At 39.1% G+C, this 72,089-nt stretch overlaps 1 protein-coding gene across 4 annotated transcripts; it reads right to left on the bottom strand.

The window, feature by feature from the left end:
- Positions 1-15,632: 15,632 nt before the first annotated feature.
- LOC132096230 (ephrin type-A receptor 4-like) lies at positions 15,633-54,190 on the bottom strand. 4 transcript variants are annotated; one of them, XM_059501470.1, is made up of 18 exons: positions 53,984-54,190; positions 52,646-52,713; positions 49,143-49,806; positions 33,300-33,455; positions 29,256-29,591; positions 27,620-27,744; positions 26,407-26,566; positions 25,829-25,940; positions 23,725-23,783; positions 23,354-23,491; positions 23,014-23,199; positions 19,931-19,992; positions 19,607-19,816; positions 19,182-19,358; positions 18,908-19,101; positions 18,263-18,421; positions 17,040-17,914; positions 15,633-16,679 (listed from the first exon to the last, which is right to left on the bottom strand). In XM_059501470.1, the coding sequence occupies exons 1-17, from the start codon at positions 54,081-54,083 to the stop codon at positions 17,800-17,802; spliced, it is 3,021 nt and encodes a 1,006-aa protein (XP_059357453.1). In that variant the 5' UTR covers positions 54,084-54,190; the 3' UTR covers positions 15,633-16,679; positions 17,040-17,799. The 4 variants fall into 4 exon arrangements, with proteins under 4 accessions (XP_059357453.1, XP_059357454.1, XP_059357455.1 ...); XM_059501471.1 differs by having other exon boundaries at positions 23,354-23,467; positions 53,984-54,187; XM_059501472.1 differs by having other exon boundaries at positions 19,182-19,331; positions 53,984-54,186.
- Between the last annotated feature and the right edge of the window lie 17,899 nt (positions 54,191-72,089).

Genomic DNA, 72,089 nt, shown 5'->3' with positions numbered 1-72,089 from the left:
ACAGAGATTTTACGGCTTGCAACTGATTTGTGTTTGATGATCCTTGCAGTGAGTGAGCGATTATGTGAATCCATATGAAGTGTTGGGGAAGGTTATTTAAAAAAAATAAAATAATGCATTGCATTATTGGGTTAGTCCTAATTAATTATTGCACTTTTCTTTTTATGAACTGCTGTATTATTTAGTCATTACTTGGCTGAAGTTATCTGTCATCTATAGCAGTAGCACTGTGCTTGCAGGTGTCACAAAGATGTAGTTTGCATTCAGCAGTCACCCTAGACATTGCACTGCTTGCAGTCTATAGACAGTTGTGTTGAATATAATGGGAGCAATCTAGTCACATCACACAGCTTGCTTGCAGTGTAGCCACACGTGAACATTGTAAGGAAGGAAGGGGGAGATTTTCAGTTGCATTATGATTAAATACATTTAAAGAATATAAATTATTTTGGAAGAATTTCAAATAATTGACTGAACATCTTTCTATTTGCATTAGCTCTCCATGGCACATTCTTCAGAGTTCATGAGGAAAATAGCACCAATATTTTTTTATTTTGTTAACAAATCTGTGGAAGTCCATTTCCACCACCTGAAAAAACAAACAAAAAAAAACAATATATATATATATATATATATATATATATATATATATATATATATATATATATATATATATATATATATATATATATATAATAGATAGATAGATAGATAGATAGATGGATAGATGGATAGATAGATAGATAGATAATGACATAAATAGAAAAAATATATAACATAAATCTATATTATGAGTTTAAAAAACATACGGATGTTTTTTTTTTGTCTTCTCATAATTTTGACTTATGCCCATTTTGACTCTCACTAATATATATATATATATATATATATTTTGTTATTTACTTATTACAAATAAAAATGACATTTTTAAAAGTTATAATTATAACAATCAATCTTTCAAGTCAATTTAAAATTATGAACTGATTTATTGACTATTGGATCACTGAGTTTGACTAAAGAATCAAATCAGTCTGATTCATGAAAATACCATTCATTCAATTGATTTGGACTCAAGGGAACAGTTCGAAAAAAAAAACCAGTTATTTCTCCTTTTCTCGTGAATACGCCAATGACAGCTAATGTAGATGTCAAGACTTTCAGTGATTAACAACTCTTCCTCACACAAAGCTGAAATGTTCCACTGTGATTATATTTTTTTTTCAGTCCCAATCTTCAGTATAAAATTAATTTATATATATATATATATATATATATATATATATATATATATTACAAAATTCAACTTTTGGATTTCAAAAAAGAAAGAAAGTAATACATTTTGGAACAACATGAAGGTGAATAAATAATGTGAAACATCCCTTAAAAAAGTCACTTGGTCTCATGGTGTAAATCCAACAAGTAACACATTTCTTCTTCCAAAAAGTAATAAGAAAAATATTAAATATCGGTTGGTTGGTTGGTTGATTGATTGACTGTGTATGAGCACAATGACATGTTTGTATGTGTTCATATACATACAGTAGCTGTATGCTTGTGTTGTCAGTGTGGGTAGCTGCAGTGGAAGTAATGTAGCATGTCAGTGGGAGCAGACAGGCCATTCACGAATCTACACTGAAATTCTCCACTTTTCAGCCTCATCTGTAGCCAATCTCCCCACCGGACGGACCCCGCCATGAGCTCATTGAGTTGTCAAAATCTCAAACAACCCCAGCTGGGAAGAAAAGGACGACTGCAGAGATATCTGTCTTTCCTTCACCCAGGGTCAGTATTCTAAAATCGTCTCCAAAAAAGCTCAGAATCAGGGTTGCCGTGGGAACCCCTAAAGCCAGGCCCTGCTCGGACCAGCGGGCATTTAAATGGAAATGGGCAACTCAGGCAGCTCTTTAAAGGCATCTCCCTGCTCTCCTTCAGCTCGTCAGCACACATTTGGGCATGGCTGGCCGCGCAGCAAAGACACCCCACCGGCATACCGTGATGATCGGGCTTAGAAGATTAGGAGATCCTTTTACAGAAACTAATCTGGTGATATAAAGGGGACAATGCAGGCAAAAAGGAGAGGGGAGAAAGGCTGGTTCATTTTAAACTGTCCCTCAGCAGTTGAAGTGATTTGATTCCATTTGCCCACCCCAAAATATGCTCATAATGCAATCTAGACTGCTCTTCCCCGGCTGATTGTGTGTCGTTCTTGCGTGTCACGATCCATCAGGATCAACACACAGACGAGAATCCGGCACAGAGGCAGAGCGTGCTCGGATCGCATACCGAGACGGGAGAGAGTGACATGAGAGAGCGGATGATGGTGCCAGGATGTCATAATAAAATGGGCAGAATGAAAGGCCGCTGTGTCTAACGTGGTTAAAGAGATCAGCTCTTCAAAGCAGCCGCCCACTTCGTATCTCTCTGATGCACCCCGCACCCAAAGGGCTGCCTTTCAGCCTCACAGCGGTCCGGTCCAGACTCATATGGTGCAGCTGTTTTGGAACATCTCCGAGTGTATTTATATGTCTGTTTGTTTGCACACAGCCTGGGGCTGGGATGGTATGCAAAAGCTGTGCTGTATTATGGGAAGTGCATGAGGTTGGGAATGGCAGCGAGTAACGCAGAGGGCGATTTGCTTGTCATCTCCATGCGTTGAGGGATATTTATCCCACTTTATGTAAATCATTTGAAAATGAAGGCAATTTGAATGTTTGTGACAGACATGAGTGAGGCATTTTTTGGTATTTGCTACAACCTTCACAAAAGCATAAATCTTGAGATTCCTCCTTATGCAGGAGCAGCGGATAAAAATAGTCTTATTGAACATTCTGCAGTCGACAGAAAATCTTAAACCATATGGTTGGGATGAGCAAGACGTCCAAAAATCTGCTCCTGATTTCACTACTGTTTTATAAACATCATTTTTTATTTTACGTAAATGCTTACGCCTGCAATTCTTGCATTTAGATTGTGAAATGTGGAGGTTGCTCTCTTTCTTTCCATCCGGTTTTTCTCTGAAACATTCATTCATTCATCGGTTCATTCAGAGAGCTGCAATCAGGCAGAAAATCAAGCTTAAAGAGAGGGGGTGCCAGTGCAGACATAGGGTTTCCTTCCCAAACCTAATCCACTTTTTGTTGCAGGCTACTAAATTGCATTCCTGTAGGCGAGGAGAATGGAGTGGGACTTTGGACTGGGTGATGCAGGGGCTGAAAAGACTGAGATATGGGAGTCGTTAGTTACACTGGAGGCAGGAGATGTCTCCTGACAGCAGCTGTTAGGACATGCCAGCTCTATAATGCTGTTTGAAATACTTAAGAGTCACTGCTTTTCTCCTCAGCTAGGAAATGAATCACCTCGAGACATTCTCAGCTTCAAAATACAGACCAACACATACCAACAACAACAAGTTGGATATTGAAAAAGGATAAAAGACAGTCTTATACACTAAGTCGATGTATGCATACTCATATATGTGATACTACTTATGAATGGTGACAGACAGACAGACAGACAGACAGACAGACAGACAGACAGATAGATAGATAGATAGATAGATAGATAGATAGATAGATAGATAGATAGATAGATAGATAGGAAGCAATCTGTGATGGTTTGTGCTCTTTGAAATACTGGACATTGTCTGCAGTGTTTCAAGACAGTTCCTAATTCTGTATTCAGTCTGTGTGGGAGATACATTAGGGACAGGGTCGGCTCTAATCATAATTGTCACGACTCTCTTTTCCATTAGTCAATGCTTACGTCCACACGCGCACCACATACACAGACACCAGGCCGCACAAGACTGATTGAAGCTGGGCGCAGTACGTTAATGAATGAATGCACAGCGAATACAAATAAGGTTCCTGCTAAAGTTGATCTAAACAACAAATAAACAGCATAGATATACAGCAGCACAACTGAGGACAATCTCAGCAGTGGTAAAATTATTTAGATTTTCTCAAGGAAGCAACACTATGGTTGGAGACATGGCCTGGGGGTTAGCCTACAGTCATTTTTACTTTGAAAAGGTTGTACTTTAGTAGGATAATTTATTATTATTATTATTATTATTTGGACATATAACACAATTACAGAGCTATAACATTAATGTGCATAAAAATTTGAAACAATGTCATACAAAGTGTTTGAGTTCATAGAGAAATCTCTTACTTTTGATTGTAGAGTATCTTGATCAATCAGAGATTTGAAACACTGTTGAGATCTATTTTGAAAATCTAGAAAAGACAATTGTGTGATTGCCAGGGCATTTTGGGGAAACTGGAAACAACTGAATGATAAGTGTTTGAGTTCATATAGAAAAATCTGACATTTGATTGTAGATTCTGGTACCTTGACAAATCTGAGCTTTGCAAATATAGAGAAGACAATTTTGTGATTACCAGGGTGTGATTTTGATTGTAGACTTTCAAAGTAGACTTTTCTTGATAAATCTGAGCTTGAAATATTGCAATATTTTTAAAAAAATCTTTTTGTGTGGTTCCCAGGGTGTTTTGAGAAACTGCAAAGAATTACTTTAAATATTTTATTTCATATAGAAATATCCGACTTTTGATTGTAGACTTCTGTATTTTAATAAATCTGAGCTTTGAAACTTTTATTTTTTATTTTTCGAAAATCTAGAAAAACAATTGTGCGATTACCAGGGTGTTTTTCTCAGGAGAGAAATCACAGAAAATCTCCACTACTTCAAGAATCAAACAGGGACCCCAGCCAACACCCCCCGACCACCACCTCCACCTCTAGAACTGGCATGTGCAAAGGCTGACACCTTAAGCCTTAGGACTCATGCAGGCAATGTGGGTCCTCACTGTAATTCCCTGACCTCTCTATACTGCAGCAAAAAAAAAAACACATCAAAGTCTTCATGGAGAGTTGAGTTTTGGAGTTATAATCTGATGGACAGTGACTCCCTGCTACAGATGACCTGCTGCACAGGGCCAATGAGATGCTGTTTCAGGCCAAGAAAAACAGAGCGAATCTCGACACAGAAAGACTATCCTTGCCGACCTGTGAGCTGAACTCATCAACTCTCAGCTACCAGCCTTGGATTAATGAAATCAGACCCCTGCAGCCCTCAGCAGGAGTTTTATCAGTGGTTGGCCGAAGGTCCAAACATGCACAACACACATTCCGAGATCAGCCTGCTCAAAGCTGCCTGTTATCTTCAACCATTTAGCTACGTCCTCTTTTTCATTGCCATTGTCTTTGACACCACTCTCTGTGTAAAAGAGCCATTCATTTCAACCTCAGCTTTGTTCTTCCATTCCCCCGTCTCTTTCACTTTGTCCAGGTCTTCGTTCATTCCCGTGGCCTTCTCTTTTTACATCCCTCTGTCTGTTCTTTTTCACACCCCTTCCATTTTTTCCAGCATGTTGGTCTGGTTTGCATCGCGGTATGTTATTTTGAGTTCCCATCGAGGGCAAAGTGTGTGTCAAAAGGGATGATTTTACCTCTGATAGCACAGGGGGAATAATTGTGGCAGGCAGAGGCAGAGAAAGAGAACAAGATCTGTAATCTGTTTTCCTTGGATCAGAACTTTATGAATACTCACAGGGCTTAGTGAGCTGGCGAGATGCATAGCGCAGATACTTCCTGCTGTCCCCAAACTGGACCGCCCGCAGGCTAACAAACCTTCTCTGATTCACACACACATAGTATGCTGCAGTCCTGACACACACAAAACACCAGCTCCTCTTAAATTCCCTCGACTTCCGCCTGCACAGATCAGCTCAGTGTTTGTTTAGCATGAGAGAAGAGAACTCTGCCTGCTGACTAGCTTATGCAAATACACCAAGCAAAGAATATTAAACCCAAAGATTTTTATTACACTACCCCAAAACTTTCCATAGAAACAAAATAGATCGTTTTTACTTTTAATATGCATTTGCTATTAGATGCATCTCATTCCGAACAAAAAAAAAAAAGTATTTTTTTTCTGCATTTCTTTAAATAATTGTTTTAAATAATTCACTTTTAGAGTGAGTGAAACCTGTTTCTTGTGAAGCCTAATCATTCTCTTCTATTCTGGTTGAAATATGAATAATAAGAATTTACTTGGGACATACTGCATTTGCTAATAATCAAATCTGTAAGCTTTTTATTTTCATATTACTAATGTTGTCATGTGGACTGTTTGTTTGGTCATGCAAATGTAGAGTTTCTGATATTTTAAAATCTGAATAATGTCTCATAAATCTTGCAAGTTATTATCATTATTAGTATCATTTAGTAACATATAAATAAATGTTAAACATTTTAAGCAAGAAATACAATATTTTTTTAAATCAATAGTTGTGATAAACAACCCAGAAGGCTGGAAACATTTAACCCAACCACTGGGGATACAAAATGTGAAGTGACATTCAGCCAAGTATGGTGACCCATACTCAGAATTTGTGCTCTGCATTTAACCCATCCGAAGTGCACACACACAGAGCAGTGAACACACACACACACACACCCAGAGCAGTGGGCAGCCATTTATGCTGCGGCGCCCGGGGAGCAGTTGGGGGTTCAATGCCTTGCTCAAGGGCACCTAAGTCATGGTATTGAAGGTGGTGAGAGAACTGTACATGCACTCCCCCCACCCACAATTCCTGCCGGCCCGGGACTCGAACCCACAACCTTTCGATTGGGAGTCCGACTCTCTAACCACCAGGCCACAACTTCCCTCAATGTAACTGTGTAACTAGGTCTCTGTTTTCAAATTTTGGTCTTACTCAATTCTGTTTTGTAATACATTTTCATAGTCCAATTACAATACATTTTCTATAGGTAAAATCAAATCATAACCTCAATTTCTTTGAATGTCCTTCTCAAAAATATGACACATTATAGAATGAAAATGGGCTGTGAACACAGTTTCACATCGACCTGAAGCACACCTAGTCCAGCACTACTGGACTCTGAATCAGCGTGTAACAAGCTGTTGTGGTGTGATGAGAATCCAAATTAAATTCCATTTTCAAGCAGTGAAATTATCCAGCCCCTTGTCTCTATTATGATGGTTGACCTTTTTGGCCATGTGCCCACTTTAAGAGATTTGAGGTTATGAATTTTGAATTGCATCGATCAAAGCAACATCACTCATCATGAAATCATTGTTTCTCTCCTTCTCCCTTCACACTCCCACTCTCCGACAGCTGATAACACGGGTGATGATTAGCCATGGCGAGTGGCAGCAGAAGGTCACATGTCCGAGTGCAGCTTCCTGTTTCTCCCGCGCACTCGCAGATGGTGGTGATTAGGGCGAGCAGGACCGTGTGTGACAGCGGAGATGGATCAGGGACAGAAGAGGAGATAAATAAACCGGGCTGTCTGCGTCCTGATGCTGTCAGCAAACCCACAACAACCGATCTATCAGCACACAGAGAGAGAAAGAGAGAGAGAGAGAAGTGAAGATAAATGCAGAAAGGGAGAGAGAGGGAAAGTGTGAGAGACTGGTGGGTGGAGGAGGAACAACCGAAACAGTAACAACCATTGGAAGGAAAGAAAATCACAAATGAGATCTCAATTGTATCTGCTAGACAGTAATACATTTAGAACAAATTAAAACTTGTCTACTGAAATTGAAACCTGCAGATGGGTGGTCACAAAATTTCTATGAACTGTATCATCACATGACAATATGGTGAATGCATTATGTCCATATCACATTTGACTGTTCTATATAAAACATGGTTTTATGTGGTTGCAAAGCAATTCATTTAAAAAAATAATTATCTACACACAGATTATGATTTCTAAGTTTTTTAGGTAGTTATTAGATGCTATCAAAAACGGGGTGTGGTGTCATGATTGTGATGTTTTGATTGGGTCGGTGGGAGTTTGGGCGGGATTTTGATTCCGCGGCTCCACCTCACAACACTATTGTGCAGTCTGGCTCCAAACTAATCTCTACTGTGCAGGCTCGGGCTCCAAATGACGTCATTTACTCAAGATGGCAGCAGCCATACAGAGATGTTTTCTCTTCAATTTTCAATAGAAGAAGGAAGTGGAGACGGGTTGTCCATCTTATTTTCACAGTCTATGCTTATTCGCATGAGAATCGGATTTGGTTGCTTTGTACAGTTTGTTAGTGGTTTCCAAAAAAAATTACAAAATACCAGCATATAGAAGTGATAGTTCGGGAGTCTGCTTCGGAGGAAGAATCCGCGTACAGGAAACGTTAGTCTCGCGTAGCCAGACTAATGAAGGTCTGGAATAAATGGCAGCTTTCATTGGCTAAGGCCCGCCCATGAGGCCGTTTGACGGACATGTTAAACAACCAATCACAGTTTGTTTTGTTCATTGTCACATTTCGAGGTGTGGAAATGTCGGCACAATAACAGTGTGTAAAACTCTTGGACGTATTTTAAAGATTCTATGCCATGAACTTTAAAATATTTTTTTACATACTTTTGAAAATCCAGCGTTTAGTTGATCCTGATAAGCGCTCGTCATCACACGATGGCTTTCTTCTTTCATGAAGGGGTTTGGCGCCATGGTATCTGTGTTTCCAGGCAGAATGTTAAAGTTTGTGACACATAAGTCTCGCGGACATCCTGTAGAATTTAACCAATCCGATGACGACTTTGATACTCCTGAAGTGCTTCCACTTTTGTGTCCCATATGCATCAGACATTTAGCCAACGGTCCATTGGTGTGACGTCTGAGGCTGAGATTAAGGAAACATTAACATGTACATCATTCTGTATTTTCTTCATCTAAGCAATTAAATTTTCTACTTGGAAAATATACTTATGAACAAATCATGCATTAGAAACGTGAGCAGATAAAAATATTTCTTAAAATTCTGCAGGACTTGTACCAAACTTATTCGGCAGTTAGAGGGGAAGAGCATGGGAGAACTAGGAGAGCACAGAGAAACCTCAAGCCATGAAGAAGACTCAAAGAGCATAGAAATTAAAAAAATGAGGATATTTATATCACATATTGGAGTTAGTCTGAGCCCGGGGGACACTGACTGAAGAGCAGAAGTCTGGAGTAAAGTGGGAAAGACGAATGCGGGGGAGGGGTATGAACATACATTGCAAGATAGTAAATTTTAGAGGAAGATAACATTATTAGAGAATGGTCAGGGAAGATAATGGAGCAAGGAAAGCACAAACACAAAGAAGCAGCCTTTAGGTTTCAGTCGTAGCTGGCGATGGTTAATTCTGTCTTCATTTTGTATGCATAATCTGTTCCTGCTCTAAAATGGAGAGCAGTACTCCTCAGCAACTTTTGTTTGATGATGGAAAGTAATAGAACTCTGCAGACTCAATTGGTCCATTCATCATTCAACAACACAACGCGTGCAGATTTCTCCCTCCCGACCAAATTCAGCGTAGCTCAGTCAATGGGAGGTAGATTGGTATTCACTCACGGATGTTATCTTATCAGTAACCTTGAATGTGGAATCAATTTGTTTTGTGCGGGCAGGGCTGGTGAATATTTATGCCAGTTTTGGAGCGAGGCAATTGGCTCCATATTATCTCTGTTACCTGCACCGAATGGGAATGTCAATGATGTACTCCAAATAAAGCGTCCTCCTTGTAAACAATGGCCTTATCTCTGCATTTTCATGGTCGATTGTGCAGTCGGGGCCATGTCGTTTTGATACAGCTGACACGATGACAGAACTGTGATATTGGTGGTTATTTCTTCTGAAACAAATGACAAATGTTCTTAATGTGAAGTGTTTTATCTGTATAAATAAGTAAAAAGCAGTGGGAAGATAATTAGCGGTCAAATGGATAACACAACTGGATTTAAAATTTGATGTGTTGATTGTTATTCTATAAGATTTTTTTTTCACAAAGATTAAATAGAGAGCAAATTGTGACTTCATGACAAATAAGATGTCTATAACACCTCAACTGTTTCTCCAAGAAATCAATGAGATTAAACTTTTTTTTTTTTTCAGACAAATTAGATATTGTCACTATTATTTCTACTAATAGTATTTATACTATTATTTATTTAAAAAATACTGAAAGTAAGTAGAGACTGTTCAAAATATATTTTAAAATCTCAGTCATTTCTTCTGAGCAGCATTTTCAGTGTCTGAAAGTATCAGTTTCTAAGACGGTTGATGCTAGTTAGTGCTCAGTTGATGCTAGTCTAGTTTGCCGACCAGCATAGCCAATCTTCACAAGCAAAAGCTTCTAATTTTACTGGTTGACCAAGAAAGACTTGCTGGTTAAAATTAGTCACACCAAGATAAAACAAAAAATAACATGCTGGTCTTTGAGCAGGGAGGTTTGAGATCAGATCTCAAAAATATGTCAAATTGCATAGAGCTATCAAAAAGTTCTCCCATGAACAAATTATTATTTTTTAAATCTCAATGTATGTCAATGATAGTATGATTTATTTTTACTTTTAATCAATGCATCTAAGAACCATTGATACTACAAAGAAACAACTTGTCTCCTGAGCTTTGAAAGAGCAACCTTACAGCAATGAAATGTTCCTTTGGGATGTGGTCATCTTTTACTCAGTGTGTGTGTGTGTGTGTACTGTTTTGGCTGCCGTTTTGTCACCTGCTCATAAATGTCTGGTAGCAGATTGAAGTCACTGTAGCAGAATACCTTGTGCATTTATTTCAGTCCAACCTGGGTGAGATCATTACCTGAGGCGCTACGCTACCTCCTCCAACTCTCTCTCTCCTGCAGGTTGTTGTAATGCAGCAGATGGCTTCCCTCCACCGCTGAACGTTTCAACAGAACGGCTCTCAGCATCCCTCTCTGTCCCACTCTCCCTCAAGCTCTTCGCCTTTCTCTCTCTCTCCCTCCATTTGCCCCCTGTCCCCACAGTCAGAAATGGACACTAGCCAGACCACTGCAGATGAGCGGAGGGTCCTCTTTTGCTCACTTTGGAAGACAGATTTCAACAAAAACACAGGATGGAAATACCATTTGATTGCAGCGTGTGTGTTTTGATCGAGCGATGTTTCACATGCTAGAGATAATGAGGACGGTCTGTGCTTTACTTACTCTACTATGTTGTGTGTAATTCATATATGTTTTTCCTTTTGTATAGAGTTCAGCTATAAATCCCATTTTATAAGCTCCAGAAGTTGACAAAGAAATGGAGTTTTGTAGATATACTAAAGCCCGACTCAGGCAAACCTGAAAGCCTGGGAAAAGTAATGTGTTTGCACTCGGCGCAGGGGACTTTTGGCATGGCGGTCTGTATGAATTGTCCTGTGGTGCACATGCAAACCGAGGCACTAAGCTCATGGCCTTGTCCAAATATTTCCCTCACTCTCTTTGGCTCTTAGTATTTATCCCTCGCTCCATCACTATCTCTATCTCTCGTTTCTGATGAATCACACAAGTGTTCTCTATATCACACTTTGTGGTTGAAAAGGTTCCAGGGCTTTGTTGCATTATAGAGATGGATCTGTTGAACTTTTCCTAAGTTGAGGATTTCAAGATTGCTGGCATAGGCCAAACCTCTGCTTGCGTCTGATTTATACTGCTGTGTTTTTCTAACACAATCTCATAAATACTTATTACTGGACAGAGAAGAAATTAAGCGGACTGCTTTTTGGCCGCAGTGGTGTCTGCACCATTTTCGCCTGATAGGAAACCAAACACCGTTTGGTGTGTGGTTAAGGATGCTGTGTTGCCAACACTGTAGAAAATGGCTGAACCTCATGTTGGACTAACAGCATTTTTAGGGCAAGTGCATCTCAAATACTTTTAAATCTGTTGCTTGTGTTTAGTGTAGTAACTCAACTCCAGTCCCTAGAGAGAAAGTCAACTGCCCTGTTCCAAAACCAAAAGTGAGCTACCTATATAGACAGTATTTTATTCATAGAAATGGCTTTATAAAGGCTGGTCCAAACAGTAGGCATGATTATTCACCTTTTGAAGACACATTCTTTTCAAAGGGGAACATTTTGTATTCAGTAAATTAGCTAATCTTAAAATGGTTGACAACAAGGGGGAAAATGCTGATTAAACTAATAAGGTATTAATAAACAGAGTTTAATTGATTTAAAAATAGACTACTGACCAATATTTAAGTATTTGTGTGTTTAGAATATTGTGTAGTTAGCTTAGCAACATGCTAATGGTAAACAAAAAGAGACACTTTTTTACAGACTGAGATGAAACTTTCTCCCAAATAATAACATAAACCTAGCAAAGGTTTAATTTTTTAATTAACATACGTTTGTAACACTGTACCGTGGTAAACTGCAAAAACTAGTGAAAACTTCTGCAACTGGGTTTCAACTTTCTCTCTTTTGGCTGCCATAATTCATCTTCTTATTCATTTATTTTGGAAAAGGCATAGGAAAATCATGGAGAAAACAAACAAAAAAAAATTGCTGTTGGAGCAAATGGGAATGCAAATGTGGTCTCCCATGTATAGAAATTTACCCAGTTTACATTTTCATTACAAGCCTAGAAATGTGAAAAATGTCCATTAGTCTCTCTCATGTTTTAACACTATATTTGTGATGTGCAGAGATGCTGTTTATGTAAGTGTTCCAAATCAGAGGATCTCAGGATTTCAGTAAGGATGCTATGTAGAAGACAGACAACTAGGCAACTTACTAAGTTTTGAAAAAGAGCTTGTTTGTGTTAAACCTAGAGAAAGCTTGGTCATGTCAATCAAAAATCCTCAAGAGAGTGGCAAATGAAGAGTAAAAGTGCAGAAGAGTGAGCAATGAAAAGACTCACTACATACAACACGATGACAGTGGAGAGACAGTGGGAAAGGAAAATAAATTGAAGATTTTAATTGCATTGAACCCCCCTGCTCTCTCTTTCTCTCTCTATCTCTCCATTAGATGTGTGGTTCCGGTAAAAGCCTGTGGGTGAGTATGACACTGTTAAGCAAACCTCATTACCTTTGTCATCTCTTTCTCATTAATCATGCAGGGCTGTATGAAGCTCACCACAGCATGTGCACACAGCCAAAGTCAATCACTCACTCTTATACACCTCACATATTAATAGGCATGAAATGTCGATAATGTATTGAACGCAATCCATCATCAAGTGATAAGTTAAAATCAGCTCCATATATTTAGAAGGAGGATGAGCAAAGGTCACATTTGAAATGTCTGCACTGCAAAATTGTTTTTCAACAGGGTACAAATATTAAATAAAATACAATGGCCAAGAGAGCTCAACACAGTGCAACTGATGAAAACACTCACAGCACATCCAATTATTACGTGGCAAATACTCACAATGCGACCAAATACATAAACGTGCTGCAATTACCACAGACCACAAAAGAAATGTGTCAAGGTGACCCCAACAAGTTACACTTTTATAGGTCATATTCTGTATTTTGACATTATTTAGGCTAATAATATCCAAACGAATAAAGGATAATACAAACAAAATAAAAAAATAAAAAAACTGACAACACCAGCGAGTAGACACAGAACAAAGCATGTCATAGTCAGGTTCGTCACTTGTTGTATTCCCTTGAAACATTTCTATTGCTATCTGTGAATTGCATTTCTCTCTCTCTGTTTTTTATTTTATTTTTATTGGTTGCCTTGAATTTACAGCGCGTTCCAGTGCGTTTTCTTCAGTTGCAGCACATCGAGTTATCTTAACAGTATGTTAACTAAAAAACAAGATCAAAATACTTGAATAAGAAAATGAAAATAAGAAGTAAGTATGAAAATAAGTTTTTGTAGTGACGTCATGAAATGCCATCTTTATCTAGAGCCAGGGAGATTCCTTCAGTTCAGAGGGAGGTCAAATCAACGGCCTTCACACACACAAGACTTCTGTTTGTTTAGGGATTAATGGACCAGAGGTCTCATACATTTTAAGCCTGATTATGGAAATGCAAAATGCAAAAGTTCCCACCAACCGTTTGTCAAGAGCTGAAAGGATCTCTTTTGATAACTTATTATTTAACCCCAACAGCCATGGGCAATATGGGTTATATTGTCTGGGTTGTGTTCCCTTAATCTTGAACACAGCAAGAAATAAAAAAATCAATGTATCAATCACTAAATATAATGCTTTTTTTATTATTTTTTATTTTGTTAAGTGATAAAACATCTGCCAGAGCCACAGAGTATTTTTTTATTTTTACCTGAAAAACAAGACAAAGGTACTTAAGTGACCCCCCCCCCCCCCTCCTTCTTTCTTTCTTTACTAGCGGCAACTCAAGACATTTTCAATGCTTGTCTTGGATAGGATGAGATGAAAGCCAGGGAATGAGTTCAATTGCTGCTGCTGCTCCGATTTTTGATTGTTAATATTTTCCTTGTTCAACTATTTTTTCTTCTTTCTTTCTTTTCTAAAAAGCCATGTGCTGTAAGTTGCTGAAAAGAACTGATAAAGAGGCTATTGAAAAATACTGATATCTAGCTGATAAAAAGACGCCAGTACTACAATACACATATCTCACAGAGGACAGATATAGGACACTAGAACAGATTCATATACCTGGCTTATGTCCTGATGGTCCGGATTGTTCTGTACCCAGGCTTAAGGATTAAAACATGGATTCAGGGTTGGTTTTGTTGCATGACTCTCTTAGACTGAAAGTTGTAAGCTGTTTCTGGGTCCTCAGACATACTTTGTCCTTCACCACCCTCTCAGGGTCTAAGTCCTGGTCCACGCCGTTTCTGTTAAACCTCATTTAGAGCTATCAAAACATTCTAGTTCCTGTTTTCTCTCTCTGTTTCTGCTCTCATCCTGCTGGAATGATGTTTCTTTTCCTCATTACATATCAACCAGATTCAGGCTGGTGAGTCTTTCCTGAGCAAAGTTTAAACTTTTTTTTTTCTTTTTGCTCCATCCTTCCTTTTTTTCAGGGTGACGGGTGTCTAAATACATGCATAATGAATGCATCTCTCATTAGAATCATTGTCAGAGGAAAAACATTGCTTGGCTCACGGCAGGGTTTTCTGGGATTCTAAAATTACGTTTTCTCCTCGTTCCTCGTCCCCTCCCTCCTTTATTTATCAAAGGCTTTCCACAATCAGCCCTCATCGCGACTGGGACGGCTGTGGGAAACAGATGTTTACTGATTAAGCAGGCGTACCGTGCCAAAGCGGCTGTATTACAGCCCATTCAAAGTACAGAAAGCACAGGAAAAAAAGTTTAAAGAAAAAAAAGGAAGGAGAGTAGAAAAAAAGAAAGGCTGACGAAACGCAGGCGCTCATGGGCAGCCCCCTCTTCAACCATAATATGGTTTGATTGTTGAAATTGTTCTTCTAAGGAGAATTTTCTCTTTCTCTCTCTCTCTCTCTTATTTTGGATACGCTTTTAATGTGTTGGTTATCCCTGCCAAGCTGCTTTTACTCACAATCATAGTTTACACAAACACTCACTTCAAGCTCAGGCTGAAAGAGACGAGGAGAGGAATGATCGGTGAAAAGGAGAAGAGAAACTCAAAATAATCTGAATGCTACTGGCAAGGCAACAAACCTGTTTATACCACCCCATTAGAACATTTAGTTTCAACTGCAGCCAGAATGTAATAAAAATATGTGACCAGCATTGGAGCCAATTGTCCGATCTCACCCTCAGCTGCCACTTTATGTGGAAATAAACGGCCAACTCAAGTACCTTTCCAGCAATCCGTTTTGGGGAATTAGTGGAATTAGCCACATAAATCACTTTAGACATTAATTACAATGCACTCTGCAATCATTTATTTCTCTCATAGCTCTATTTTACAATTTACAAACTAGATAAAAAAGACCATAAATAAATGACATGTTTCATGTACCTAATTTCATCAAATAAAAAATGGAAGAGAAGGAAAACGATGACACAATTATGCACAACATTAAACTTAAAATGTCTAGATCTGCTGGGAAAAATGCGATTTGTTAGTGTCCCTTCCAGAATAAACTACATTAGGAGACTTGGCACAGTACATTCTATTGAATTTCTCTCCTCTCACATTCATTGCATATTCCAAACAGGTCCTGAACAGGTAAGGAGGGAATATTGAAAGATAAAACGGGAAGAAAGTCTCTTAGATTGGATGGATGGTTGTGGTTGATATGAAACAGAGCACACTTGAAATGTTCAACTTTTTTTTTTTTTTTTACCTTTTTATAAACATTCCTGTAATAAGTTTATTTTAGGTACAAATAACGTGCTTCTTCTTGCAGTCCACATTCAGACTATTCAAATTAGCATTGAAATCTTTTAGGTTGGAGTCAAACGACCCAAATAAATGTGGTGTTTTTTTAGTTACAACCTCCAGCATTGGTAAGAAGTGAACAACAGCAGTGGCTTAGTGAATATAGCAAACAACTCCAGTATGTCGGCCTCCAGAGAGTAGCCACAAAGTTCTGCAGTCTTAGCACACATCATGTGCTTTTGTCCTTTGTGTATGCGCCTCAAAACAAACCGTCATCCTTCAAAGAAAACAGCAACACGCTGCACTGAGAATGGAGAGTTTTTCCTGTCAAGAGTGAGACCAAATGAAAATGTTCATTATATCTCTCATTGAATCTCTTAGGAGACAACCGAAGGGCCTTCAACCGCTCCTCAGGTTGTTTGTCATGTTTTCAGTCTGCTGATGTGGAAGCGTTCAGCATTTGCTGGGAATCATGGGAATTGAAGTCCTTTGTCCCAGTGTCAAGTAAAAGTAGTTATTGAAACTGCAATGGATGCTAGTCTGAGCAGCAAATATTGCTGCGGAGCAGATGTGTGAAGGTGACTCTGTGGAGGGAGAGAGAGAGAGAAAAAAAGAAAATGATTATGATTCTGGGATTCAAAGCGCGTTCTGTAAACAGACCAGGACAAACAAACGCAGCATTAATTGAAGTAATCCACAGAGTATGGAAACTGAAATTGCTCTGTTTGCTCTGTTGCTGGGGAGCATGGGAAAAACACATTTCCCATTTTAGGCTAAGTTTTCATTTTGAGCTCATCCCATCAAACGGCACCAGTATATATCCCTTGTATTCATCTGTACTGGTTCTAATCCCAACTAATGAGCAGATAAATAACTACAGGGGATGGAAAGGAAGTAGAGCAGATCATATAAACATTGGGTTGGACTTGTTACATTGTGCTTACCTTAGCTCAGCCCTGTTGGAACTTCCAGCAAGGGAGACATGTGTTGATTTCACGGCTCACCGAAGGTCTCCGGAGACAGAGAGGCGAGGAGAGAGAGGGCATTGATGGAGCGGGGGGAAACCGTGGAGAGCGAGGTGCAGAGAGAAAGATGTAAACTGAGGGCCGATTTTTCTTTTCCAACACAGGCCAAGTGAAGTGGTGTGGAGAATTGTGGAGTGGAGACAGATATTCCATTCTGAGGATGGGGAGACCTGGAGACCTTCCAGAGCTGGTCTTCCATTGTGGACGTTGGGAAGATGAATGCCTCTCCGTAATCTCCGGAACAAAAGCGTTAAAGAGTGCATAAAATCTTTATCTCCGACGAAAAAATTCCACCTGGTGCCGCTCACTCAAGTAACCGTGAAATGGCAGGAGCGGACAGAAAAAAATAATCCAGTACTATTTATACATTTACTTACAGGCACATACATACAAAAATCAAATAAACGAACAAAGAAACTCCTTCGTTGTTTCATTGAAATGAAAAGCTTCCTACAATCATATCCAGAGCATCAGTACAGCGCAGGACGATTCTCTTGACTGGACGGCGGGGATGGCGTTATTGAAAGAAAAGTGCTGTATCGTTCCTCTGAAATCTGTGTTTTTTTTTTTTTTTTTTTTATTTAAAGTGCATGGATGAGGTAAATGGATTTTCTTAGAACCAAAATAAAAAAGTAAGTCCAAAGTATGTTTCGAGTTTGTGTGTTCTGATCCCATGGGTTCAGACAGGAACCATCCTGTCTTGCATTTGTTGCATCTGGGACAGCATTCCCTGCGCGCTGTTGAGGATCTTATCCTGATGTGCGGCAGAGGAGATCCCTATCCTCGCCATGTCTCTGTTCCAACAAGACACAAAGACAGAAGTGATGAGAACATGTTTGATTTTTTTTTGTTTTATCCCTCTCTCCTCATTTGCTTTTAACATGAAATCTAAGAACTTGATCCTGGCTGAACATTTGAATGCCAAAGTAGAAGTTCTCAATGCTTCGTTGGCATCTACACAGGGGTTTTGCACGGAAATGTGACTACTGAACCCATACGTCAGGATGTGTGTCCCAGAGCGCTGATTTAAGAACTGGGTTTCTTTCTCTTGTGTTAGTCAAAAGCCCTCTCAAAGCCAACATACACACATTACACGTCTCCTAACACCTTAAGAATGCCCAGTTTTTGTTCACGTGACTCACTCTTGTGTCATGTGGACCACAGCCTCTGGAGTGGTGTAGCCAGCAGCTGTGAAGTTGTCTCTGTAACGTTCCATGTTGATGGCTTGCAGCCAGTCAGCAACTGATCCCAGGGTAGATGTGAATTCTGGGCTGCTGGGCTCCAGGAGGGTGGTGTTGGGTCTACAAACAGAGAAAAGACTTGGTTAGGAGCCCCAAGAGCTTGGGCTAGCTCTGTGTTGCCCACTTTGAACAACGTGTAAAAGAACTATAAAAGATTTTATAGCCGTGAGCATCACTTCATTGGAACACGTTTATATAACACTGCAAGTCATGCATGTAACATGCACTTATGTGCCACAGCTAAAAAGTATTTACACCAATTTATCACTGGTAAAAAAAGAGACTGGAACCAAGAGCATGACTTGTATGAGAAGAAACATGCCCATTCAGACTGAGCTAAGATTTTCAGACAGATATATATATATATAAACATATATAGAAATTGCATTAAAATTACATTAAAATATAAAATGTTTATCATATCAATGTGTAAAATAATGAATGGAAAGGTATCAGACAAGGAAAAAATTGCACCAGAACTGTGATTGGTGCCCTTCAAAAAATAGGTGCTAGTTGCACCTTGGCTTATGTGGCAAATTTTATTACCTGGCTATCTCTCCTCCTGTCCTTTTCAGGCTGTTGGGGTTGCGGATGAGTTTGTCCAGCATGTTGACAATTTGGCTGAATTTTGGCCTTTCGGCACGCTCTTTCTGCCAGCAATCCAGCATCAGCTGGTGCAAAGAAACTGGGCAGTCCATGGGAGGAGGCAGTCTATAGCCTTCCTCAATTGCCTTTATAACCTGAAGCAAAGAAACATCCAAATGGTGTTAAACAACATCCGAAAATGGATACACTAAAGCTCACTTCATCCAGCACTTACATCCTGGTTACTCATGTCCCAGTATGGCCGTTCTCCATATGACATCACTTCCCACATGACAATGCCATAACTCCATACATCAGAGGCGGAGGTAAACTTCCTGTATGTAATGGCTTCTGGAGCGGTCCAGCGAATAGGTATCTTGCCTCCCTGTGATTGATAGGTTCCCGTTATTTCCTTTCAAAAGAGATAGCAAACACATGCATGGAGGTTAATCACACACACGCATGCACACACACACACACACACAAACATGCGCTCGGCACTGAATTTTGGGGTTAGTTTGCTAATTTCTATTACACAAGAAAAAAGATACTAGCACTTCGTGTAAGCACATGCGGGTTAAATGCTGAAGATAATGGGTTAAAGCTTGTGTTAGGGCTGCAAACGCAAGGCTGCAAACAAATAATATGCATCAAACTTACCCTAGTAGTGTAAGCAGCATCTGGATCTTCCTCCAAAACTCGAGACATGCCAAAGTCAGACACTTTACACACAAGGTTACTGTTAACCAGGATGTTGCGTGCAGCCAGGTCACGGTGGACGTAGCTCATGTCAGATAGATACTTCATTCCTGAAGCGATTCCACGCAGGATGCCCACCAGCTGAATTACAGTAAACCGCCCATCGTTCTTCTATAAAGGAACAACATGTACAGTTAAATGATGTTTAAGCCAATACAGTACGCAAGAGCACTAAATGAATGGGTGGAAAAGATGTGCTTGAAATACAACATAAACAAAACCCACCCTGAGAAAGGCATCGAGGGATCCGTTCTCCATGTACTCAGTGATGATCATAACTGGCTTACCTGTGCAGAGAGAGAAAGAAAAAAGAACATGTAAGTGAAAAGTGACTGTAGAGACATTGATAATGTTACAAAATATTATATATTTCATATAAATGCTGTTCTTTAGAATTTTCTATATATCTAAAAATGAAAAAAATAATGCATCACTGTTTGCACAAAAATAATAAGCAGCACAACTGTTGCTCAAATATTGAGGACCAAATCAACATATTTCATTTATTTCTGAAGGATCATGTGACACTAAAGACTGGAGTAATGGCTGCTGAAAATTCAGCTTTGCTATCAAAAGAATAAATTACATTCAAATATATATTAAAATAGGAAAAACTATATTTTCGATCAAATAAATGCAGCCTTGGTGAGAATAAGATATATCTTTCAAAACACACACACACACCCACACACACACACACACACACACACACACACACATATATATAATTTCAAATGCTAAACTATATATATTTTGGACCTTTAACTTAAACTTAATTTCCGCTTGAATTTCCAAATTGGAAATCCAACTTCCATTGAACAGAATGAAGCAAGCAGATCCTTTGTAGCTGTATAATAGCCCCTGACTGGGTGCAGTTTGTCCTATTTAGAACCAGAGTTTGTAGATCTAGGTCCTGAACCAGTTATCCGCTTCAATCATCTGTCTCCAAGAGCAAAAACAGTCAAACAAAAACTTTAAGTGCATTGAAAAATGCATAGATTTAATGTTTTTTTTTTTTACCGTGTGCACTCAAGGCACTCTGCACACATCAGCACATTTGAATGACACTTCCCAATCACGCTCTAAATTGTCCGTCTGCTAGCCCCTCCTCTTTTCTCACCCCCCCCCCCCCCCCGTTCTTCGCTCCTATTTGCGAGTGGGATTTCTGTGTGGGTTTGTTTACTGAATGCAGCCGTTGCTGGAGGCTATCAGGGCTGGATTCCCACATTACCTGCCAGTCAGTACAGAGACAAGGCAATGCTATGGCAACGCAGGCCCCTCTCACTGAGCCGAAAGGAAGGAGCGCATGGTCTTCACAAAAGAGGACAATGGTACACACACACACACACGCACACACACCTACACACAGCCACTTACAAACGCATACACACATAAGAGCTTCACCTCAGAGGAATCATTTCAGTGTTCTAGCGGTGCCTTCATTATGCAAATACAATCTTGCATTTAATGCCAGCGCATAAAAGACTGTGCCCACCAAGCCCGTCTGTGAATGCGTTCTGCGGAGACGGCTGGCATCCTGCTTCTCTCCCGCTCTCTGAGGCTTAGGGGCATTTTGTCTTTATTTATTTAGGACAATTTCTAGATCATTAGTAATTTATTTAACAGGTTTAATTGGCCCGGTTGGAGGCGTAGGCTACAAGAGGGCTGCCATTGTCTGTTTGCAATAACAGTTATCCTGAAGACACTACTTCTGCCATGCTGAGGATTATGGGAGAAGGGCTACTTATAACAAACAGCACCCCAACGCTTCAAACCAGTCCTTTTAAAGGAAAAGTTCTGATCACAATTGTTTCATACATTTTCAAACTAAAAAAATAAAATTAAATAAAATAAAATAGTTTAATTCAGTTTGGTCCAGTTAATGTGCATGTATAGCACAAACAAACTCAAAATGGCAGATGGCTCATGTAATGCGTACTTCAATTCCTAGGATCGCCATTTTTTTTTTTTTTTTAATGTATTTTTACACGAGTGGTCTCTCTCTTGCTCCTTTTGTCTCTGTGTTTGGTCTTGGTTTCATTCTTTTTCACTTTCTCTCGCTGTAACCCATCTGCTGGCATCGTCTTCACTAATACATCAGAGATGATGGGGATTTGCCAGGGCTGTCTGGAGAAACGATGTGACTCGGTGGGATTGTGGGATTGTTACATGTCTGCAGAAGGCCATGCCTATGAATGCAGCTCTCTTCCATGCAGTCTACCAAAACAAACTCCAAAAAAAACACACACATCTTCATCTTTGTGTTTCTCCAGAGCTCCCGAGCTGCCAGACAGCACAAAAGCCATCAGCGTCAGAAGACACTAAGGGTGTTCTTCAGTCCAGCTGTCAAATGCAAAGCCATCTAATGCAAATCCCAGCTCCATGATTACACACACACACGCACCAGGTCCTCCTCATATTTGTTATGCACAGTGAGGTCTGGCCACAACTACACCCTGGAGCTTTCTTAAACACACATATGAGAGAGTCAACTTTCAATCAATAACAAGTTATTAAAAGGTTTGTTGTCAGGTCTGCCAGCCGGCCAAGATTCCGTTCTAGTAAAGGGAAGGGTGCATTACAAAAGACGGTTGATTTTCATCAAATTAAGAAATGGAGAGTATGTCATTTCTTCAGTGTGGTTATAAAATGCATTTAAGATGCAAACAGGAGGCAGACATCAACAGTAAAAAAAATTGATGGCTAAAAGTCAAAGCAAAAGTCAAAAACCTAAAGAAATGAAAACCATCAGCTCTACACCAGGGGAGTGGCCAAATGGGTGGCTTCAATGGGTGGCCAAATAAGCTGGCAACACAGCAAGCAATACTCTTCTTAATAAGTATTTTTTTATTGTTTTTCAAGTAAAATATGTAAACATATTAGGTGTTTGGCATACAACAGAATGGTTGTTAAAAGTTATGTAAGAAGCAAAACCACATACATCTTCATTACTCATTATTTTAAGGTAATAAAAGAATTACTATGAATAATAAAGTCTTATTTCTTGTTTTAAAGCATACATCCTTTCAATTTAATAAGGTTCATGCGTTAAAGAAGAAATAATGAACAATTAAAAAAAGAGAATTCAATTTAATTAAATAAAATGTGAAAAAATCATCATGCATCACTTTGTAAAAAGACTTATCATGAAAGATTTCTGTAGACAGTGGATCAACGCAGCTTGGATTGTGTGCTCAACTAGGTCACGATTTTCAAATGACATGCAAAACCAGAACAAATCTGTTTGAAAGGATGTGGTCACAGAAAACGAGTAGCTTGTTCATATGAAAAACACTCAAAAGACTCACATTTAGTGACAACTCCCTCAAGTCGGATGATATTGGGGTGGTCGAACTGGCCCATGATGCTGGCCTCGCTCAAAAAGTCCCGCCTTTGCTTGTCTGTGTATCCTGCTTTGAGGGTTTTTATGGCTACGCAGATCTCGCGCTTTCCAGGCATTTTGAGACGACCGCTGCACACCTCCCCGAATTCTCCTTTAAATGGAAAAAGAATCAGAAATGTCTGTGGTAAATAATGACCCATGAGATATCCCTGGATCGGTGGGCTAACATTTCACTTTAACAGTTGTGGTCTAGCTACACTCAGTCTGAGACAGACGGAAAGGAAAACAGCAGGTCGTTTGCTCACCAATGCCGATGACCTTTTCAATCTTGATGCAGGAGGCGTCGATTTCTTTAGCGAATTCACGGACTGCTTGGTTGGGGTCCTCATAGGTGAAGGGGTCCACATAGATCCGAACCCCTGTGGAGAGACGGAGAGAGGTGCCTACATGTTAGGAGGTTGAAAGAAGAGGAGGCGAGGTTAGTTGGCAGACAGAAAAAAAAATGAATATCCAACATCTGTTTTCCATTCTCCTCCCTTTCTTGTTGGCTTGTCTGTCTTTTACCACATTTAGAGCATACAAAGTTCTCTTCTTATTTACTACTTTAACTTAGAGGATACATGCATATTAGAGAATGTGTCATTGGGTATATGTGTTTACATGGCTGCAGCATTACCTGGATGTAAATGTCTCTCCTCATCAGAATCCTGTTTGGCTTTGCTGTATTTGCTTCTCCTGTTATAAGATAGATGAGAGGGATTTTAAATCACATAAAAAAGAGAAATTACAAATAAGTGAAAAAAAGTGTGATTGTTGCAATTTAAAAGTCAGATGGGTAAAGCATTAATTTTTACATAAATTATGACGTTTAACTATTAAAACTCATCTTTACACAGGCTTTTCACCTTCAAGGCTAGTGATGAGAATATATATATTACAAAACATAAAAAAGACTAACTGGCACGTGTGAGACATGGTGGGCTGGTACATGAAGGAACATGCTGTTCCAAGTCATTGAACCAGGTCAAAGTTTTGAATAACCTTTTAACCTTTTCTTTAAAAGTGGGGCTGTAAAAATCTGTAACGCTAATCAGGCTGCACACAGAGAGAGTACACCATATCAAAGTAGAAAGAAGGTTTGTTCACGAACCAAGTCCACTGGCCTTTCATCTGAAATCATTCAGAGATTTACAGATAGAGAACAAACAGGAAGGAGGTAAAGAGATTGACAGATGAGTAAACACACACTCATCAAGTAGCCAAAATGGCAACAAAATCCCATTTGAAACCACTCCAGCTCTTCCCCTAAAAACATCTCGCCTCATCTGTCCACAATGACATAAAGGAGCTAGTATTCACAAACTTCAAAGTTACCATTTCACCCAATCACCTGCTGACCCCTTAGGGCCAACCACTGAACCCTCGGCATGGGTGCAGGGAACAGAAGAGAAGCAATGGAACGGATAACAACCCCACCCACAATGCTGCCCTAGCCCAAGACTCCCTGCTGGGGATAGGGTCACCTGCCTGTATATAGAGAGTGGGGGCTCAGCCGGGAATGCACAACTGCTGTTACTGTTTTTCTAGTGCATTCTGGTGTTGACAAAGGTCCCCAAAGGTTTCAGGACTAATGAAGGAAGAACAGGCTAGAGGAAGGGAGAGGGGCATATCCACAGGTAGAACAGGAGGAAAGGGCCAGGTTTTAACGCCTGAGCACTTTGCAGAAGCTGAAAATAGCTCTGCCTGCAGGGGGCCATGACTTCGTAGGAGGAGGCCCTGCCATTAGCCTGAACGGTCGGTACACGTTTATTTTAGGAACAAGAAGATTATCAGGTGTGCTATCCAAGTACCGAAGCGAGGAACCCAAGGTTTTGTGCAAGGCTGTAACCCCCCTCCACGCTTCCATGATCGAGCATTTGCTGTCCCCTCAAGGTAGAGAAGAACAGGCAAAAGGTGAGAGCTACTTGGGATCTGTAGTCTTGTCTCCCGTTGAAGGGCTCCACTGAGGAAGTGCTTAATGGCTGCTTGGCCAAAACAAAAGCCCCATTCATTAGCTTGGATTGTTATTTTCACTCTGAATGAGCGTGATGCTTCTCTTCGGGGACTTTGAAAATGCAGAGATGATTATCTCAGCTGATAATGATACAATGTCACTGTCACCCTGGTCTTGGGAAACTACGATCGGACACAAAAGGAGGAGGCCTTATGAAAGGGAAATGTAGCTGATTATAACTGTAGTGGAGTAGGAGCATAGCTGGCTGAGAGTTTTGCAAGAAAAAGTTGTTTGATTAAGGCAAAGCAACCATGTCATTTTGTCTGTGGGAGTATGACAGCCACTCTGATTGAGTACAGTACACAGACGTACACGTATGCGCACATATGCTGTCCTGCCGTGTGTCTCGGCTCTCTTGGGAATGGTATGTGTTCCCTATGGATTTCAACACACACGGCACAGAGACCCGTAGAAGCACAGCGGAGACTAATCAGGCAGAGCTGCCAGTGGCCTGTCACAATACTACTAGCTACACCACAGGGAAAAAGAGAGTGAGAGAGCGGGAAAGAGAAGGAGGAAGGGCCGTGAGAACTAGACTGATGGACAGGTAGAGAAAGGGGAAGACAGCAGGAGAACAACAGATAGAAAGACTGATATAGGATGACAGACAGGGTGAGGGAGAGGTGACAGAGATGCCCACAGGGACAAGGGGAAAGACGGAAGAATGCTTCCAGATTCAGACAGTATCTGTGAGACGACTGACACCCAGTTGGGTCTGTTGGCTTACCTGCGGCTGATGATGAAGACTCCGATGAAGATGAGCAACAGAATCACACTGCCAATCACAGACACCAACAGAACGGTGGAATTAGCGCCATCTCCGATGATCGGAGAGGGAACTGAAAGTAAAAACAACATTAAAGTTAACATTAAAGTTAACTGAAAGTAAAAACAACATTAAAGTTAATCTAGTATGCATAATTTTCATTTAAATTGTCAGATTAAGTTTGTCAGCCATTTTGAATTTGCATAAAAGAGCTTTGTTTCATCAGTGAGGGACAAATCCTGTTTTGTTTTGTTTTGTTTTAAGATGCTGAAATGACCTAGTATCAAAGCTCCAAAACATTCCACTCATTACAGAGTTTACTTTAAAGTGCTTTTAAAAATACCAGCGACTTTGTAGTGAGCAAACAAAGAAACTATCGTAAAGAAAAGGAAATCATACATAAAGGCTATAATTATGTTACTTTACAGAAATAGTTTCCGGATGAATGGCTGATCCACCCTAAAACTCAACACGAGTCTCTAATTTTGGGAACAAAGACTTGCTATTGTCGGTTCAGTAACACGCACGTGGAAACCTACCTGAATTGGTCATGAACTCGAAGGGGGCGCTGAAGTCTCCATAGCCAGCGGCAGTGCGGGCACGCACATGAAACACATAAGAGGTGAGCGGGCTCAGGCCTTTGATCTCGGCACTTCGGGACGAGGTCTTCATTATGCGATAGCTGCGCTCGTTTTGATCCTGATTGGATGAGAAGAACAGGAAATGTTGAACCAACTTGTGGAATTGGTCATTAGGATTGTTTTATTTGGAATCAAACCCTGATAAAACAAAAAAGGAAGAAAAATTTGTTTAATGTCTGACACAGAAACTACAGCCAGGCTTTTGTAGGGAAAACCACAACCTCGTTGTACAAAAACAAGGTTGCCATCTTTGTTTTCACTCGCTCCCTTGGGTGTTACCTGAATTTGCTTGTTCAAAATTCCCTTGTTTCATCTCTAGATCCAAACCACTTAAACAATGTCAAGTTTGAACCAAAACAAGCAAAGGAGCTAAGTTTAATTGTTTTCTTTTTTTAAGATGTCCCCTAATGTTTGGCTTGTAATTGTTGGATCGCAAAACAAGAACATTTGTGTCTTGGTCTTGTGTGTGTGTCAGTGGGTGTTTGCAATGGAAAACCTCAGAGTGTAAGCGAAAAGAATCTGACCACTGCTGCAATCTGTAATCAGTCAGCCAGAAGAAGACGCAGCGGGAGCAGAGAGAAGAGAATGCTGTTATCCTCTCTGTATCCCAACGGCCTGTATGCTTCACCCTAGGTCTCTACATCCACCCCATGCTGTTCTGACCTGCCGGTTCACCACACTCCTGCTGCGAATGTGAGTGAATCTGGTCTAGCCATGAACTAAAATGCAGCTCTCTCGTTTTGATGTACCTGACATCATACGGCTCATCTTAAGGACTTAAATGAAAGCTTCACCTTGATTGCTACACCTTAATCTGCGGTTTCAAAGAAATATCTCTCCCCCATTTGTAGTTCCTGTCAAGTGATGTCACTAGGCCCAATCCTGAACTATATTTTCGTAAATATATCCCTTATCTCATGCTATCAGGATGGGGAACCTCTCAAAAACATGCAAAATTTAATGTTTCCAACCAGCATGGTACTTCTGGCAAAGCAGGTTGACCAAGCTGGTTAAGAAGCCTCATGGGGCTGCATACCCATATTCAAAATACAACATACTGTATACAAAACATACAAAATATTGGAAACTGCTTTCCCATGTATCTTCTCACCTTCTCGTAGTACTTGACCTCATACTCAAGAATGACCCCATTGGGTCTCTCAGGCTGTTGCCATGCCAAAGACACAGCGTGTCTGGTGATGTCCTTGGCCTGGATGGTGGTTACTGGAGAGGGAGCTGGAGGAGGAGAAAAACACAAAGAGAAAAAGCTTACTATTGCTAGGAGAACCCCGACCACCCATCTGTTTCAAAGAAACATAAACATGTTAGTGCTATAAAGCAACAATGAAGTATTAAAATTGAAGATATTTGTGTTGTCATACTGAGAAAACCTAAAAAAGAACTAAACACAGAAGAGAGTAAGCAGCCTGTGTCAGCTCATATTCTCAAAAATGGAACTACGGTGATGTAGGGAGAGATGGAGAAGGTGAATTGTTGAATAAAGTCGTTATTTTTGTTTTCTTTTTGTACAAAAAGTATTCTTGTCTCTTCATAACATCACGGTTGAACCACTAATGGCAGGTGGACTATTCTGATTTTCATACTTTTCTGGACCTTGACATTCTGCTTTTCATACTTTTTTGGACCTTGACATTTTGTACTTGACAGCCACAATCCTCCCGGTGTTTATACCAAAAATATCTTAAATTGTGTACCGAAGATGAAAACAGCTTTTATGTGTTTGGAACGACATGGGAGTGAGTGATTTATGTGAAATTTTTCATTTTGGGGTGGAATATCCCTTTAATTCCACTTCGCTACTACAGAAGGTCCACTGATATAGTCATCTAGGGAGCACATGCTTATCTGTAATCTTTGGGGTTTTAGCAATGACACTCTACAGTTACCAAAGGGGAAGCCAGACCATGAAACAATCTTGGCTCAATTCCTCAGGGCAGACAAATATTATAATTATAAACAGATCAGTGATTCATATTTATTTATTAGCTTGATTTTTACATTCTCTGACAAAAATCAAGACAACTTGCTGCTATGCAACTTCACTTTTCCTTCCTTTTTATTTGTTAGATTAGTTAGGTTGCTTTTGGGAGTTGAAGTTCTCTGCTGAAGTTTTGTTTGCTTCCTTGTGTTCAATAAATTTTCTTCTGTTTTGCATCGATTATGCTGTTGTGTGTGAGTCAGTAGAAGGGGAAAGCTCCCTCCTTTTCTCCACCACTTTCTGTATTACTCCTTTCCATCCCTAGAATGGGGAGGTATGTAATAAATTGAAGTGGCTGCAAAAGCAACATTAGGTGGTTACTATGGTAGTTGGTAGGACATTCTGGTGGTGGCTAGAAATAGCAAAAATATTAATACTGATATGGCCTTTAGCAAACACCAGTAGGTGGTTCAGTTACAGTGTTTCAGTGTTAACGTGAACAGCCAACAAATGCACATATGCGCAATCTGACCTGACATGCGGTTTAAAGTCATAAAAATCCATTCTGACAGACACAGACAAGGAGTAATTAGAAATTTCTCTGTGGTGATATAAGACAGAGCACTCTCACAGATGGGAAGCTGATTACAGACTTGATGACTGTGTTCTGTATCATATTGTGGTGACAAATTCAACACATCAGCCTGTGACCAGATCACATGACGACATCAGCCTGGTATTTACTGTAGTCATAATAGTAGGAATTTCATGTTCAACAATCATTTGTGAACATAAACCACACACTTACCAGCTTGGTTGGTGGTAACCGTCACAGACACCGCCTGTTCTGGTCCGGGACTCTGCTTGGAGACCCCATTGACTGCCCAGATCTCAAAGGTGTAGTTGGTGTGAGCCTGCAGGTCATTTATGGATACCCGGGTGGTGCGCAGGCCCAGCTGCTGAGGTGAAAAATGGATGCCGTTGCCGCAGGGCTGACAGCGCTGACCGTCAGAGCTGCACCGCTTGCATATGACGTTGTAAGCGAGGTCCTGCCTTCCACCGGAGGATGCTGGTGCAGTCCACTCCAGATTCACAGAGGTCTCGTTCACATTAGAAATAAGATGCTGAGGAGCAGATGGGGGCTCTACGAAAAACAATTTTGGGAAAAGAAACACAGTTTAGAAACACTATGACAAAATATGCACATGATTTATGTTTCATTCCCGCAACAGTGATGTCTGGAAGTTTTGGAACAAACAAAACAGGATTATGACTGTGGCAGAGATTGATCTCAAAATACACCCTTGGCAAGGAATCTTCAATGGCAAACAAATACACACCAACATAAACAAAAACACACACTCTTTTATTGCCACTGCAGGCAGATGATGTTACAGCCTATGTCGGATACAAGCCTGTTTGTGTGCTTGTGTGTATTTGTGTACATTTGCACAGTTTTTCTCTGTGGTGTTTTGTTTTCACAAACCAGGCATTGCTGAATTTTAAGATAATTACAGTACAATTATGACAAACCAGCACCACAGGTGACGCAGTGCTAGCTGTGCAAAAAGGAAATACACTCATCCCACGAGAGAGTGAGAGAAAAAGAAAGAGAGAGAAAATGATTACATCTCCATAATTGAGCAACTTGCTGATAGGGATCTGGTGAGTGCTAATTTGGTCGCCCTCATTGCCATTTCTGGTTTAGAAATGACGTTCTCATCGTAAATATGGTTCTCTAAATCAGCAATTCCAGGTTGACTTTCTCACAAAGCTTGCCCGAAGGAACATTTTATTGCTCAGAGGTTGCTCTTTTATTGCTCAGGTGACTTAATTGAGTTCTCAGTTATGTTATATTCAAGTGTGAACTTGAATATAGATTGAATATAGATGTTTGTCCTAAAATCCCTTAGGAGAAATAAACATAGAAAGAATGATATGAATGATAGAATTGTTAACAAATTGTAGTGTTAGATTATAGTATTGTTATATTATAGTTATATTATTAGAAAATTAATCTGGATTTTTTTTTAGAGCAGATCATTTGTGAAACCTGGATGTGAAATGTATAAAATCAGATTGAAATCTCAAATCTTGACAGCCTAAGAAAATGTTGAGATCTCTATTCAAACTCCAGATTATGTGAGGTTGTTAGAGTTTTTTTTTATCATGATGAAATCTGAGAAGGATCTTTTCAATGTGGAAGCAAGTTATTTCCTGTGACTGTACAAGACTTCCGATTTATTAACTGCAATAGGTAAATAACTAAATGAATAACAAAGATCAGTAAACAGTAAAACGAATTATGCCCCAAACTAGTGTGTTTTTGATTATGATAATTAAAATTATAGCATACTAGTTTGCAATAAAAAGAAGCATGACTGACTGTTTTTGCACTGGAAAAGTGAAGTGAAGTGACATTCAGCCAAGTATGGTGACCCATACTCAGAATTTGTGCTCTGCATTTAACCCATCCGAAATGCACACACACAGAGCAGTGAACACACAAACACACACTGTGAGCACACACCCAGAGCAGTGGGCAGCCATTTATGCTGCGGCACCCGGGGAGCAGTTGGGGGTTCGATGCCTTGCTCAAGGGCACCTAAGTCGTGGTATTGAAGGTGGAGAGAGAACTGTACATGCACTCCCCCCACCCACAATTCCTGCCGGCCCGGGACTCGAACCCACAACCTTTCGATTGGGAGTCCGACTCTCTAACCATTAGGCCACGACTTCCCCACAAACCTTACATTTTACAAATGTTCTTGTGTCTCCACATGGGTCTGATTTGAATCAAAGTCTTGTTCAATTCACACAGCTGATAAAGCCATAGTTTGTTGCCATATTTAGCTGCCACTTTGTTAAAAATTACTAATTTCACTTTTTAAAAGATCTCATTTGAGATTTTTCATTCCTATGTATAGCCTCAAGTACCACACGTTTAACATCAAACTCGAAGAAGTGAGTGAAGAGGACAAATCTTCAAACAGGATGTGTCCCATTATCTCTCCTTGAGGTCTCTCATATGGCAAAGCTATCTTCAAATATCTCCATATCCTCCAAATCATTTAAACACTTCAAACACATATCTGACCTAGGTCAGGATCAGATTGAATTCCCCCTGGCTGTGCTTTAAGTGTAAATGGTCTTTAAACTCTGTTTAACCTATATTAAGTATGTGGCTGCTGTACCCACCCTGCAGAGTGGGGTGAACCGAGCTCGCTCCCACGGTGGCTCAGTGCCACACGCTCTGTGATTGACAGGAGCTGATTAAGTCGACTGGCTTCACTGCATTTTAATATGATAAGGTGAGAGAGAGGCTCAGCATGGCAAGTGTAATGGGGTCGTTTCTCTCGTGCCTCTTCACTGTCTGTCTCCCCACTTTCTCGCATTTCACCTTTTTTCCCTCCCTTGCTACCTAGCTCCTTTTTATCTTATTTTTTTTTACATGTGCCTTTAGCGAATTGGCTGTTGTGTATGTGACGGGTGCTTCTGGGTGAACGACAGACGGCGATATGAAAGAGAGCTCCAATTAAAGAGGAGATAGAAGCGAGAAAGACAATTCGATACGTAAAATGCACATCTGGACGTCCGACAGGTGCATAAGAGCCCTTTCCCCCCACCTGCCTTCCCTTACCTATTATATCTGACACTGTGAACACATCTGGTCTGAATGCCTCTCTGCCCTTTTCCTAGAGATCATTAATCCATTGATAATGTAATTCTTTTTTTATCACACTGGCTTGAGGGTGTATATGTGTGTCTGCAAAAACCTGAGTGATTTGTATGTGAGAAAGAGCATTTCATGAATGACGTGTGTGTTCGTTTTTTACGATTAACCCTGTCATCTTTGCTCAGAGCTGTGACACGTCGACTGTTGTCGCTTCAATGCAGATCTCTATTTAACAAGCAGAACACTGTTATCAAGTCTATGACTCACCTCAGGGTCTGACATATATCTATCTTTACTCATCATGACAGGGCTCCTCCCAACTCACTGCTACTCACACATATTTTAAGTCAGTCACCAAAGTTTTTGATTAGGCAACCCATGAATAAAAGACACAAAATAACATCCGCTGCAATTAAATGTCCAATAATTTGTCACTGTCAAGCATGTTTTTTGTCTTAAACTTTGGTAAGTAGCCTTTTGGAAAACAGCTCCAATGGTGTGTGAAGTGAACAGCTGTAGTCTAATACGAATCCAGGCGGTGCTGGTTATCCTGAGTGATATGTGCTTCCTCTGTTCAAAATCCCTGACCTGGTCTAATGATTACTTATGTCCAGGGTGGTTTGTTTACATCTGTGCTTTTAGTCTCACGTAGCTGACTTTTGACTATAAGCATAATATGCTCCATAGTACAGCTTATTCTGGCCAAGAACGGCACACTTAGGAAGAGACCATCCAAAATGTGTTTGAGGTCAGTATACATTTTTTTTTGTCAGTGTCAGCGACATTTATTAGGTAACCAAAAGTTTTAATTTTAAATGAATGCTGTTCTATCATGTTTTATGCAAATACATTATGCAGCACAATTGTTTTTAATGTTGATAATAAGAAATATTTTATGAGCAACAAATCAGCATATTACACTTTGAAGGTCATGTGATACTGAAGACTGGAGTAATTACATGTTGAAAAAAAAAGAAAAAAAAAATGCAGCCTTGATAGGCATAAGAGACTTCTTTCAAAAATATAAAAAAATATCGTAACAACCCCAAACTTCTGAATGGTAGTCTAATTTTGAGTCGTACAAATGCTTCAGAAACCAGAGGTGCACCAAGTTTATATTCATCAATGGAGTCGGTATTAATCCAGATAAAGTGAGTGAAGGTTAAATACACTTACGTGTGCATGGCATAGAAGCAGGATCTGTCTCAGACCTGAAGAAGCCTTTGTCACAGGCACAGGATGTGGATCCCTCCATAATGGAGTAACTGTGCAGGGGACACTTAGAGCAGCTGTCGTCTGTAGCCAGTGCTCTGTAGTAACCGATCTTACAGGCTGCGAAGAGAAAGAAAGTGAGAGAAAATTGAGACGTTAATGATCATGAAGTATTTAACATATACTGCTACAGTAGCTCATCATTTTGAGATCTTGAAACTCTTAAGTCTTTCACCTCCAGCTATCATAACGGCACTCAGTGTGTGAATGTTTATGTCAGGCCTGTGAAACACTCAGGCGTGTTGTGAGTGGTGTAAAATTTCTGAATGATAGACAGCAGTGCACGGCTTTATGACATGCTAAGGAAGAGAGGAAGTGATACTAGAGGAATGCACTGTCATTAATCCCAACACCCAAGCCAAGCCCTTTCTCAGCATTTGTACTCTAGCTATTTTCTTCTTCATTCTCTTTTCAAGTTTGTCCGCTTTCTTTTATTTCTCGTCCATTTTTGTACTCCCTCCAGCTTTATTATTTTCTTCCTTTGTTTGTTTGTCTTTCTGCTTCCTTCTTTTTTTTCTGTTGCTCCTTCTAATATCCCACACACATAAAACATGCAGCATAATTTCCTATTTACGGTGACAGAGACAAAGGAATGCTTTGAGGTCTTTTATTGACTTTTTCTCTACAAAGGCATCAATACCCGCACAAGTACAGATAGCATTTGAACATGAATAAAGCCGCTACTTATGACATTTATCTAAGAGTTTATTGATCTGAAGATAGTTTACAGATGTGTTTCCCTAAAAGGTCTTATCAATATAAACGCTCCATGCGGAATATCACAAATCATAATAATGCTCTTACTGATAATCATACATGCTCTTAGCAAAACATTATGGAAAAGAAACACAAGGCTTTTATATGACAAATAGGACAAACAAGCTTTCATGTGTCGAGAGGACGGCCTTTAAAGGGCGGTCACACTGGGCTTTGTGTGACATTCACTTACATTCATATGAATGCGAACAAATGTGAAGAATATTTGTCTTTCACTGCCTACAAAAGTTTGGGTTTGGTGAACTATGACCTGCAAGTTCGCAAAGCAAAAGGACGTTAGACCAACAGAAGATTCAAATGTCACAGACTGGCCTCTTGGATGAAAATCAAACATGGGGGAAACATTTTAGTGGTTTTGCATCCATAACAATATGAACAAAAGGAAACTTCAATTTAAAAGACACTCGTTGGGTTGCAGTGTTGTAGAACAAAAAGTACTAATTTGTCAATCATTTGAAATACTGTACAGTGAATTTAGGCATCAAAATGAACAATATGAAAGATAAATATGATATTAATTTTGAGATCTGCTAAGCTATGCCATTTAAAAATTATTATTAAATATATCTTTATTATCATTAAGCACTAGACTAGAGATGATAGAAAAAGTAGCAATACTTTTATAAATAATAAATAAATAAATACTATAAAATAAAATGAAATAAAATCAAATGTTTTTTCCTATGTAAAATCTAGTGTGATTGCCCTTTTATACTTCTCCTAACCAGTCATAGAGCCACAGTGAAAAATATAGTCCAGTCCAAAATATAGATGCATATTAAACATCCAATACATTCTAACTCTTTGTGATTTTTTTCACACAGCGTTTTCACTTCAAATGAGGACAGAAAAGTTCCCTGCATTTCACAAATATTAAAGTGTAAAGTCACCCAAAAATGAAAATTAACCTGTGTTTTACTCAACCTCGAGGCATCCTAGGTATACATGACTTTCAGACAAATACAGTCAGAGTTATATAAAAAATTGTCCTAGCTCTTCGAAGCGTTATCATTGCTGTGGCTGGGTGTTTCTTTTTAACAGTCCAAAACACGTTGAATAAAGCGCACACACCAATAATAATACATGCATCATTTTCTGCCACACTCTCTCTTATTTTATCTCTTTGCTGGCCAATTCTTTTAATCTCACATAAGTGTCAGGAACCCTTGGGGCCGCATTAGCACTCGCCCTCGGGAATCACCACCTTCCACTTTCTCCATTTCATCTCTCCCTCCATCACAGTCTGCCCAGGGGCCAATCACTTGCAATCATCCGCAATAGCACACTTGATCAGAGGAGAGAGTTAACGTACATCTTCTGAGAGGAGATTAACACAGTTTTGTCATCTTCTAAACAAGATCCATAAAATGACAGTAGGGGGTAAGGGATGGAAAGATAGAAAGAGCTCAGGAAAAAGAGATGCAGCCCTGGGTCACAACTTCCCCTGGATAGTGTGCTTTGTTGCCATGCGTTGGAGGGGAATGATGGGAATTAGAGCTGGAGGTTTCATCTGATCAGCTTTGGTTCATCTTAACGCCGGCTGGAGCAGAGAGTTAATTGAAGAGGATTCTTGGGAAGCTTAAAACCAGAGGTGTGTTTGAGAGATCAAGAGACTTCGAGTGCAGGAGTTTCGGTCTTGTTTATAAGCGAATGCACTCGTTGACTTGTAGCACTTTTCTTAAGCACTTAGGATATCTAACACCCTCCACCTGCTTAAGTGTCTGAGTGTTTTCTCAGTCCAATACCCTTACGGAAGACGACCAGCTGTCCCCTCCCTTCCTAAGTCCTCCATCCTAGGTCCCTCATGAGACCCCTAAAAGCTCCTGGTTTCAATTCCACACACAGCTCTCATCCCCCCAACAGATCTGACCTTTCCACTCTCTCTCCATGAGGCCTATGACCACTGGGCTGGACAATATCAGGACAATCACAGTCTCATTGTCCACTCTGGTGGACGATTGAAGAAATGAGCTTACTGCCTTTGACATAATAGGGTCGTAATTACCAGTCCATGCCCCAATATTCAGGGTCAGTGCTCTCGCCTATACCGTCCACCGTGAGGACAATGTCCATCTCAATGATGGCACAATCTCAGACTGAGCTCTGAATGCTTTCAGTGGGCTTTAGACCTTAAAACAGTCACCTGTTGTCTTGCATAGAAAGACAAAATGCAGGGTGGAGTTGAGGACAAAAGCAGGTCGGGGCATTGTGTTGGAAAGTGAATGAATTATGGAATTCTACAAGGTATGTGTGGCGGTTTATGAGCATTGAAAGATGTTCAAGGCGGGACAAAAGGTCTTCAATTAGATGCATGTAATCTGAGGACGTTTGGTTAGACACGTAAAGAGGTCTGATGATACTTGCGTCAACATCAGTGGTTTCTATTCAGGCGGCTGCAAATAAATAAATAGCGGACAGAGGTAAAACTGAAGGAAAAACAAATAGAAATGTGAGGAGAAGTGGAAAGAAAAGAATGAGAGAGTGGGACAGGAAAATGAGAGGGAATGAAGCTTCAGCACTGGGTGGTCTTCAAAGCGTGTGTCCTCTTTTGGAAATTTAAAACAGACTTAACTCTGCCAGGTTATATTTCTCTCCTCACACACACAAGTGAACTGAGACTCTTTTTGTCTGTATCTATCTTGGTTTCTGTCCATTTTTTTTTCTCCATCACATCCTTGATGTTATTAATTCAATGAATACAAAAAAAACTAAAGTTCTTTACTTGTGTTCAAGAGAACAAAATTCCCTTGGAAATTGGAGGGAAATAGAAATGGAAAAACTAAGCAACTAGGAATTTTTTTTATGAAAATTTTTTTTTTTTTTTCATAGCGGTTTAAGTAAAGGTCTTAAATATTTTTTTTTGCACATTTTCGTACTTCACATTCTTGGTTTAGATTCAGGATTTTTTATGCATTATAAATATGTTAAAACCCAGCTAGTGCTGCTCATAAACAATTTTGCAAATTAGAAAATGTGAAATTAAGTTTGAGCATACTGGACAATTTGGCTGCTTCTCAGAAGAAGAAAAAATAAAGTAGCTTTCGCACACACACACAAACACATCCACTCACATACACACACTCACTTGCCGTAGGCAGTGAAAGTGAAGTCAAGACCTGTGGGTTTGCGTGAGCTAATAGCTAACATATTTATGACACTTTTATGATGTTGGCTTATCTCTGAAGCCACTGCTCAGGAGGATCAACAGTGGCTAATCCACCTCACACACGCACACGCAAACACACAGACACACACAGACACACACACACACACACACACACACACACACACACACACACACACACACACACACACACAGGTTCTTGTCAGAATATCAGGGACATTTCATGACATTTATAGCCTTTTATGCAGTTCTTTGCTTCCTCTTATCACTTCACAGGCTTATTGTTTTACTCTTAACAGACTGTTAATTCTTGAATATTGTTTAGATAATATTCTACAGAATATATTTTTATTTACATATTCTCACTTAAACAAATGTCGTTCTTATGTGGTGTGTATACACATTTCTTCCACAAAATTCCCTGCTTTTACAAACACTGCTTTTACTCTTATCTGATGCTATGGCTGAGTGAGCTGAGAAAGAAGTACAGCAAAAAACAGAACAAGAAAAAGAAAGACGATTATCATCTCTGCCCTGTAGCACGAACACACAAATTCCCTCATTGATCGGTTCCCGCCTTCTTCTGCTTATTAATTACATCTGAAGACTGATATACCTTGATCCACTCGCTGCATGCAAACATTCCTCATCGCCGCAGCGTGAGTGTGCGAGATGATGCCGTGATTGATGTGGCTCTAACCCCTGAGAAGCTCGTTTGTCAGCGAGGGGCCAAGCTGCGTCAAAGCTTACTGGCTTTAATCTCCATATATTCGCCTAGGTTTTATTTATCGCTCTTCTGTCTGTCTCTGCTTCGACGTACCCTTCCCTTGCCCTCTCTCGCTCTCTGATCCCCACAAACCTGTCAAAAGTTCCTCAAACTTTTCTAAAGACAATCCCAAGGTCTTACCTAAGTAAGGTATGGAGGTACAGCTAGAGGCGAACGTACACAAAAGACGTGTGTTAACCTTTATGTGCAAGAGCTCCGCTCTGAGGTAAATTATTACGTGGCCATCTGCTATACAGAAGTGTGTGTGTGTCGCTGTGTTTTATATAGAGAGCTGCGTAAAGCTTTGAAGGAAAGGCAGAAGGGGGCAAAGCAGCATAGACAACAACTCCAGGGTATGTCTTTCTGAATCACATCAAGATCCCAGCCATTGGTTCGGATCTGATAGACAGGAACTCCACCTACACAAACACTCACGGCATTTCAGGAAGTTTTTATGAAGGGTTGGCTCAGGCAAGTGACAAGAAAACACTCTTTTCTCCGCTCAGTCCTCAGTGGGGATAGGGACAGTGCAGCAGCAGGGATGTGGAGGTGAAGTCTTTCTGAAATGCAGCTCATTGTCTTGTCTACTGTCTTTTGAAGGGAATGGGCAGCTGAGAGAGGCAGGGGGTCAAACGTCTCACATTCCTAACAATTCCTGCATAGCAAACAAGGAGGAGCTGCCTTGCAATGTGTGTGTATGCAAAGGCAAGATTCATCTGACAGATGCAAATGCGGTCATTACTCATCCTCATGTCACAAAAACATACAGGGTTAGATATCTACAAACGTTATGTAGCAAAATGAGACCACAGACCACAATTTAAGCAATTAAGCTACTGAGGAATTTTCTTCAGACAAAGCTATTGTATCAAATGTCCTCAAAAAACTATGAATATAATCTACTAGTGGTATGAATTACTTTTATTTAATTGTTGTTTTTAACATTTCATGGTATTTTGTAAATTTGATGTACATTTTAAATAGCATAGTACAGGAACTTATGTGCCATGGTATTTGCATACAGTGTTATTTTACTATTATTTATAATATGTATTTTTTTATTAGCTTCAGTAATTTTATTCATTTTTGTCATTTTTAATACTAAATTGAATAAAATTTACTATATTCATTTAGTTGTAATGCAACATTTCTATTCTATTTTTGTTTAATGTGTTTGCATTCAAGTTTTTCATCTACTAACAATATTAAATTTACTTTATTTCAGTTTTAATTCAACAAGCTACAGCTACAAATATTTTTATAGTTAACCATTACAACTGTTTGCATTGTACTCCAACCCTCACACACAAAAAGAACTATGTTTGAACTATTCTACAGTGATGCCATCAGATGGTAATACTAAGGTACATAATGATATGGAATTTACATGGTAATCTGTGGTATTTGGCACTATGGGAGTAGCATAGTACTTTTTTTTAAATTTTTTTAAGAGAATAGCATATCAAGATACTGTACTTCCATAAATATGGTATTACTAAGGTAAAACCTCAAAAACCATGGTAATTTCATTTTATATCACAGGTCCAAAATTTATTTTCTCTTCACTTACTACATTTTCCTTAAGCTTTTTTGAGGTTTCTCTCACTGTCACTTTCTCAAGCTCTTGTTCTTTTTTCATCACTTTCCCTTTTTTCTCTGTTTGTGTCTATTTCCACTACTCATGGTCATAATTGCCTCTCTTCAGAGGGCACAGAATCATTGTCCCCTTATTGCAAAGCCAACATTTTTCCCCTCACTGCAAATGCTCTGGCCTGCAATTGCTTTTCTGGCACTCCATAAACTACCCCCTTCAGCCCTGTCTGTCTCTTTCAACACATCTCAGAGGCAGGATTACTCTTACAATCATTAGCAAATAGCAGGCTTGGCAGTGGGCTCTCTCACTGCTATATTAAATTCTGCAGAAGGGGTCGGGGCGGTGCATTCGGCATGAACCCTGTATAAGTGGTGCTCTCTTGAAGAGCTGATGCTGCCGAGAACGGGTCTTGTCCTATCCACTTGTTTTGTTCAGTGGCCAGAATGCAGAGACTGCAAAGGGCTACCCTCAACTGGGTCTCAGCCAGAAGCGGCGGGACATGCTTTGACAGCTCATGGTAAGGACAAAAAGAAATTCTCCAAGACAAACCCCTTAAGACCTCTACATTTTAAAATAGAAACTACTGTTAAAATGTGTTGCTCATGTGGAGAACGGGGGTTTGAGCTTTGCTTCTGATCCTATTCCATTGCCCTTCTTGATGACTTCCCGTTTATTTTTTTGTTTCCTCTAATAAAAATCTAAATTTTGCTAAGTTCCAGCATCAGTTTTCCTGACAGCACCTATGCTAAATTTAATGAAATGTAGGTCTGTACGGTGCTGGTTGATGCCAGAAAGGGTCGTGGCCTCCGGGTAGAGATATAGCTGGAAAGAAATATAGAGAATGAGAGGGAAAAGGAGAGATAGAAAAAGGCCCTTATTGATTCTAGGAGCTTTTGACATGCTAATGTTCTCGCTGTCGGCTTCAGTCCCCCACCTCCTCTTAGCCAAGGGCCTTCAAAGGGAGGCTGCCACACAAAGACAGGGAGAATGCACTGTGCTGTCCGTTGAATGGCCGCTCTTGCTTAGCGAGCAATCTGTCCCTTAAAAAAAACTACTAAGAACAGCTCATGACATGGAGAACATTGCAGTGGAGAAACAGGCAGACTCTTTAAATCTCAAACGGAATGGATAAAATCTAACGGTTTAATTACATGCATCAATTCAGAGCCAAAGACAGCAGTAACAACTTACAGTGAAAATAAGCAACATTAAGACTAGATTTTTTTTCCCCTCTCAAGTGAGTCAAAATTCGATACAGCGCAAGAATTCCTCAGACATACTGAATGCACATGCGAAGGGTTATGGGTTGTGGTTACTGTGAGTGTGCTGCCACAAGCTCGTGCCTCGGAGCAGAGGTGTGTGTGGACGAGGTGGTGAGCGAGCAGAAAACGCTTCTGGGTTCTCGGATTAATGTCCAGGAGAGGATATTAAAGGATAAATGTGTCAACGCCACTGCAACGATGAGTGGATTACACTTCGCAACAGTCTATTTTTCAAGTTACTGCTTTGTTTTCAGTCACATGTGTTCATTTTTGAAGGTTGGGGAGTTCAAATATAAACGAGAGAAATGCATGTGTGGTTAGATTGGGAAAGTCTATGTGTACACACACATAAATGCACTGGGAGTCTGTTGATAGTAACATACTCAGCTTATTTAAGTAAGCCACATGTGTTAGAGGAGGCCAACAACATTGTAATCCTGTTAAAGGTCATTCACACGCCAGGAGGAGTGTGTGCGTGCTAATTATAAAATGCATGAGTTTGGTTCCTTCCTAGCTGATCGGATTAAACATTGTGTTGTATTAACTTGTAAAGAAATCTTCTCCTGTAGTGGGTGTTTTATGTTGTATGATGTGTAAATGGAAGGTCACTTTATCTGCACGAAAAAAAAAAACTTCTCTGATTAAAGTCTTCTTTCTAGTGAACACTTGGAAAAATACACAGTTTTCATCTTGTATCACCTGCTCTGAACATGACAGAACATTGGTATTATTACTGTGCAATATGACATACTGACATGTGCACAACTATGCTCACGACGTCCCAAGTTTGATTCCTGTCTTGAGGTCCTTTGCCAATCCCACCCCCTCTCTCCACCTAATGCTTTCCTGTCAGCTGTCTACTGTCCTTTCCCAATAAAGGCAGAAAACACCCATAAATATAACTTAAAAAAAAAGAAATTAATTGAACTAAAAAATTACTTTGTACATTAGCATTATTTTGCTTCAAAACAAAGGAAATTGCCATGCAATTCAATGTGACAGCAGCACAGCATTTCGTCAGGCAAAACTGTTAATTGTTGAAAACGTTAATGAAAATGTTCTGCTGAAAATGCTGCAATGTTTCGAAAACCGCTGAGCTACTGTCAAGCTAAAAATGTAGCTAAGATTTTCTCCTCAAGGACACTGAATTACTGTGATAGCGAGAAAAACTTCTAAGCAACAACATGTAGCTACATTTCAGTGCTTCTATATAAGGCTTCTATCCTATGTTTCCAAATTCCTTGGAGAGATTTACATCTACAGACCTGTTTCAGCAAATGCTCTTCATCTTCCCCTCCTGCTTTCCTGTGTCTTTCTCTCAGTGCTAACAAAGACATAAAGTCAAAACTAATTGCGGTCAGTAACAAACTGAGTGGCTTTTTCCACAGCAGCTGGTCTGAGAGAGACCAATCTACTTTAACGAAAACCCCAGGAATGGAATAAACCCTCAAATCTAATGGCGAGCATTAGATTCAGCCATGCTTCAACCTCTCCAAATAATTACAAGTATTAATGTGCATTGTGAAGTCGCCGCTCTGACCCCTCCGGGCTAATCACTAGTGTTGCCTTGCATTGTGGAAACAGGTCTGCCGACCCCCGATATAATCCCATTACTAAGTCTCTCCTTTCTCCAGCTCCCGTTCTTGTAGACACGCTCTCAGCTAATTGACATCTGTTAACTGACGTCCTATCTAGAAGTGCCGAGAGAGAGTTTTGCGAAGAGCACTTCAGTCAGGAATCCCTGAGTATGCTGCCGAGTATGCATGTTTGTGCAATGGAGAGTTCAAAAAGTGCTTTTGTGCAAATCTATGAATAGCATTTCTTTCATTCACGTTTGCATATTTACCAAAGTGAGAAAACACTAAGTCACTTCAGTTCTTGTCATTCACAGTGCAGAGAAAAGTGCGTTTGTCATTTAGTTTGAGTTTCTTGCAAGAAGATTAATTTGTGATATCAATCATCATGAATCAAACCATTCATATTGGGCCTTCATAAACACTTCATTAGTAGAAAAGAACAACTGCATTCATGTGCTCCATCTGGTGCATTTGTACAGAGAAAATTTTGGCAGCGTCCTAATCAAACCTGAAGACAAAGAAGCACAGCAGCCGCACTAACTGTAAAGTTTACTGTGCCCCTCTTGCATAAAACAGGTCAGCAGCTTCAACAACTCTTTTAGAAGAAAATTATGGCTTGGGCCTTCCTGCCTCCGACACAGGCTCAGGTCGACCTATGACCCTTTCTGGGTGAAAGCCAACTTAAAGGCGTCATGTATGGAGTGGGAAAAGAAAGGAGCCAGGCACTAACTGATGGGGAGGATCGCATAAAGTAGCTGGGTTGGGTGCTCATGTCCACCGTTGATGGACATCTTGTCAAATGAACACAAACCCTTTGGCATGAAGCATGTGTGGAGAGCAGCCTCTAAATGGATGCTGGCTTAATTAGGGAGAATGGGAGGACAGACTCTCAAGCAGTGACTCAATAAGGCTCATCCATTCGAAAAGATATTTACCCTGCCATGCAGACGCTGAGACAGAGCTGTCCATACCTCTGTACCAGTGATGCTAAAGGATATCTATGCTCAGCTCAACTCTTCTGATCTAATGGATCCAGACCACCAGTAATGAATGTGTGCCAGACGGCGTAATTAAAATATAATTAAACACTAGAGAGATGAGACTAGCGCTATCAGAATTTCTCAAAAGGGAATGGGGGCTATTTCACATTAGCAAAAAAATGCTTAGCGTGTAGTTTCAACAGACTTTTTTTTGTGTGGAAATGCTGTTAATTTATCAAGAACACTGGATAGTTTCTACTTAATCTGGGTATTTCAGACATTTTGCCTTAGAAAAAAGATAGTATCATACTAGTACTTTCATGAATACAATGGCTTTATACAGTTACTATTTGAACAAAGTGGGGACAGCCAAATTATAGACAAGATAGACAACAGCATAGGCACAAACAGTTTGGCTAGTTCACATTAGTGTGTAGTTTCAACAGCCTGTGAATTTATCAACGATAATACATTATCAATATTCAGTGAAAATATCCAGAAATGTTACATTAGAAAAATGTACAATTATGGTATCAGAATACAATGGTATTTTGGTGTATAGTATTGTTCTGAATGACTAGTGTATTCAAACACCACTTAAACACAAAGAAAAGGACATTTCTGAGGACAGGTTCCTAGAAAAAACATCTGGTCACTCTAATATACAAGGTACTTTGAAGCGAATGGTAATACCACAATTTCCCTCATAATCTGTACATTTGACACCTCATCTCAGTCCTAAAATAGCATTAGCATGGGTGCAAAGAGTTTGGCTAATCTGCATTAGCAGTCACAACAGTTTCAGCTGAGAAATGCTATGCATTAACCGTTATTTTAAAATACTAAAATTAAGCTTAAAATATAAGAAAACAAAAATGACTATGGTGTTACAAAAGGTACAGATATTGCATCAGAAGGTTATACTCTGGTACTTTGAATCCCATGATATTAAATAACATTTGAATGAACGCTTAAAAGGGCATTTGTCACCTCATATATGAACCTAAACTTTATTAGCATGAATGCTAACAGTCTGTTAAGAGGAGAGCAGTCACCTCCATCTCTCACCCTTCCCACCAGTTCTGTCCTTCAGGCCGTTTTCCACCCCCGGTGCATCCATCACAACATGACAACTGAAGGGCTGCGAGCTGTCAGGGGAGCTTCCGTATGGGAGCACCGGATGATGATAGACAGGAAGAGGTCAAGGGGAACAACACACACATGAGCAAGCAATTGCACACATACAGACAGCAAGAGAGCGACGCAGATAGACCAGAGTGTCTGAACTCTGCATGTGAAATGCGAACGTCAGACTCAGCTGATTCAAAAGATTTGGATTTAACCACACAAATCATATTATCCAAATGATTTCAAACGTATACAGCACACTGCTATGATCACAAAGCGAAGAGGATGGACCCAACCTTTGCTCCCTCTTGCTGAAAGGACGAGCCGCCCATTGTCTAGACAAGAGACAAGATTCTTGGCTTTGCATTTCACGGACTAAACATGCAAATTACGTATTTGTTTGATATCAAAGGGCACCTCTCTCCATCTCTCTCCTTCTCCCTTTCCCGGGACAGCTGACAGTCCATTCAGCGGACGATGGAGGGGCATATAGGGGAGAACTGAGGAGAATCATGACAGGAATCAACATATGTGCTTGCCATCAAAAGCAAAAAGGAAGCGATGAATATTCATAGGTAGGAGCATTTTGGCAGGCGGCGACTATTGTTTAACAAAGAAAAGAGCAAAAACGACACAGCTGAGGATGATGAGTCTCATACACCTGCTCATAATTATAACAGCAATGAGATACACATGCAAGCTTTTCTAATTAGGCACACAAACAACCGCATACAGGTGCTAAGGTGCAAAGTTTACACAGGAAAAAAGCTGTATCTCAACAATAACACATAAGAACCAGATCAATACCTCTCCTCAAGTACACCAATTTGCTTAATGTGTGATTAAAGCTAAAATGTACTTTTGCTCGGTAAAGTCAATACAAAAGGCATTCTCTTGAGAGTCTATCTCAGTGTACATACATAAATAATGCCGTGTCAAGCATCATTTTCCTTCCAGTTACACAAGCCGCTGTCTGTTCTGATTCAAAGAGCAGTGTTTCATATTATCGCACCTTCCCATCATGCTCTAGTTTTCAAACCCTTTATCCTTTCTAATTACTTAAATATGCATTAGCTGTTTTACATTAGCATCCATTAAAAAATTATGTGGCAGCACAGTGGGTGAATGATGTATCAGATGGTAATTTGATATACATTATCTCACTCGTATTGCATTGTACATCAAAAACACCATAGTATCACTTACCAGAAAGTATCATGGTAGACCCATAATTGATTATGGTATTACCATGTTTTGTTTGGACATTTACCACTTTTACCACTTCCTACTGTGGTGCGGTGACTTTGACATATACCATGGTGCAGAAGTTAATTTACTATATTACTTCCATGATACTGCTATGGTACATGTGTAAAATACCATGTAAATATTACAAAAGTAACAAAAATTACCATGGTGCTATCATGTTTTTTGGACATTTTGACAAGTAGTACCAGTGTACTACTATTTTAGATACTAGATACTATCATGAGGATAATACTGTTTTGTTAGGGTGTATTAGTCAAAAAAGCTAAAAACTCACTACAGTTGGTTGGATTTTTCTCCATGTTTTCGTGCTACAGTGTAGTGAAACACTGAGAGTGGGCTGTCATTCTCCATTACAGCCTAGCACCTCAGCGGGCTTTTACACGTCTCCAGCTCGCCGGACGCCCACTAACAAGTGGAGATTTCCTCTCTGTCCTCACCTCCTACTCAACACAGCAGATGAGCAGTGAGAAAACAACAAACTCTTATGAAGAAGAAAAGACACCAAATCCTCTGGCCAAGTCTCTGCTCCATTCACCAAACGAACGGCGGCTGTTTTGTGGCCTTCTCTTGCTCTTCTGTTCTTGGACCTGTCTGTCTAGGCTGCAGCTGTCAAAATTTTGATGTCTTAATAAATCTCGGCCATGACCCTCGTCTCTCGAGGAGGAGAGGAGGATAAAGCCAGGGGTCACCCCTGACCCTGTCTAGTGTTCCTTCCCTCTCGCCCCATCCCCGATCACGACATCCCAACAATTGGGGAGAAGCTCCCATTGAGGCCTTCTGGGGTATGGGGACTTGTATCCCTTATCTTCAATGGGCTTTTTCACGAAGTCCTCGGGCCCCATTGAGAAAGTTCTCGCCCTCTCCTACATCCTCACATTGAAGGTGAACCTCTGCATCCCACCCCTGGCTTTGGCTGCACACACAGACTTATTAAACTGACAGTGACTTGCATCTGCATGCTGGGAGAGAAAGCCACCTTTTGAACCTGCTTCAATGAGGAAACAACTGCCTGTTGCCTTTCTGAAGACAGCATGTGATGGCTTAATCAGCCATTGATGACAGACTCAAGCTTCAACAAGACAGATATTAAGAAGATGGTCTAAGGATATATAAAAAAGGACCCTTGGATGTTTACTGAAATCTGGAATTTGGCTATGAAATAATTTATAAACTGATTTGTTTGTATTGGTACTTTTTCAAACTGATGCCAAAGCTCAAAAATAATAATAATTATATAAATATATTTTTCTTAAAGGAGCTATGTGGAGATTTTTACTTAAAAAAAATCTTTAAGATAGAGTTTTAATTTGTACATGTATGAGCCAACCATGATGTGAAAAAAAAAAACACCTCGACTGTCCACCATGGTTGCCTCTATAAGCCTGTAGGCTCAATTGTGTGTGGAGGAGTCGGGCCCGAATTGGCGCGAAAATTCACAAAATGTGACGTCATGTGCGTTCTCGTCTACTTGGGCTTACAAGCGTACGGCACGCCAGCCATTATAGTAAGCAGCGGCAATAGTGTTTTCAAATGGACTCTGCGGATGGAAAGAAGCGACAAGCCTCCAGCACAATTCAGACACCCACGGACACTCCTCGTAAGTAAAAAAAAAAAAAAAAAGAGCATGCGCACTGAGAACGAGCATGAGACTGGCTGCAGTTCCTCTAACGGCCACTGGTGTCAGTAACGGTTAGAAATTTCAGAACCTACGCAATGCTCCTTTAAATTCTAAATTGTATATACAAGGTATTAAAACATACATGCAAGATCAACAAATGTAAAATTGGCCTGAAAGAGCAATGAGTGATGGTTTTGTTCAACTAACCTGGAAATTCTTGGCCAGAAGGCTATCTTTATATTTCAGTCCTGTGCAGACCCAGAAATACCCAGAAATTAAACAAATTATCCTCTACATACTTTTGGGACTTGAGTTTTTTTTTTTTTTTTTTTTGATGTGTGAGATGGGAAATGAAACCTGAAAACTTTTGCTGATGCCAAACAACAGAAATATTAAAAAACGCCCTCTTCCAAATATTTCAGAGTAATGAAATCATCACTGCAACCCCTGAAGTGATTTAAGTAATACGTTCCACCAAATGTCTGTGTGGAAACGCCGTTCTGCTCTCAGTAAATTACAGGCTCTCTCCTTCATTTCAACATATCTGAACGGCAAAAGAGAGCAGAGGGAGAGAGAAGGAAAGCTAAGGAGCGATTGGGGAACCCAGCCGCTGCCAGCGAGCTCCGCTAATAAAAGAGTGGCCAAGAAAAACGGCTAGACCTCTGAGAATGGCTTTTCCCAGTGTACCCCCTTCAACCACCCAGACAAGCACATCCACTGAGAGAGATCGCCCGCAGTGAATGCCGACTGCCCCCCTTGAGCCCACAGGAGCCCTAAATTACAGCCCGTATTTGTCATGCAATTAGCCCGCTGAGATAGCGCTCATAAATAAAGGCCGTTAGACCGGCCAGTCGGCCGTTTATCACCCTGCTCAAGTGATGACCCTCTTCTGGACCAGACAGAAAAGAAAGAAAGGGCGTGCTCAAACTGTCTACATGCCCTCTGGCTCTTCCTTCTTGCCTGCTCTGACCTCAGCATTACCCCAAACAGTATATCACTGCTTTTTCCATGCCGTATAGCCTGACTATGGACACTGGGAATCAAAGCTGGCATGGAGAAAGAAAAACGTCCCTCTGGTGACAGAAGCAATCTATCTGATCCTCTCCTTTTCTTCTTTTATCTGTCCTTCTTTTTCAGTGTTTTGCCAATCACATCTTTTTCCTTTAATGTGAACTGAAAACCGTCGCACATGCTCTTGAGAGATAGCAATGGAGAACAAGAGCGAAAAGGGTACGAGAGCCTAGGCCCATGATCTAATTAAGCGGATCCTGCTCATAAGCCACACGGCTGTTGCTCCAACAAAATAATTAGTGCCAACATTTCTCATGCACAAATCCACAGGGAGGTGTTTTGATATCAAACAGGGCGATTCATAATCATAACCAGACCTCTCGAATAGCAACACTGGCTTAATCCACAGTGATCCTCCGAGTACCCAGCTGTCTACATCTGAGTAAACTCTCACATCCCTGAGGGGGAAGAAGTTCATCCGGGTCAGCTTCTCTTACAATGATCTCATCTTAAATTATAGAATGTAGCACTGATAGGTGATCAGGGTATTTTTTACCTTCCATGTGGGAGGTGTGTAAATCTCGACTGGTGAAATGCTCTGTTGGAAAAAAATGGAGCGAGGGAGTTATCTGAGCTCTTACCTTGGCATGTTCCTCCGTGTTCCTCAAAGCCAGGGTTACACAAACAGTTTCCAATAGGCACCAGCCATTCTCCATCTGCTCCACAGTACATTTTAGGGACCTCACGTTCCTCCGAATTGTCCACACAGGATCCGCGTACCTCCACTAGTGATGAGGTGTCCGCCCCAGTGGTGGTGTCCGGAAACTGGGCCAGGTTGCGTACGGTGAGTGGGCATTTCTTATAGAAGATCCGTACAGATACTAGAGCGATGCAGGCTCCCACATCCTGGAACGCCAGGTAAAAGCCCTTCCTTGTCAAAATTCCCACATCCCGCACTTCTGTGTTCAGCTTCATGATGCGGTCTCCTATGTCCACCTGCGTGAAGCTCTCGTCGGCCGCGATGGTGTCGATTTTGGTGAACTGGTTCTCTCGAATGTACCGCTCTTTGTCATTGTTGGACTCGTAGTAGTAGAGGTTAAAGGTCTCCTTGCAGGTTCCCATGACTCCTGGCAAGCTGTTGCAGTCACGCAGAGTGAATTTGATCTCGATGTAGACGCGCTGAGCTCCGCCACGGGGGATCCAGTCTGTTCGGAGCCAGTTGTTCTGGTTGGGTTCCATTACGTTGCATACCTGGTACGTCCTGATTGGCGTATTCTTCTCATCCATGATGCTCACTTCTTCCCACTGTGAGAGAGATGGAGAGAAAGACAGAAGAGGTAAGTGGGCTTATAGAAATTCTACTGGGAAGACTTTTGTCATAGCAGGTGCACACAATTCCAGTCCCGGTGCTGGAGATGTTCCACAGACAAACAGCTGCAATGATGCAATGATTTCATTGATTACGATATGATAATGCGAATTTAATCACACATCTGCCAGATTCTGTGCACTTATTTGCATTTCCTGCTCCAAAAATTAAAGAGACAGTTCACCCAAAAATTTGGATTTGTCTTTAAGTCTGTAATGTGTTCAAGAAAAGCCTCATGACCGTCTTTCTTCTGCAGAACACAAAACAAAATATTGTGAATAATACTTCAGTTAAATTATCTTTTTGTGTTTCACAGAAGAAGAAAAGTCATACAGGTTTAGAAAACATGAGGGTGGGTAAATGATGATGGAATTTTCATTTTTTGGGTGAACAATCCCATTCGGACCAGTGGTTTTAATAGTCAATCTTTACACTGCTTTGCAAACAAACTCTTTAGCCATTAAATATTGTTTTAGGCATAATATGATTCTTCAAAGCACTATTAACACGATTTCTGTACATCAGAATAGTAAGTAATATTTAAGCATTCTAAATTTTTCAAAATCAGTTGTTTTGAGAAGTAGCAGGCAGCGTGTAAAATGGTCCCTGTGAGTGAGGGTAATATTTTAGTTTAAAAACCTTGAAACTAAGGTCAAAATATGGTTTTCACTAATAATGAACAATTACAAACACCTTTGAACATAAACCAAACAAATGCAATGCCCAGAAACATTTACAAGAAAGTGCCGACTTTCTGGTCACCATTAATCCCATATTAGGCCATTGTAAAACTTTGGGGCCTAGAGTTTGATGTTTCCTGCTGGTGAGAGTTTCAAATGAGACGTTCGCAATGAAGGAGAGTTTTGAAAAGGCCTATCACGATCTATGACGATGTCTTTTCTTCTCGCTTTTTTACTCTTTGTAAGTCGTAAGTGTAGAAATCCCAGCTGTCACACCAATAAAGCTGTACTTTCGGACCATTTGTGTGAGGGAGGGGGCTCTTTCAGGACCCTGTCAATAAAAGGTGTCGATGAGATAAAGCAGCAGAGGGTGGGGGAACCACATTTACTCAAATGCCAAGTTCACCATTAAACCTGAAACCAACCAAAGTGGAACGGACACAACAAGGAAGCCTAACCGCCCAATCAGAAAGTACACGTTTTTTTCACGTTTCTGTTGGCAGTGAGTGTTTTTAGTGCTGTTTATGCATCCTGGGCGCCTCGCGTATTAGCTGCCTGCTATGCCTCCCATTTTTGGAGGAGCACTCTAAGTGCCTGAAGTTGAAAAAAAGCAATTCTGTGCGGAAAAGTGTCCAGCGTCATTTGCGTTTTTGTTGTGGTAACGAAAGTTTACTGTCGCTTAGAAGGGGCCAAAAATTGCAGTGATGGAGGATAAACTTTTGGTGTCTCTCGCGGGTTACCCAGAGCTATATATTTTAAGGTTTCTGCTAATATGACAGTTTACTTTACAGCAAAAACCAAAGATTTTAGCTCGCGCTATAATCCTTTGATTAGACTGACAGGACAGCTGATTTAGTGGCTGCCTAGCAACATAAAATATACAGCACATTGTTCTTTTATATAATTTTTTTAATTCACCAAAAAAAGGCAGTGTCTTGCATGCTCAGACCTAAAAAACATGTTCTGTGTGCTTGGGGCCTAATTGTGGTATAATCAATCAAATTGCTGATAAATAACTTCACACATGCTCAAGCAGATCGATTTAGATATTTCAAAAGAAACATTTGAAAAAAAAAATTTATATAAAAAATAATATTTATATTAAATAAAACAAAACAAAAAATGTTAATGTTGTATATTGATGTATGCTATTTTTGACAAATATTTAAAGAATTGTTGGTTAGAACATCCATTTTACACCTACTATATAATATAATTAATCACAATAGCACTAACAATAATACTGACTGAATACAAGGTGCTTAAGCTAATTACAAATTTAATTTCTATAACTGCATGATAATTATAATTAAGTATGAATATTAGTGTCAAGTTTGGCCAAAAATTTAAACAAACCTTTTTATATCAATTGCATAATGTGTGATTAACATGAGGAAATAGGACTGTCCTTTCCAAAGGAAAAGAAAAATATATTTTTATCTTAAAAAAATAAAATTGATATACACACACACACACTTAAATTCTTAAATATCAGCACATAGCCTTAATACTGTACATAGCCATCTGTGACAAGTTTCTTTGTCGTATATACAAAGAACAGTACACCAAGCACTAGAAAATGCTCAAATTTTAAGACGCCAACCCATAAATGATGTACAGAAAGTAACATTATAATTACGAAGCATAACATTTCTAAATGAATTACCCTGAGCACAAGCACTTAAACTCAAGTCGTTTCTCAGTCTGTATGAAACATCAAATTATAAGAACAAAGCCATTTCATCTGTCGGGATTTTATAATTATGGATGTTTGTATAGGTTTCATTAGTCTTCTGTGCTTCATCTATGCACTAATGCAGAAAATACTGATTGCATACAGTGTGATGCCTCTTAAGCCATTTTCCATAATTCTTTAGTGGGGTCTTGGCACAACATGAGGCCTTAGTTAGATCCTGTACTTTCTTATTTGTGGAACAAAAAATCTGCTGTGCTCAAAAAGGTTTCTTTTATTTCTCGAGTCTGCTTTTTCATGTGCAAATATGATTTCAATGACAATAAACACCTACAAGTGTTGCCGATTTATCCACACAAATATAAAAGTAATAGCAACATTGTCTGTTCTCTGTAGACTCACCCCTCCTTCCGTCGGACTCGCAACCCATTTCAATTCTCCTTGCACAGTTCTCGAGTCCAGCAGCGTCACTGCAGAAAGACAAAATGCCATGAGACTCTTAAAATGGATCATCAACGTCCTTATGACTAGATCAAACTACCTCTTAAGCCACAACTTGTATCTGTTGATTCGCTTTTGTTCCAAACCGTACAAAGTTATTGCACTCTCCATTACCTCGATGTACACCGATTTATGCTCATAAGTCTATTTATTGGATTTGGTAAAATAACACATATGATTATTTGCCCAAAATATGTATTTTATCATTTTTGATTGGAACATGATAACGTAGGCTTTTTTTTAAATCACTATTCCAAGTTGGCTATTGTCCAAGCAAAATTAGGACCTTTGAGAAAGGAAAATAATCAGTGCAATGAACATGCAAAGAATACATAAAAGGTTTGTGTTCACATTTTTTAAAAGGTTTCAGAATTTAAAATGAGCAGACGGCAGAAGCAATTAATGCAAAATTGACAATAAATAGCCTATAGCATACACACACACACACACACACACACACACACACACACACATATATATATATATATATATATATATATATATATATATATATATATATATATATATATATATATATATATATGTATATATACATACATATACACACACGCACATATTTAAATTTGCGTTTGTGTTATATTTAATACCACAACAAAGCCCTAGTTTAATTATAAGTGTGCAGTCTTATTCGACATTTAGCCTACGAGAATTTGACTGAGACTGTAAGTCTATATTATACTGTATATGTCTAGTGAGAGTCTCCGAATTTCGCAAATTTCGCTTGTAAAAAACACTCCAAGGAAATACTAAGTCGCTAACTACTTACATTTCCCTTTCTGGTCACCCATGCACATTTAATGAAATTTGATTGAATAAATAAACGTGTGCGAAAAAAGAAAAGAAAATGGTTCCAATAAAATTAGAAATCAGTTGAACCAGAGTGTTTACTCCCAATAGAGTCCGAGTTTAAACTTCGTTTGATGGAAAAACGCCTCAGTCTTCCTTTAGATCTGCGGATTTGGGAACCACAGACACTTGGAGATCCCCAAAGGGACTTTCGGGGAAACATTTTATAATTCCTTTTCGCTGACGGGATAAAGCCTCATAATAATAATAATAATAATAATAATAAAAATAATAAAAAAAAATAAAATAAAAAATAATAAAACAGGTGGCAGTCATACACTGTGCCACTCAATACCGTCCAATGCCGTAACCCAAACAATAATAAAAAAATAACTCTTGGAGAGATTTTCCCTTGGTTTGGTAAATCCTTACCTTCATTAGGAGGGTAGACCCGTGCGGTTAATGCGAAAGTAGGTATCCAGATTGTTAGAGCAACAGTCGCCGTGAACACAAGCGTAGCCATTGGTGTCATTTCGTGTGCGTCTCCTTCGCTCCGCGCACGGACCGAAGTTGCGTCTGTCCCGGTGGAATTAGCTTTTCAAAATGATGCACAGAGCTCAGTTGAACACCGCCAAGGGGCGGATCTTTACTGCCTGACGCGCCTGTCACAGCGAGACACCAAAAGTCAACAGTCTGTCCATTCAGGTAAATAGCCAACCCATTTTTCAGGTATATGGTAAATGAAGAATTGTATAAGTATAAAAAAGTCTTTCTTCTTTGAGTCTTTTGCGTATCATAAAAACGGTGTGTGCTGTATGTGAAAGGTAAAGCAGAGTGCGCGTGTGAAAGCGCGATAAAAGGAGAAAGAGAGATCGGCTGTTTAAATGCTACCTTTACATACAGAACATGGTCCATCATATATTTGAAAAGCCGTGAACATATGTATTATAACATTATACGTCATACATAAGTCTGTATGGAGCGAGCAAGTCATTAAAATTAAGCTAAACAGCCAAATAGTGGGAAGAGTAAGTGCGCCGTCTAGTGTTTGCAATTTAGCCCATCTCTTATCCACAACACTCAATCACAAGCTAAGTTTCTAAACTTGCTAGGTCGTGTATAAATACTATCACAGCTAACAGACCATTTATTCAGGGGTAACGGAGTACTCCAGTGATTATTATTCAAACATTAACAATCATAAAATATAAGAGAATGGGAAACCACGTTTGCATCCTGGTTTAAACTGCAGTGCTTCAGTGCTACAGTAGAGATAAAAGTCCGACTAATTTTTGAAAATCGTTTCTTTCAGAAAATTCCTTTCGAAGTGGTAGACAAAAAAAAAAAAAACAGCAATTATTTTAAGTTTCCCCACAATTGCGTCATCGGTATCCTGAGTGGCACATTACATAATCTCAAAACATATTGCCGTATACTTTTTTTCTTGACGTAGATTATAAGCTTTATTAGTATTATTAGTTCTGTCTATCATTTCCGAGTTAATTGTTCAAACCGGTTTTGCGAAGAGGATCACTAACTTTAAATGACGGATTCAGTTCTATGTGTTGCTGCAAAAACTAAAAGTTATTAAATGTTAGGGTGAGACCATTTGTGCTTTTATCAACTGGACACCTACACTTCATGACCTCTCCTGCCCCTGTCAGTCAATCTTTTTACGACGCCCACAGCCAGAGTTGAGCACCAAACGCGTCTTTTCCACTGTTGAATAGCAGCAGATACATCGATTTCACGTCACGCTTTGCACTGACTTAGTGCATGCGCCCACCTGATGAGCCAATCCACATCCTGTTACGGACTCACTGTGTGCTGACAACTTTGACAACTGTGTGTTTGCATATGGATGGGCTGCAAGGGAGAGTAACTTGACTGGAGTTATTGGGTACCGCCCTCGAGGCTGATGGATCTGAAAGAGACAAGGCAGCTGTTTATACCTGAACATTATCAGTTATAGCTACACTTAATTGTTGTTTCTCTAAAGATAAATGCTCATGGTTAGAATAAATCTAGATACTTGTTTTGCTTAAATAACAAACAACTATTGAATGATATAACTACAGTTACTTACAAAATGTAAGAAACTACAGGCGCTTTGGCATCACGTGACTTTCTGAAAGCATTAAAGACAAATTCTATACATTTTTCTCATTATACCTATCAGATCCCAGTTTGATAATTGTAATATAGCATAGCGTTAACCCCAAAATCTCAATTTATGCTATATTTACAATCAACTTTACCATTCTGGTGTAGTGTTTATTTAATTTATACATTCAATTTATTAATTACATATATGCTTTATAAACAGAAATGCTCAATTTGCACTCCTCTGGGATGCATGTTCATGACTTCACGTAATACGAAACTACATTAAAAAGTCACGCTTGACATAGGCTGACACATATTAATTTTTGTTTTTTACTTATTCATTACATTTTCGACTTGTAAACACTGAGTGGGTGCTTCCGCCTATGTCACGTGTGATCTTTTCAACCTGGTTGCATATTACACGAAGTTGTGGACGCACATCACAAAGCAGTGCAAGGTGAGCATTTCTGTTTATAAAGCATATACATTTATAATTATTTTTTTTAGATAATGACCGAATGTTTCAATAGATAAGATCCTTATTCCTCGTTTGGTATTGTGTATATCACTTTGAAGCTGGACTGAAATTCAAATTTTAAACTTCAACCATTGGTACCCATTGAAGTCCATTATGTGGAGAATAATCATGGAATGTTTTAATCAAAAACCTTCATTTATTTTCGACTTAAGAAAGAAAGACGTAAACATCTTGGATGACATGAAGGTGAGTAAATTATCAGGAAATTTTAATTTGAAAGTGAACTAATTCTTTAATGTTCAACATTATCTGAAGGAACCTCCTTCACTTAATATTTGTTAAGAAAAAAACTAAACTTTTCAGTTTCATGCCCCATGACAAATGCACTTTCAGTCAAGTGTTCACAGTAAAGAATGTGTTTGGTTGAAAGCTGCTGGTTGAAAGTTGGCCCCAGTGGATTGGATGAAGACTTGAAACATGTTCCGACGCCTTCTCAGACTTTAAGATTCAAGATTCGTCTGACCACAGCTAGCGTTTCCTGTTTATGTATAGGCCAGAGGAACTAAGTTTTTGTTCTTTTCCATATACATTTGGGGCCTCTTCTGGGATCTCTCGTTTTTAATAGCATTAGGCTGAGGAGCAGGTGACGTCCGGGACTTTGTCTCTAGGGCCACGATCGAAACGCTTTGTGGCGACACCGTTGCTCCGGCGAAACCATCTCGGCCAACATAATGAAGTCAGGAGGAGCATCTGGCGTGTCGAGATGGGCGCCCAACATCGATTGTCACTCAGTTTGAGGAAGAGAATGGCGTTTTATTTTCTCAATCTGCACGAAAGACTGCGCAATCATAAAGGCGCAATTAGCTGAGGAGGAGGAGGCGTTTCGCTTTTAGCGGTCTCGGCCAATCGCTTCTGCTCCTATCGGCGAAGGCCTATTGATCGCGTTATGGCTGGTGGGCGGGGAGTCGCCACAGACAGGGGTGTGTTTGTGCGAGGCTTTGCTCTGGGCCGTTGTGTTTGGTCATTTGTGTCACAGTTTTTTTGATTGATTACCATCAGATCATTTTCCATTCTCTTTCTGGATTCTCGGGTCTCCTGACTGAATTCCCTGAACGGCGCCCCCACACTCGGTTTTGTTCTCCGAGCCCCAGATGGCATCTGCCCACACATCTGTATTGTGCAATGCTAACACAGGCCTCCAGACAGAGTGCACCCGGGCCCCCCCAAGGGACACTGTGCGGTGTGTAATTGGCAACTTTGAGCAAGACAACGCTCTTCTACTTTCTGTACGCCCCTAGTTCTGGTGTCTCTCAGAACCTTCCAAACATACACTCATAGCTGATGGAACTCAGCGCTAATGCGTACATCCTGTGCACGTGCAAACATTGAATGTTTGATGGATTTGTTAAAACGTAGTAGAGGGAATGAATGCAGGCAGGCCAAATTAAAAGGACGGGCTCAGCAGTCTGAAAAAGTGTGTGGGTGTTTGTGATTGAGAAACAAAGAACTGAAGGAGATATTTCGGCTGTTCAGTTCTTTCTGTTTTCCGTTAGCTCTTAAATACAGCAAAGGTGGTTATTTTACCTCAGCTCGATTGAGATGTGACTGAGAAGATTGATTGGTTTTTCATCTCCAATTAAGATGTTTCTAAAGCCTTTCAGAGGAACCAAATGAGGAGAGAAGTTTCTTTGTTGGAACGTGCCTGTCTTTCAGCAAATCCAAAAAGACCTTGCTGAGGTTTTTGCATAAAATCCACTTTCTCCTTCTGATAAAGATGAGGGATGACTCATGGTCTCTATGCATGATTTTCCCAAAGACCTTTTTGTTCGAGATAGAGTCCTGTTCCCCCTCAAGTATGTGAATGGATTCCGGACTCTGCAAATCAAACACAAAGCTATCAGCCCTGCTCTGTGTTCTCAACCGCTCATCCCCGGGTAGAGGAGAAATCAATGGATAGCGTAGGAACGACTAATCACCAGCAGCGGAGAGTCCCTGATGTTTTCTCAACTACAGCATCAGATACCCAACAATCAATGTATCAGACACTCAAATGGAATTTGGACAGTTTTTATGTAAATGTTACTTACACAGTGAATGACATGCAGAGTCTCTACTGCTATTTGTTGATTTTGTTTTGAAGAGCAGGTCCCTCATGTCCACTTCTTGGGTTCACTGTAGTGGTCGATAAATTATGAGTTTTGGTTGATATCAGTATCTAGAAAGCAGAAGCATAAATTTGTTCTGTCATCATTTACTTACCTTCCTGTTTTTCCACACCTGTATAAATGTATTTTCTCTGCTGATCAAAACAAAAAAGAAGATCTTTTGAAGAATGTTGGTAATGTTTGGTTACCAACATTCTTTAAAATATCTTCTTTTATGCTCATCAGAAGAAATAAACGTGCACATGTTTATATCAACTTGAAGGTCAGTAAATAATAGCAGAAATAATAATTTTCTGTGAACTATCCCTTTAGCATGCTTTGGCACCGCTAATGCATAGTAAATGTTCTTCCACCTTTTGGCAAAAGTTCATTAAATCTAATGAAATATATAAACTAAATCCACATTTATACAGCATCTCATATGATATACTTCAATGTATCTCCTCAAAACTTTCAGAAAAGGCTTTGTTAAGCCAACATTCAAAGTTGTCTTGACAAACTGCTTTGTAGTTACAAATTACACTTACAAGAATCTATTTAATTTGAACAAATTTTAATTAAACTTACATTAAAATTCTAATTGCAATTCTACATTCTGCTTTCTACCTTACTTCAAATTCTAATTTAATTTGAATTTGAATTATGAATCTTAATTCAATTATGAATTGTCCAAAATCCTGCTATACAAACATAATACATGAGATACACAAACTTAACAAAATGATTTAAAAAATATATGCTGTTTAAAACGTATTGCATACAGTATTTACTTTAATTTAATATAATTTAATATAACTTAATTAATAAATTAACAAGTAGACATTAAATGAATAAATAAATTGATTGTTAAATAAATGTACAAACTGTTTACTAAAGCTATCAATAGAAGAACTGTTACTTGGCCAAGTGTATGTGGTTTGTTTGCTGATTTGATCATCTCAAAATGGCCAGAATCAACCTGATCCTGAACTAGTTGAAAGCACTATAGAGCTTTCAAGCCCCATTGGCGCAAACATACTACAGAAATCACCAATCCTGAAGTGTGTCCACCTTTAAACGAAGGAAACTGTTGCACGCTGTGGCTCTTTATTTTTCCAGACCTCCTTTGGCAAACATCCCACAGTGGTGTGGAATGAGTGCCACACGGCCTCAAGGTTTGCTGAAGCATGGTTTCTATTTGCTAATTCTTCTTCTCTTAAGAGTTTTAAATAACAGCCTATTGCCAGCCACAACCCCGCAGCAGTAAAGCAAGCTTCAGATGTGGCAGAGTGCCTGTTTGGTGAAGACGGATAGACTGTGTAATGGTGGAGGGTGTCCTACAGCACTTCAAAAATAAGTAGAGTCATTAGAATGGCGAAGGCATCACTGTCGGTCCCATCGCACCAGGCAGCTGTCACGACTGTACGGAGCAAAACTCAGGATGAATGAGGAACGAAAGGGAAAGAGAGAGTCATCCGTGACTGTAAAACACATTACAATATTCGAATAATCTAGAAAGCTCCATAACCTCTAACTCTGTGACTTATGTATACCATTGCTCAAAGACTGAGACATCTGATCTGTCATGCAAGACTGCACTCCTGCCTTTTGTCATATGACTAAGCTAACTGCCATGACTGTTTGTTACTCTAACCTTGAATTATTTCAGTGCAGCCTTATATTGCTTTGTTTAAATGTCCTCTGCCATTTGTCTGAGAGTCAGCTCCATGCTCAGTGGCGCTGAGAGGTAAAGTTTGACATACAAACAGAGCCTCACAGCGGCAGCAGGTGCTGGCAGAGAGGCAGGAAGACAGCGAGACATTTAGTTGTTTCAAACAAGCTGCTGTGCCAATTTCAGTCCCGGCATACATAAAGTTTAGTCAAAAATATTCAGTTACAAGCACTATTTCATTAGTATTCACAGGTATGTGTATGGTATTTCAGTTTTCTCTCTGCTCTGTCATTAGAAACAACAACTGATTTACAATATCAACATATTCACAACACCATGGTTACTGCTTTGATATATGTACAGTTTTGGAGATTTATAAATCTTTAATAAGCACCCGGAACAAGTTCAGAATGTTAAATACTAAGAAACAATACAGCAGGACACTCATTTAGCACTGAAAGAAACTGAGAAAGACCCTTTTAAAAACATTTTGCATAAATGAAATCCATATGGGACTGATACAATTCAAGTCACTTGGTTCTCTTTGTATGGACTAAATTAATTATAATAAAACCACAACAACTATGAAATATAAGTGCACAGCTGTAACAATAACTTACTGCACTCATTATGCTGTTTTACTCATTTAACGATGTGTGTGTGCTGTCAGAATTGTTCCAACTCGACTTTAAAAATCACACCGAACAGAATGTAATGTCATAATGTCAAATTAGGTAAATGCATTCACTGTGTTAAATAAATGTGATGATGTTAAGCGTTCTCTATTAGTCTAATTTATTATAAATAACATAAAACCAACATATTTGTTCTCTGAATTCAATATTTTTATGAGCCTCAAAGGATACATAAACATTAGTATGCCTATGAAGTTGTTAATACTCTATATAAGAGTTTTAAGAGTTTAATCCATAGCTATTATTGTTGTTGTTGTAGTAGTGTTGTTATAGCAATAATAATAAATAATAATAATCATTTAATAGTAATTATTAAATAATTTATGGTTTGTTTGTTATTATTGCAAGCAGTAAATAATAATAATAACAAAAACTGATGTTATTAATTTATTATTAAATGATATTATGTTTATTCTTATTAAAAATACATTGATATGGTGTTTCAGTGTCCATGTAAACATACAAAAATTTAGGCATAATAGAACCACACAAAATAACATGACACACATGACACATGGAAAGTAACACAAATTCACACACACACATTCAGAAACACATGCCAAGTAGCAAACTGACACACACACACACACACACACGTGAACCTGTCACACACACCCACAGAGAAGGACAGAAGACAGCCAGGTAGTGTGTTTCACCATCGCCAGAAGCCTAATAAATCATCAGACTTGAGGCTTGAGGACTTGAGACAGCAGTTGACTGGATCTCGTAGCGTCAGTCGCCTAGTTAGATATGTAAATATTGCATAAAGAATTCTGTTCACAAGGCCTTCTCCCATCTGTTCCTCGTGGCATATTGATTTTTAAAGCAGCGCTTGGAACATGGCAAAGCCTCGGACTTCCAAGTCACTGCTTTAATTTGCCATAAATTACAATAGCTTAACTGTAAAAACCTTTCATATATCATTCTATCATTAGGTTTTTTTTTTTTTTTACGTGCTCTTTTACTAGAACAAGCTGATCGCCACAATAAAACAGAGCTTACAGGCAAAAACACAGCCTCAGTTTTAGCAGCTTAAATGATCGATTCCACTGTTGTAGAAAAAGAGGGAGGCAGGAAGAGAGAATGTATTCTTCTCCCTATTTTACTTAGTTTTAACATGGTCCAGTAGTAGTGGAGGTGAGCTGCCCGTGCCTGGTCTGCTGAGATGAATGAGAAATCTATGATTTGTCAGAGAGATTTCATTAATAAAGGGAGAGATGGGGCAGCAGTGTTAATTACTGACAGTACGGCAGTGCTAAGCTGCCACTGATACATGTGATCAGAGCCGTTTTTAATTACCGCTGTCGTAAAGTGAGCCACGTTAACAGTAATAACATGAATATTACAGCATGAGAGGAGGCATCGCCTCACACTTGGTAATATTTTACGCACTGACTGCAGTAATTAGTGTGGTAATTGTGTTGGCATGCTTACTGATAACAAGCAAATTATTTTGGGTATTACTGTGAGCTTCAGAAAAGACTGTGTTAAATTTATCTAGGGTGAAATTGAGAGCATATGTGTGTTTTTATTAGAATACATGAATGTTTAAATGATAGTATTTGGTTTACAGCAAGTCACTTTCTAAGATGTTGAAGGGGTTGTTCATGGCTTTTTTTAGGTAAGTCAATGCTTGACAGCAGGAAAGGTACCAGTGAAAATAGACTTGTTGGTGGTCTTGGTCTTGTCTGACTGTCAACAGGCCGCCCAGCCGCACCATGAGGTCACCCCTCGACCCCTTTGGCTGCACCGCTTGGTCGGTTCCCATGATGCCCACTGATTCTCTTTTCAGCAACTGACCTGGCAAGGTGAAGGACTGAGTTTCATTCCTCCGGGAATTCAGATAAGACCCGCCTCTAAAAATACTTCTCAACAGCCCTGGAGAGCCTTGCTGTCCCATGTGTCCCCTGCAACCAGGAAAAATCATTCATCCAAAGAACACTGTCCAAACCAAGTGCAATGCAGCTTGTTTAAGTATTTTTTATGTACTCACTAAAAGTGCAAATCCAGCACAAAGTGACAGCCAATCAGAGCACATTTGAATTTTAATTTACTGCAAGCATTATACAGTAAGAGCAATGAGATGTCATTGTGGATCTAGAATGGACCAAGAAAACATCTCTGCGTGGCTGGACAAAATCTCAGAATAATATATATATATAAATATATAGAATAAGTTTATTATTATTATTATTATAATTCTTATAATTCTTATTATTATTATTATTATTATTATATATGAGTGGATATAGATTGGGGTTTAGGGTTGGTATGATTTTTTTTTTTTTTTATGCTTTTGAAAGAAATCTTACCAAGGCTGCATTTATTTAAAAAACACATTAGAAATAAAATAATGAAATAAAATAAACAGTAATATTGTGAAATGTTATAAAAATCTGCTTTCTATTTTATTATATTTTAAATAAAAATTAAAGTGATTTATTTGTGTGATTGTTTTTTTTTTAAGCAATAACTGTCTGATACAATATTGCAGATTTCTAACAACCAACAATAGGCTAAATAACATAGTGCCTGTTTAACCAACAAAAACAACAACAAACACTTCCTAAAACAGACAGCTCTGGTATGACAGTACAGTAAGATGATTATATATCACATGTTTATAAATTCTAGAATAGCCCAGGACTTAGTATGATTTATTCTGCATCTCTAACTCTAAAGTCTGACTGACCTTTCTTGCATCGTCTTTATTACCCACCAGCAATTTACTGCAGGAATGCAGTTCCCTCTGCTTTGACTTCAAATTCCACTGTTTCTCATACGCTCTTTCCCTTTGGCTGTCTTAAGGTTCAGTTTCCATTTAATTGCTATAGTGTCTATCCTTCTCAGCGTGCCTCTCTGAAACATGACTCTTTCTACAGTCCATTTGTGTCCCTCCACCTCTCCTTACCTCGACTTCACTCCAATTAGCTCCCATTTGCTGAAGTCCATTAAAATTCTTTAGTCCAATTTTGGGTGAGCGGTCCACAGTGAAAGACTTTCTTTGCCCACTCTAGGCACTCGGACACACTTCTGTGGAGACATGGGTTTGGCTGTATAACATTAACATTTCTGACCACTTAACAGTATTTCAATACACTTACTGTACAAACAAGTAGCTATACCATATTTTGGTCCCATGACTGTAGTACTCCTGTATTCTTTATAAAGATCCTTGAGGGAAATACCATGCATTAATGCAGTAGTCTATTATATGGAGTACCATATTATTAAATTCACAACATTTTCCAGGAAATCTATTGAAAACACAACTAACATGAACCACAACTGTTAGCACCCATGCTAAGGTTATAGGACATGTGCCATTACCATATTTACCATAATTGCAAAACCGTGGTATACTTTATATGAATCATAGTATAGGCAAATCATAGTATCATAGTATTAAATTCACAACATTTTCCAAAACAATCTATTGAAACTTCCTAAATAAAGTAGCTTTTTGCTATAGCAAACTGCCCTAGGTGTTAGCGCTCATGCTAATGTATATGTGACAGTAGTTGTTTGTAGTAATATAGAGAAAAAACAATTGCAGTAGTGAGGGGGTAAAATAACAGTCGCTAAATGTAAGTTATGAAGTACTTTTTCATTGGCTAATGCTATCATTGTCGTGACATCGGTGCACACAAATCTTGAACTAGCATTTTAAAATCAAATATGGCAAACAAAATACACATACTGACTAGATGTATTGGTATGATGCTACACTCCTGAAAATAAAGGTTCCAAAAGGGTGTATTCAAAGCAATGTAATATAACTTTTTTGTGAATATAAAGGTTCTTTATTGGCATCAATGGTTCCATGAAGAACCCATAGCATCCATAAAATCTTTCCACTGGTCAAAAGTTACTCCATAGTGGAGAAGGGTTCTAGATGTTATATATATATAAATATTTTTTTAAGAACTCTTCAATGAAAGTTCTTAGAGGAACCCAAAATAGTTCTTCTATGGGATCACTGTGAAATCACACTTTCAAAGTCACTGAATATCTTAATCACTATAGAAACTTTTGTTCTATGGATATTAAATGTTTCTTCATGGAACCACGGAAACTTTACTATATTGTGGGAGAGAACTACATTAGTACCAAAATAGCAATTCTAGTTAATAAATAAATAATAAATAATAAAACAACAACAACTGTACTTTAGTGAATCAATCAATGTTTGAGCATGAAGTGATGTCTTTAGGGGTTTTATAGACCTTTAAGGTTCTTAAGAGGCGAATAAACCAGATAGTGATAGGCTATTTGTAACCTATATACTCAAATGCTAAATGTTCTCCACTACAGCACTGTGTTTGCACTCTCTACATACTCTTAAAGTCAAACATTTCACTTCCCCCCTCTCGTTATACATCTCCCTTCCAAGTTTACACACTGCGCATTCATCCCCACTGGCTAAAAGAATGTACTTTAATACTCATCTGTCTAGCTTGTTTGAATTGTGCTGGTGATGAATGATATTTTTTCTGCTCAGGACCTTGAGGTAGCCACATTTTAGCAGCCATTAATAACGTTGATGGCATGCCCTGGCCGCAGAGGGGCTTGTAATCTGTGGATGGGTGTGGGGAGTTGCGGTCTAGGGGTCAGTGTGTGTTTTCCAGTTCATACTTCCAATCCAATCCGCACCCTAGTCTGATACCTTGATCTCCCATTGGATAGAGGCTCCTATGGAGTCAGAAAGAGTGAAAGAGCCAGATAGAGGGATCACGGCAGGGTTGTTTTGTTCTGGGCGGAGAGAGTTTAAAGCTTTACCCAGCACCAAAATGGGGAATAGAGGGTTTTTTTCAGCTGTCCTCCCACTCCCTGCCCCGGCTCTTCCTAAAGGGAGGGGGTAACAAAGAACGGCCTCCCCCCCGCGGTTCTCTTTGGAGGATGTGGGAGTACCTGCAAAGAGGCAACGCTTGTCTCAGCACAGATCTGTGCTTTCAGATCTACAGATGAATTTTCCACAGTTGTGTCATGACATCTGAGTAAATATCTCCATATGGAGACCCAAACACAGTCACACACGCTCACACAAACAATCGAACCAGAGTGCATACAGTTGTATAGCTGAATTACAAGAATGCCGTACACTGGTGCCACTAGACGTTTTGAGAGTTCAGCCAAAACATACACACATGTACACAAACACAGGCCTGGCCTGAGCCCAATATTTCTACTCAGACCAAGAACCACTTCCATCTCAGCTAAAGCTGGCATGCAGTCGAAAAATTGGAATGTGGTCTGAGGGGAACACACAAACCACAGCAGCGTTGATCCAAAATAAACTCAGAAGTGTTACACACACACACACACACACACACACACCGACAAAGAGAGAGAGAGAGAGAGAGAGAGACTTGGAAACACAGAGACATTATAAATGTACACTAAAAGCACTGTATTGAGAGAGAGAGAGAGAGAGAGAGAGAGAGAGAGCTCTTAATCAGTATTTTTATCTTGGTTTCCATTAAAACATACTTAGATGCAAAATTGCCACAAGACTTGTTTCTAGAGAAAATGTCTGGAATATTTTGTATGTGTACTTAAAGTTCATCTGGGTAGTTGACATTATAGGTCAGTGTGATGTGATATGATACTTAAAGGGTTAGTTCAACCAATAATTAAAATTATGTCATTAATAACTCACCCTCATGTCGTTCCAAACCTGTGAGACCTCTGTTTATCTTTGGAACACAGTTTAAGATATTTTAGATTTAGTCCGAGAGCTCTCAGTCCCTCCATTGAAACTGTATGTATGGTATACTGTCCATGTCCAGAAAGGTAAGAAAAACATCTTCAAAGTAGTCCATGTGACATCAGAGGGTCAGTTAGAATTTTTTGTCTTGTTCAGTCTTCTCTTCCGTGTCTGTTGTGAGAGAGTTCAAAACTCTGATATATATGTCAACTAAAGATATACTAAACTATATTTGATTGTGCTAAAATGTAAATACAGCAAATATACTTCACGTACACTTTACATTACGTACGCATTTTACATTTAAATACAGATATTATATATTCTATAAGATACAATCATCATCAATAGTGAGATTAAACACACATTTTAGGCTTAATATTAAGAAATGTGCAATGAGCAAAAGTAGTACTTCAAATAAAGTTAAATTATAATTTGTATAGCAATCTCAAACAATGTCAGTAAATATGTTAATAGATTTAAATTTTGAAATAAATGTATTTTTAAATATATTAAGTTTTACTATGGTTAAACATAAACCTTATTAAATAAAGCAAACTTATTTTTTTTATTATTTCTAACAGCCATTTCCTACACTATATGTTTCACATATTAACACATTTACAGATTTACACACATTTATACACTTCACATGAGATGAAAAACATTTGCTCTTTCTACTGTACTGACAGATTCAGGGTACTCTTTCCTCGGCCTGGATTGTGAAGTGAAATCATGTTTCTAAGAACAGATGCGAACACGTACACACTCACAGTGAGGGAAATTCAGTCTCTCATTTGCACATTTCTCAGACCATTAATCCACTGTAATCTCTCATTTCATTTAAGATGATTGTCATGAGCTCTTGAATACAGGGTGGTCTCTTAGCTCTGTCGTCATTCATGACAATGGCTGCACATCTGCACTGAGCAAACATGAGTTACGAGCAGATTACAATTCCTATTCAAACCCTGTGTAATCTTGGGTAATCAGCATCAGGCTACTGCGCAGTCCATCCATGTACCATAAAGCATATCATTAAGGTTTAGGGTTTATGGCTCGGTGCTTGTTAAGAGGGTGACCTATTGACAAACAGACAGATTGCATGACAAATACATCACCTCAATGTCATTTCCTGTCCCTGTGCAGAGGGGGTTTAATGTATTGCAGGATGAGCAACAGCACACTTTGTTTTTTAGGAAGGCAAACACACGTCTGTGACACCTCAAAAAATAAAATGAATACATTTAAAAAATGAAAATGTATTTTCAATTATTAATTATCAAATTCATTTATCTTTATAATAATGGTCCTTAACATAGGCTTCATTTTTGTTCTTCACTTCTTTTGAGATTTTAATAAAAATTTCATCTGTATTTTCACATGACTGGGATGTAAAATTAAATAAAATGTAGTATTGGGATTTATACTTAATATTAAATTTCACTGGGGATAAAACATAAATGTTGGCATCAAAAGAAAGCAGTCCTTTCTAAGAGTGGTATTGACAAACTAAGAACAGTGTTGAACTACAATCCACAAACAGTGGAATTGTATTAGTATAAATCCAAATACTAAAGTGAAGTATTTTTTATTTAATTTTTGATTATTATTTTGTGTGTTTATATACCATCATCATTTGTTCACAAATAAAAAGTGAATTTGTTTATTTGTTTGTTTGATGTGCATGAACTGTATATATATATATATATATATATTTGGACGATATTTGGATTTATTCTCAAAATTAAATCCGCTGGGGGATAAAAACAAATATTTTTCTGCAATAGTCTATCATCAGAGTGGAATTGACAAACTAAGTAAATAAAAGTGTTAAACTGGAATGCACAAACAGTGGAATTTAATGAGTATAAATCCAATACTACAGAGATTTCTTTTCTGTCTTCATTAATTCATTTTTGTTTATTCTTTTGTTTGTGGACCATCATCCTTTTTTTCATAAATAAATAATAAATACATTTCCTTTATGAAAATACCATTTGTAGTTTTTTTCCACCTCTTTAATTTTATGCAGAAATACAAACCAGACATGTTTTTGTGACATTGACTCAACCAAACACAGCTTGCTAATGTGCTGGTTTTTATAGAGCCTATAAACACACTTCAGCTTGTGAACACAGCATAGAGACATCCTCTATTTATACAGGGCTCTCTGACTGTCTCTTTCTCTCAGCTTAAGTGACACAAACTCATGATCGAGTGCCATCAAAGAATATACATTCTGTCATGGTCTTTTATACACAAACAAAACGGCTTTCCTGCATACATAAGCAATACATCCAAACACACAGACACACACATACACACAGACAGACACACAACAACCCAAGCACAGACTCACATACACACAGATCTTGAGCTGCCGCCCACATCTGAGCAGAAGGGGGAGGAAGTGACAGTTAGCTGTGGAATTCCTGCTGTGTGTCTCTCACTTAGCATGCACTTTTTGTTTCTTTGCCATACACACACAATGACAAACACCCATGGACTCTCACAGAGAGTGACAGGACCCTCAGAAGTTTCCAGCATGTATTCTGGAGAAGAAAAACTTATTGTATTATGGTATATCCTCCTTATGTGAAGGCCCTCAGAAAACTGAAGATTTCAAGCACCTGTCATTCACAAACTTGTATATTGCATGATAATTTATTCAATATTTTGGCTACTTATACTTGCTTGATTGGCCTATTGCAATTTAGGAAGTTCTTTTTTTTGTGTATAATGATGACTAAACTTTAAATTGTATCTTTTACAATGTTTTATTGTCATGTATCACTCAAGGTCTCCTCTATATATGGTCTACAATAAATACAATCTTGAACTTAAATTAATATTCCATGACCCTTTGTTTACTATTTGCCAAGTAGACATAGTACTTAGGATTAAAAAATAAAATAACAAATTCTAATAAATAAAATTAATAAAAATAATTAAGAATAAAATTAATGTTACTACATATGGAAATGTTGAAAATATCCCCCCATATATATGTAAAAAAAGAAAAGAAAACTTACTTACATTTTTTCTTAAATAATTGTACAGTTTAGGATAAAGTATATGCAAAAGTATTGCCAAAATGTTAAGTTGCCTTAACATTTAAATTTTCTTCAAGTATAAAATTACGTTTCATGTTATGTAGCAGGACTACCAGTCCCATCAAAATACAAATATTCTATATGTATAAATAAAATATAAGTAGTAATACACTATTTTTTTTTTTTTGTATCACCAAGGTTAAATGTATTTATGTAGAAGCAGTAATATTGTTAAACGTCACTACCATTTAAAATGCCTGTTTTGTATTTTAATAGGTTTTAAAATAAGTAAAGTGTTCCTGTGGCTCAGTGGTAGAGCATTGCGTTAGCAGTGCAAAAGGCTGTGGGTTTGATTCCCAGGGAACACATTAGGTAAAAAAAGTGTTAGCCTGAATGCACTATAAATCACTTTGGTAAAAAGTGTCTGTTAAATGTAAATTTAAAAAAAAAATAATAATTTATTACTATGATAGCAAAGCTGAATTTTCAGCAGTCATTACTTCAGTCTTCAGTCACATGAACCTTCAGAAATAATTATATGCTGATTTGATTCTTATTATCAATGTTGAAAACAATTTTGGATTTTTATTTAGAATTTTTTAAGTGTGAGGCAATCATTTGAATTTTATGTTATTATTTTTTGTGAATCTGTCCTCTAATAACTCGTTTTCCCATGTTTAAATCTATCCTGCAAAATGCAGCACATTTCACCAAAAATCGAAATAAGAAAATGTGGGGAAAGCCCACAAAATACAGCCAGAGCCATCCATGGGAAATGTTCCTGTGAGTTAATATAAATCTGTTGTAAATTCACTCCAACATAAAGTCATAGCGCATTAACACGTATGCTGAGAGCTTTAAGCAATAAAACACCAAGATAGCCAAAGAAATATGTAAACGACCTCTCGGCATATATCTAGTTTATGGATTTCATAATTGCCCACAAAGACACACCAGTGATGTGAAAATGAAGGGCATTAACATCAACACACACATTTGGAGGAGGATAATATACAATCACATCATTTTTGGCCTCTCTGACCATCTTCCAAACCACTACTCATGTTTCTAACTCTTTGGCCAAAATGGCCCATTCATCAGATGCACCATCTTCCTCCTCCATCACTCCTCCCACTGCTAAAGAACACTTGTGCAAATGTTATTGTGAGTGTTTGTACTATATACTAGCAAAACAATTATCAAAATCATAGTTCATACTATATTGCTAACAAATCATTTCTGCCTCTCTCTTTGTCTAACCCGCCCCAATGCGGCTTCGTTGCCATTCTTTCTGGAGGTCTTCTCAGAAGCTTATATCTGTGATAAAGCTAAAGGTGACATGATAAGCTGTGCAATCATCTAGGTCTGAGGTGACCAAATCCCTGCTTAAGTCCTGTCATAAATCCAACTGTTATCTGTGTTACTCCTCTGCTCTTAACAACAAAACACAAAGCACCCTCTGAGAAGTCTCTTGTCAAGTTGCATTCTGCCTACAGATTGTGTGTGTGTGTGTGTTGGAGCTGGCACTTTGATTTATTGTGGCGCTCTGGCCCATTCTCCTCTGGGCCAGCAGTGTGTGTTTGTTTGATGCACAGGAGGACAGTGTTGAGCAAATTTTAGCATGCTACACAGAGCACTAAAGTTGTGCATAAGCAGCTCTACAATAGCAGCAAGACAGAGAGTGTGTGTTTACGAGTGTATGTCCTTCATTAGAATTCCAAGCGATTCATTATTGTCATGATGTATGGAAATTTCAATGGATAGTTCAACCAAAAATGACAAATCTGTCATCATTTACTCACCCTCAGGTTGTTCTAAACCTGTATGACAGAGGAAGATCATTTGAAGAAGTTTTTGTCCATCCAGCGAAAGGCAACACTGGACCTCAAGGAACCTTTTCACAGACTGTGATGATGCATTGCCAACATCAAAAATCTAGTAAAGCTATTTTTTTCTACTTGTTTTTAATTCATGTACATTTATAATACTATACTTCGTATATTACTGTGGCATTAAATTAGAGAAAACTAGTTAATGGGGTCATCAGATGTCCATTTTTCACAAGTTGATATGATTCTTTAAGGTTTTAATTAAAAGTTTGGTTAAAATTTCTCAGGGGTAGTGTAAAAACCCTTTTTCACCCTGTCAAAAACAGCAGTCGTTTTGTAGCATTTTCCTTTAAATGTAAATGAGCTCTGCTGACTCCACCCCTCTCTTCAGAGTGCTCACAGAGAGACTGTTTAGCCACATTCATTGTGAAACTTGCTAATTAACACATTATTAGGAAAGGCGATTTGCAAAGATTCATTAAAAATCCTTATACTCACTGTCTGTTTAGGTGAAGCTGGACCATGATTTGCATGAAGATAGATGCATTTAGGTAGATCGGGATGCATTCCCTTCAGAAACAAATGTAATCCACTGCGTCTTCAGCGGCCCAGATGTCTGGAGTAAATGATGACTGCTATGTTCATTATTACATCCAGCAACAGAACATCTCAATCTGGTCTGGCATCGAAACAATGGTGGACTGATGAAAGCTCACTCAGGGCGTGTCTAAGGTAAAACGCCAGTCCAGTCTGTGCTGAAATGCTACTTTCAATCAAATTATTGTGGGAGGGGTGATTTCTGTGTGATTTCACAAAGACTGAGATCGGCTTGATTTGAGTAAAGGATAAAT

This window comes from Carassius carassius, chromosome 20 (genome assembly GCF_963082965.1).
Source record: "Carassius carassius chromosome 20, fCarCar2.1, whole genome shotgun sequence".
NCBI lineage: Eukaryota > Metazoa > Chordata > Actinopteri > Cypriniformes > Cyprinidae > Carassius > Carassius carassius.
Note: the sequence above shows the minus strand (reverse complement) of the source record. Positions and strands in the feature narration are given on the sequence as shown.

What these genes read in the sequence shown, in the direction of transcription:
- LOC132096230 (XM_059501470.1), bottom strand. Translation starts at nt 54,083, where the DNA reads ATGACACCAATGGCTACGCTTGTGTTCACGGCGACTGTTGCTCTAACA. An exon ending in CGAGTCCGACGGAAGGAGGG is followed by an intron (nt 49,807 to 52,645) that starts GTGAGTCTACAG and finishes TCTCTCTCACAG; the next exon opens with TGGGAAGAAGTGAGCATCAT. An exon ending in ACAGGAGGAGAGATAGCCAG is followed by an intron (nt 18,422 to 18,907) that starts GTAATAAAATTT and finishes CTCTGTTTGTAG; the next exon opens with ACCCAACACCACCCTCCTGG.